The following is a 70,391-nucleotide window of genomic DNA, read 5'->3' as shown; positions in this document are numbered from 1 at the left end:
AGGAAAAACCTAGCGCCAGAATAGCCTAAAGTTGAGACGTTGCATCGAGGAGAACCATGTCTGATCGCTACGATAATACGTTACGCCCTTCTTCTGCCGCAACAGACAAGGGGAGAGAGAAAGTGAGAGACAGAGAGAGAGAGGTTAGGGTTACCTGCGAGGGGGATGGCGAACTACAGAAGACTGCAGCAGGCGAGTTAAAAGAGGGCGGGAGAGTGCAACCTGCGTGCTTGAGAGGGAGAGAGAACTTGGAGTTTGCCGTACGACGCCTGAGAGAGAGAGAGAGAGAGAGGGGAGACGCGAGGGAGAGAGGAAAAAACAAAGGAAAAACCTAGCGCCACGGACGATGAAAGCAGCTCATGAACGCAAGGGGAGAGGGGGAACGTTCTGTTCCCTGGGTAGAAAGGTTCTAAGTAAATATCAAATAAGAGAAATCTTTGTCATTCAATACGGAAGAACTTGTTCTCCGCGGTTTCTTTGTCTCGCGCTCGGCATTCTTGGTTGGTTTTATTATGCTTTTGCCATTTCTAGCACTTAGTTTGTTCTTTCTTTTCAAATGTTGACTTTCTCTCTCATGTTCTGGTTTGGGTTGGATCCAGCTTTTACTGGATTCGACTCAATTAGATTATATGTAATCGTATTTGGATTTGGAACGTGCTCAAATTTTTAAACAAGTAGAATAAGATTTGACATTTGTATTTGTCTATTTGATTTGGTTAGATTTGATAAGGGCCCGACCTGGTTACAAATAGATGACGGGTCTTAAGCTAGTCGGAACCACGTAGAGTTTTGAAAACATAAAAATCTAAATTCAAGTCTGATTGCATATGATTTGATTGAGAACAAATTAATAAAAGTTAAATGCAGACCGAATCGAACCATTTGCATCTAAAGAAAAAGAGAGAGATTGGTAAATACCATGCACTAGAGTAAAGGATAAAAACCATACCTCTTAAATGTGTCTTAAACAAAATGGGTACCTCTCGATGTATTTATAAACACTAAATTATGTTTTAATTCAAATCATTTTTATTGCAAAATTTTATCATTTCTACTATCAGAATCTTGATGCCGTAAAAGCCATCCAATTTGTTGTTACTAAGGATACGTGATCAAAGTGAAGAAATTATTAACTTAATATATGTTTCTCACCAAATCACTATTAGTATCATATTTATAAAGGTTAGGTTGTAGAACAAATATTTTATTGATTAATTTTGATGAGTCTATTTTTTGTCCTTGGTATGGTTTTTACCAATTTTCCGTTATGCACATGCGTGCGACTAAGGGATGATTCCCTCCTAAAAAATGACAACGGTTTGCATTATTAAATTCCATTTAAGACGTGGAATAAGCGAATTAGTCATATATTTTAGATATCTCTTGTTAGTTAGGCATCATATTCACTTATTTGGTCTTCCATTGTATTGAATATTCGAGAAATATGTTTGGTTGTCCCTTTTTTTTTTATGTGCAAGGGCTCTTCTATGTCATTCAAATCGCAATAATTCGATGCTTAACTTTGTCATTAGTATGTGATATGGTTGAGCGGGTTTCCCACCACCCAAAAAAAGAGTGAAGTTTCCACCCAACCCCTTATCTCTCCATACTAAATACAGTAAATTATTATAAATACTTCAATGCTTTCAAAAATAAAATATTTTGAATATAAGCATTACATAACTTGTCATCACACTTATCCTCTTAAAGAGAAGAGTCACGTGTCCTCATAAAGATAAGAGGCCCTACTTCAAGTTGACATCAAGTGCGGAATCAAGTTACACACACCTGAAAAATGCAAAACACATACATGCTTGCACTCACACACAATTGATTCGTCAAAAATTCCTTAAACCCAAAAACATATAATGGTGTCATTCCCAACTGAACAGCCTTTGTATAGATGAGTCGCAAAAATAACATAACTTCTTTCTGCTTAGACCAAGATGTGAAATGGTTTTGGAATTTGAACTTTCGCTTGGAGAACGAGCCAGCTAGAGAACTTGCAATTTGAAGTGAACTAGGCACACCGTTCAATGAGCATTCTGTCCAATCCAAATTTTAATTGATAGTGCAATATTAACCAGAAGAGAGAAAGAGGGGAAATAGAAGCATGATTCCCATGGTCCTTATTTTTATAATCCCTTACCAAAATTCATTGCTTTCTCATACACAATGGAGTATATATACAAATTCATGAATCTGTTTGTTCTTTATCCCATGATATATTCAGTCTATTACATCAAAGTATCAAACCAATGTTGTAAAAGTCCATTTCATAGCCCACACTGTACAAAATAATATAGGTAATGTACACATAACATAATATAAAGTATTATAGAGTTCCTAAATTTTGTACAAAGATATTTTTAAATCTAAAGATGCGATCTTGGAAAAAACTGACAAAAAATATTACATAAAGAAATATATTAGGTAAAAAAATGAACCGGTACTTATATTTCCGTGAACATCAAATGTACAATAGAGCTAGACAACGGGCTGAACAGGTAGCCCAAGACTGAAGACCCAGCTCATATGTGCTGGGCAGCAAATTCACACCCTGACCAACAAGCACCCGGCTATAAACTAGGATTGGTATGCCAGGTTCAGGCTACTTGATGTGCTGACGGGCTAACCATGAAGTCCCTTCTAAAATACGTTGTAGATAGGATTACCCTTACCAGGAGCAGGTTGTCCTGTTCTTGGTGTCCTTAGAATGGAAAGAGCAAATGAGAACCCAAAAGGGGCAACATTTGCTTCTTAAGGAATGGTTACTCCACCAAACATGAGCACTGTCTCTGATATCATGACAGAAAATTCAAAAAGCAAGAAGAAAGTCTTTTAACGTAGTACTGAGTATTCTGCTACATCCACAATGCCTCCAACTTAATCAATCATTGGGAGGTTTCCATTCTCGTATTCATTTCCTTGATTGTAGTGGTCTCATTTGAATTATCATTATCTCCTCTTTCCATTTTCACAAGATTGTCATATTTATCTTTTTCAATCCCAGATCTTACGCTCTTGGCTTGTCTATCTTGCTGTGCTCCCTGCTGATGTGTGATCCCATGATTTTTGCTCTCTCCCATGAGGCCATGATTGCGTGTGGTTGCATCGTATCCGATTGATGTATGCTCTTTAGATCCGGATCCATTTCATGTTTGGATTCATAGCATTGACAGGCCTGTTAGTTTTTTCCGCTTGTTAAACAGATCGAGGGGGTGTCGTCTCTCATAACACTTCATTAGTTGCAAACTAGCAGTGTGCTGTAACAATCATTCAAGAAAAACAGCTTAATTCATTGAAACAAGTCAAATTTTCCACGTGAATCCTCCAAAGAAAGGACGTGAAGATCAGATAGACAATTCCGATTCCAAGCCTAGATGCAGAAACATAAAAGACTCAAGTGACCTGCTTGTCGCTTACTCAGAAGAGGAAAGGTTCGACAATCCTAGATAACTCCAACCCCGCAATATCCAAACAGAGAACAACAAAAGGAAACCAATTTTTCATAGTGCAAGAGTAGTCAAGAAACAGAATCTCGCCATTCACCAAACCATAGCAAAAATGAAATTCCACTTCAGTTTTCCCTCGTACCTGTGAATTTGAAAGCGAGATCGGCGATGCATGAAACGACCGGCTGGGACACTTCCATTGCATACTTCCCAGCTGCCGATATCTGGGTTTCAATATCTGTAATGCTCGTTGGTTCGACGGGTCGGGTCGAGCTAGGGTCCAGACCCGGAACCGACCCCCACTCGCGTAAGGGCCCGACGCGAGGCCCTTCTCCCTCGCTTTTCCCTTCCTTCTTCGTTGTCTCCGGTGGTCTCCTGTGGCAGCGCAGAGGGAGGAGAGTGACGGTCGGGTGGTGGTGGCTGGAACGGCGACGGCGACGGAGGTGGCAGCGGCGACGGCGGCGGCGGCTGCTGGGTAAACCCTCTCTCTCTCGTGCGATTTTTCTTGCTCTGCCACTCATGCCCTTTTTTCTGTTTTGCTCTCTGCCGCACGTCCCCTCTTCTTCTCTCTCGCCATTTTCTTTCCCCTCTTTCCGCTGGTTCTCTACCGCTCGACCCTCTTCTCACTCACCTGCACTCCCCCGCCTGCTCTTTCTCTCTCTTCTCACCCCACGGCTGTTTTCCCCCTTGACCGAACCCTTCCTCTCTCTGTCTCTCCTCTCTGTCAGCGCCCCTTTTCTTTGTTTATTTCAGTTTTTTTTCCCCAACTACTACCGTGGGTCTTTCCTAGCAACAGAGTTTGTGTTAAACTTTTTGGGCGTTTGGGGTTGGTTTGCAGTTTAGGGGACGTTTTTCCCCTCTTACCTGCTAGTAGGGTGTGTAGTGAGCAGCGACAGCAAGCAATCTCGAGCATTGGCACTTGATCGGACGTGTTAAGTGGTTGCTAGAAGGGTTGTAGCAGTTTGGACGCTTGTTTGGGGTGAGCAATACCTAATCAAGCTCAAAATGATGAGTATTTATCTTTTAGAGCATGTATAATTATGGTTCGAGCATGCTAGAGCTTAGAATTGATGATTTTGGGACGCATGTTAGTAATTTTGTTTTTGGGGGAAACTTAGGATTTGCGTTGGAAAGTGATGATTCACGTACTTAATGATCGTTTTAGCATGATGGATTAAGTTTCGAAGCTTTAAGGAAACATGGTAGAGATTGTGAGGTTGTGGGGAAGTTTTGGAACCGTCTTAGGGAGTGTAGCGCAGACTTCGGTGAACGGGTGTATCATGAAGTTAATTAGGGATATATGCGTTTTGGGATGTGACTTGAGGTTGATGCCTTACTTAAAGAACGTTATTGAGGAAGGATTTAGTGACGGTTTGATTGATGGTTGAAGGCCTTGACAATTCAAGGCAACGTCAAGACGTAAAGGAGGAGGCCTTGTGGAGAGCCCGTTGGTCGACACTACCTGTCGATGCCCTCTTGAGGCGCTGACACGTGCCTCAAGGATTTTATTTTTGTATCTGTTCATTTCTGGTTGATTGGTGTAGGAATCTAGTAGAAACCTTATTCTTGTTTATGTTTGCAGGTGCACCGGGCTCATCCCGTCGACCTTGAGTTCGAAGCTTGAGGCATTTTGAAGAATTTGGTGAGCGCGCCACAGGTATGGCAACTTTCCAGGCAAATTCCTGCCTGGGGCAATTGTGTGATTGGGTGCTCCTAGGATCAAGGGATCCTAGGATTGTGATGTTAATTGATTGACGGTTTTGTGATTGAGTATGTGTATGTTGCTTACATGATATGAATGGGTTACAAAGATTATTAGTCATTCGATTTAAAAATGTTACGCATTGGCATGTGCATGCTAGAATTGATATCTGTTTAGGACAGATGAGGTGGGGTATCGAGTCGAGTGTCTCCTCGACCCCAATTGTGCATTAGAAAGCATCATAGAATGATAACTGCATAGGACAGCTACGAGCCAACCGCAGATCGAGACTACTCTCCGTGGATTGGCTATGTTTTTCAAAGAGGTGATTGACATGACTGATGTGATGATTGATATAAATGTGTATGTTGTTGCATATGCATTGCCATGGGCAATGATGCAAATGGATGTTTGGAGGGTAGTTGTACCCGTATGGTATGACGGCTAGCAATGACTGTTACTGTATGTATAGACCTCATGTAGAGGTAATCGGAGGTGTGGGTGCACTCGGGAAGTGTATTAACCTCGTGTGTTAGTCAGTCTTCTTGTGAATGTTTAACTGTAATGATAAGAATGAATAACTAAGAGATGAGAGGCCAGTGGGATGTGGCTATGTGTTTGGGAGACGTCCCCCTTGATTGCCACTGGTCTCGCCTGTCAGAGCGCAGGCGGTGCAAGGCCCCAGGGTTCTGTTGTGTGTTGTGCTTGGAGCGTTGGGCTCCTGCCTTCCCAACCTGGGTGTCCTAGGGAAGGCTGAGTATCTCACCTTGGACGTCACACATCCAGGGATGAGTGCTCTACCGCTGCAGCGGGTGAAATGGATCCATACTGTTATGGGCCACCACGGGGGTTGTCTCTCGGCTGTAGGCCGCCCGCGGTGTGCACGTGCCTGTGTTGCACCTACAGGAACTGTTAATGCACTAAAGTTAATGAAAATGCAAAGTGTTTGACAGAATGCATGTGACTGACGTATATGTGATTGATATGAATGCAAGTGTTATGTTTAAGCATGCTTCGCATGTGACTGATGTTGTGTTAGTGTGGCCATCAAGTGGCTTTTATGTGTCGCACTCAGACGCGACATGACGATAGATGGGTTGATATTTGTCCCTTTATTTGAGCCTTACTTGAGAGGGTTTGGCATTTTTCTGGCTTGTTGCCATACTGCGAAGGCTGAGCCTTCAGTTGTTTTCTTTTTCAGGTTTTGGCGGACCCGGGGCAACAGGTTGAGCGGATGGCTTCACTCACGTCCTATTGGGGTGGTTTCGGGATTGTCGTTTGTAGTGCCGGCGCGTCATGTTTTGGTTTTATTGATGTCTTCTTTTTGTTAGGCATCAATGTTATTGATTTTGGGGCATTTTGGTCATGCACATAGATGTGAATTTGTATGAAACAAAATGGTTATATTAATGAAAGTTCGCCCCATTGTTTTGAATTGCTTGGCTCATCGTCAATTTGAATTGTTTGGTAGTCACATCTCGATGCTTTATGTTTTGAGAAAAAAAAAAAATAGTTTGAGGGTTAAAAAGGTCGGGGCGTGACAGTTTTGGTATCAGAGCCATGGCAAACCCCATTATGGATGTGAGTTAAAGCCTATTTGTGAAGTCGTGTTGCCCAGATACGCATTTGTTTGATTAGTTGGTTATTGTAGTTTTGATTTTTCAAGTATAGGTATGTAATGTGATCTGTGTTTTGAACTTCGTGCTAATGCACGTTGTGATTTGACTTGTGAGTTTGGTATTGGTCGTGATTTGAGAATTAAGGATCTTGTTTGTACAGAGGGGTAAGAAGCGAGCTGGGCCGTCTTCAGAGGCACATAGAGAGCCCAGCCCAACCCATTCTGATGCACATACTCCGCGGGGTGACAGTGCGTCAGAGCCCCAGTATGCACAGCTAGGTGGGGGTGCCCAAACCCCACCGAGACAGACTCCGCCAGTGGATCAGCAGACTATATTGCTGACCACGCTGCAGACGCTGACCACGTTAATGCAGTCTATGGTCGGTAATCAGAGAAGTAACGCATCTCCTTCGGGGGACACCAGTGCTCCAGTTCGGGAGAAGGCAACGACAGTGTCTTATCAGCAGTTTATGGCGATGCAGCCGCCTATCTTCTCAGGAGGGGGCAGTCATGACAAGGCAAAGGACTGGATTGAAGAGGTTGAACGTATTTTTGGGCTTTTGAAGGTGCCAGAAGAAGATAGAGTGAACTATGGCTCCTATTTGTTGAAGGGTGATGCCAAGAATTGGTGGCAATCAACTAGTGAGATTCGGTTCGCTGGCCAATGGTCAATCTCATGGAAGCAGTTCAGAGATTCCTTCTTCAGCACATACTTTCCGGTGTATGCCAGAGACAAGAAAATGCAGGAGTTTCTGGATTTGCAGCAGAATCAGTCGAGCTTAGAAGAGTACATTACGAGATATCGGCACTTGGAGGTGTATTGCCCACACCTTTACACTACCGATGAGGCCAGAGCGGGCAAGTTTGTGCGCGGGCTGCGAGATGGACTACGAAGCAAAGTGTTGACAAGTAGACCTCGTGACTTGGATGAGGCGGTTACAATGGCACGATGCATAGAAGAAGATTGGGTGAGGACACAGAAGGATCATCAGAAGAAAGCAGGCCAGCATTCACAAGGTGGACGGACACAGGTAAAGCGCCAACACTTTGCGGGCAGGACAAGGCCTTATGAGAGGCGGGATGACCGAACTTTCAGACGGAACCAGTCTACCCGTAGTGAGGCCACCCAGGGGTCAGTGGCCACTCCGACTTCTCAGAAGTGCCCCACTTGTTCTCGTGTGCACCTCGGGAAGCCGTGCTATCGGGTGACTGGGGCTTGTTTACACTGCGGAAGTATGGGACACTTCATCAAGGATTGCCCGTTGAAGAAAGAACGAGAATTGAAGAAGCCTGAAGCCGGTTCTTCTAGCGCACGACAGACGTCGGGACGTGTCTACGCTACTACTGTGGAGGAGCTCCAGGCACACGACCTCGTTGAAGGTACTTTACTTGTCAGTTCTCATTTTGCTAGAGTGTTATTTGATCCAGGAGCGACACATTCTTTTATATCTAGTCGATTTGCTACCTCACTCGAAGTGTCGGCTAGAAGAATGCCGTATGTTTTAAAAGTTGTTAGTCCGATGCATGCTCAAGAGTCGTGTCGTGAGTATCTTCCTGATGTGGACGTGGAAATCCTTCAATTTCACCTACCTGCACAGTTGGTGATCCTCGGTCTCAATGAGTTTGATGTGATTTTGGGTATGGATTGGTTGTATGCGCATTATGCCATTATAGATTGCAGGAAGAAGCAGATACAGATGTTGACTAATGAGATGCAGCCTGTGGAATTTCGTGCACGTAGGGCCAGTCGAACTGATAAGATATTGGTGTCTGCATTGAAGGCTAAGCGATGGATAGAAGGTGGAAGCGTTGCCTTCTTGGTCAATGTGTTGATCAATGAGGCTGAACGGATGATATTGCAGGATGTTGCCGTGGTGAGTGAGTATCCTGATGTGTTTCCTGAGGAATTGTCGAGTTTGCCTCCAACTCGAGAAGTGGAGTTCAAGATAGAGTTGTTACCAGGGACAACTCCCATTTCTAAGGCACCCTACCGTATGGCACCAGCAGAGTTAGAAGAGTTGAAGAAGCAACTGCAGGAGCTCTTAGATAAGGGCTTCATCCGACCTAGCGTGTCTCCTTGGGGAGCACCTGTACTGTTTGTGAAAAAGAAAGATGGGACTATGCGCTTGTGTATAGATTATCGTATGTTGAATCAAGTCACCATCAAGAATAAGTATCCGCTTCCAAGAATTGAAGACTTGTTTGATCAGCTTAGGAATGCAAAGGTTTTCTCTAAGATCGATCTGAGGACAGGCTACCATCAACTATTGATACGGGAGGAAGATGTTTCTAAGACTGCCTTTTGAACTAGGTATGGACATTATGAATTCAGGGTCATGCCTTTTGGGTTGACTAATGCTCCCGCAGCGTTCATGGACCTCATGAATCGGGTTTTCCAAGAGTTCTTGGATTGTTTTGTTATTGTGTTTGTTGATGATATTTTGGTGTACTCAGAGAGTGAGGCAGAGCACAGAGACCACTTGAGAAGTGTGTTAGGTCTTCTGCGCAAGCACAAGCTTTACGCCAAATACTCAAAATGTGAATTTTGGCTAGAGAAGGTAAACTTTCTGGGTCATGTGATCTCGAAGGATGAAGTATCCGTCGATCCGGCTAAGGTGTCAGCTGTTCAGGACTGGAGAACACCTTGCAGTGTAACTGAGGTTAGAAGCTTTTTGGGATTGGCAGGATACTATCGCAGGTTCATACAAGACTTTTCGAAAATAGCTACGCCCATGACTAAGCTATTGAGAAAAGGGATGAAGTTTGTGTGGAATGAAGATTGTGAGAAGAGTTTTCAAACTCTAAAGGACAAGCTTACTTCTGCCCCTATTCTGACGCTTCCATCAGGTCATTCCGGTTTTGTGGTGTACACTGATGCTTCGGGGATCGGTTATAGTTGTGTGTTGATGCAGCATGGCCGTGTAGTGGCTTATGCATCAAGACAGTTGAAGACCCATGAGCAGCACTATCCCACTCATGATTTGGAATTGGGAGCAGTCGTGTTCGCATTGAAGATGTGGAGACACTATCTTTATGGTGTAACATTCGAGGTGTTTACAGATCACAAGTCCCTGAAGTATACATCCTCACAAAAGGATCTCAACTTGAGGCAAAGAAGATGGATGGAATATTTAAAGGATTATGATTTCACCATATCGTATCATCCAGGCAAGACGAACGTGGTGGCAGATGCGTTGAGCAGGCATGCCAAGGCGACAATGTGCAGTATGTTGACTCGTTCTTGGACATTATTGCAAGATGTGATAGCTTGGCAGCCTTGCATTTGTGATGAGCACAAGGCAACGATGACGGCCTTGATTCGGCGTCCTTTGATGGAAGAACTTGTAATGAAACAAAAGGAAGATCCAGAGTTTGCTAAGAACATGGAAGCAAGCCAGAAGAACGATTCTCTTTGGCATCAAGATGAAGATGGTTCATTGCGTTTTCGGCAGAGATTATGGGTTCCTAGAGATGAAGGGGTGAAGCGTCTGTTGCTTGATGAAGCTCACAAATCTAAGTTTTCTATTCACCCGGGCAGTACAAAGATGTTTCAAGATTTGAGAAGAAATTTTTGGTGGCCTGGAATGAAGCGTGAAATTGCAGAATATGTGGCAAAGTGCTTGATTTGCCAACAGGTAAAAGCAGAACATCAGCGGCCAGGAGGCTTGTTGCAAAGAATCGATATTCCAGTGTGGAAATGGGAAGACATTACGATGGATTTTGTGGTTGGGTTACCTCGTACCAAAAGACAACAGAATGCCATATGGGTGATTGTTGATCGACTTACGAAGTCCGCCCACTTTCTGCCAATCAGAATCAGTCAATCATTAGAAAGTCTCGCAGAGTTGTATATTGGCGAGATAGTGAGATTGCATGGAGTGCCAAAGTCTATCATTTCGGATCGAGATCCGCGTTTTACCTCTAGGTTTTGGGGGCAATTACAGAGGGCTTTGGGTACCAAGCTTAAGATGAGCACAGCATTTCATCCCCAAACTGATGGGCAATCAGAGAGGACTATTCAGACCTTAGAAGACATGTTGCGTGCATGTGTCTTAGAGTGGAAAGGAGAATGGGACAAACATGTGAAACTGGCAGAATTTGCTTACAATAACAGTTACCACTCTAGTATTGGGATGGCACCTTTTGAGGCTTTGTATGGAAGACCGTGCAGATCGCCAACTTGTTGGGCCGAATTGGGTGATGGTAAGATCGAAAGCCCTTTAGTTTTGCAACACTATACCGACCAAGTGGAATTGATAAGAAAGAAGTTGTTGACTGCTCAGAGTAGACAGAAAAGTTATGCTGACATTCGTCGTAGAGAATTGGCTTTTGAGGTGGGTGATCATGTGTTTTTAAAGATTTCTCCTACTAAGGGTGTTTTTCGCTTTGGTGCGAAGGGAAAATTGAGCCCGAGGTTTGTAGGACCTTTTGAGATATTAGAGAAGATTGGAGAGGTGGCATACAGATTGGCGTTACCACCAGATTTGAGTCATGTTCATGACGTTTTCCATGTTTCCATGCTTCGAAAATACGTACCCGACCCGACACATGTGATTGATTTTCAAGGTATTCTAGTACAAGATGATTTGACAATGGAAGAACAGCCCATTAGAATTGTGGATCATCGAGAGCAAGTGCTTCGCACCAAGAGGATTCCTTTAGTGAAAGTGGAATGGCAGTACCATGGGTTGAAGGAGAGTACATGGGAGCATGAGGAGGACATGCGGAAGAGATATCCGCACTTGTTCTTGCATTGAGGTATGAGCTAAATTTCGAGGACGAAATTTTCTTTTTAGGAGGGTAGGATGTAATGCTCGTTGGTTCGACGGGTCGGGTCGAGCTAGGGTCCAGACCCGGAACCGACCCCCACTCGCGTAAGGGCCCGACACGAGGCCCTTCTCCCTCGCTTTTCCCTTCCTTCTTCGTTGTCTCCGGTGGTCTCCTGTGGCAGCGCAGAGGGAGGAGAGTGACGGTCGGGTGGTGGTGGCTGGAACGGCGACGGCGACGGCGACGGAGGTGGCAGCGGCGACGGCGGCGGCGGCTGCTGGGTAAACCCTCTCTCTCTCGTGCGATTTTTCTTGCTCTGCCACTCATGCCCTTTTTTCTGTTTTGCTCTCTGCCGCACGTCCCCTCTTCTTCTCTCTCGCCATTTTCTTTCCCCTCTTTCCGCTGGTTCTCTACCGCTCGACCCTCTTCTCACTCACCCGCACTCCCCCGCATGCTCTTTCTCTCTCTTCTCACCCCACGGCTGTTTTCCCCCTTGACCGAACCCTTCCTCTCTCTGTCTCTCCTCTCTGTCAGCGTCCCTTTTCTTTGTTTATTTCAGTTTTTTTTCCCCAACTACTACCGTGGGTCTTTCCTAGCAACAGAGTTTGTGTTAAACTTTTTGGGCGTTTGGGGTTGGTTTGCAGTTTAGGGGACGTTTTTCCCCTCTTACCTGCTAGTAGGGTGTGTAGTGAGCAGCGACAGCAAGCAATCTCGAGCATTGGCACTTGATCGGACGTGTTAAGTGGTTGCTAGAAGGGTTGTAGCAGTTTGGACGCTTGTTTGGGGTGAGCAATACCTAATCAAGCTCAAAATGATGAGTATTTATCTTTTAGAGCATGTATAATTATGGTTCGAGCATGCTAGAGCTTAGAATTGATGATTTTGGGACGCATGTTAGTAATTTTGTTTTTGGGGGAAACTTAGGATTTGCGTTGGAAAGTGATGATTCACGTACTTAATGATCGTTTTAGCATGATGGATTAAGTTTCGAAGCTTTAAGGAAACATGGTAGAGATTGTGAGGTTGTGGGGAAGTTTTGGAACCGTCTTAGGGAGTGTAGCGCAGACTTCGGTGAACGGGTGTATCATGAAGTTAATTAGGGATATATGCGTTTTGGGATGTGACTTGAGGTTGATGTCTTACTTAAAGAACGTTATTGAGGAAGGATTTAGTGACGGTTTGATTGATGGTTGAAGGCCTTGATAATTCAAGGCAACGTCAAGACGTAAAGGAGGAGGCCTTGTGGAGAGCCCGTTGGTCGACACTACCTGTCGATGCCCTCTTGAGGCGCTGACACGTGCCTCAAGGATTTTATTTTTGTATCTGTTCATTTCTGGTTGATTGGTGTAAGAATCTAGTAGAAACCTTATTCTTGTTTATGTTTGCAGGTGCACCGGGCTCATCCCGTCGACCTTGAGTTCGAAGCTTGAGGCATTTTGAAGAATTTGGTGAGCGCGCCACAGGTATGGCAACTTTCCAGGCAAATTCCTGCCTGGGGCAATTGTGTGATTGGGTGCTCCTAGGATCAAGGGATCCTAGGATTGTGATGTTAATTGATTGACGGTTTTGTGATTGAGTATGTGTATGTTGCTTACATGATATGAATGGGTTAGAAAGATTATTAGTCATTCGATTTAAAAATGTTACGCATTGGCATGTGCATGCTAGAATTGATATCTGTTTAGGACAGATGAGGTGGGGTATCGAGTCGAGTGTCTCCTCGACCCCAATTGTGCATTAGAAAGCATCATAGAATGATAACTGCATAGGACAGCTACGAGCCAACCGCAGATCGAGACTACTCTCCGTGGATTGGCTATGTTTTTCAAAGAGGTGATTGACATGACTGATGTGATGATTGATATAAATGTGTATGTTGTTGCATATGCATTGCCATGGGCAATGATGCAAATGGATGTTTGGAGGGTAGTTGTACCCGTATGGTATGACGGCTAGCAATGACTGTTACTGTATGTATAGACCTCATGTGGAGGTAATCGGAGGTGTGGGTGCACTCGGGAAGTGTACTAACCTCGTGTGTTAGCCAGTCTTCTTGTGAATGTGTAACTGTAATGATAAGAATGAATAACTAAGAGATGAGAGGCCAGTGGGATGTAGCTATGTGTTTGGGAGACGTCCCCCTTGATTGCCACTGGTCTCGCCTGTCAGAGCGCAGGCGGTGCAAGGCCCCAGGGTTCTGTTGTGTGTTGTGCTTGGAGCGTTGGGCTCCTGCCTTCCCAACCTGGGTGTCCTAGGGAAGGCTGAGTATCTCACCTTGGACGTCACACATCCAGGGATGAGTGCTCTACCGCTGCAGCGGGTGAAATGGATCCATACTGTTATGGGCCACCACGGGGGTTGTCTCTCGGCTGTAGGCCGCCCGCGGTGTGCACGTGCCTGTGTTGCACCCACAGGAACTGTTAATGCACTAAAGTTAATGAAAATGCAAAGTGTTTGACAGAATGCATGTGACTGACGTATATGTGATTGATATGAATGCAAGTGTTATGTTTAAGCATGCTTCGCATGTGACTGATGTTGTGTTAGTGTGGCCATCAAGTGGCTTTTACGTGTCGCACTCAGACGCGACATGACGATAGATGGGTTGATATTTGTCCCTTTATTTGAGCCTTACTTGAGAGGGTTTGGCATTTTTCTGGCTTGTTGCCATACTGCGAAGGCTGAGCCTTCAGTTGTTTTCTTTTTCAGGTTTTGGCGGACCCGGGGCAACAGGTTGAGCGGATGGCTTCACTCACGTCCTACTGGGGTGGTTTCGGGATTGTCGTTTGTAGTGCCGGCGCGTCATGTTTTGGTTTTATTGATGTCTTCTTTTTGTTAGGCATCAATGTTATTGATTTTGGGGCATTTTGGTCATGCACATAGATGTGAATTTGTATGAAACAAAATGGTTATATTAATGAAAGTTCGCCCCATTGTTTTGAATTGCTTGGCTCATCGTCAATTTGAATTGTTTGGTAGTCACATCTCGATGCTTTATGTTTTGAGAAAAAAAAAAAAATAGTTTGAGGGTTAAAAAGGTCGGGGCGTGACAATATCTATCTATGTTAGAGCTTGTGTTGCATGTGCATCACACACACAAGGCTTAAAGCTTAAATCTCATTTATCTACCTTCAAAGTCTAAGCGGGTTTCAAGGTTTATATTAGAACTTGTGTTGTATGTAGATGAATGCATTACTATTACTTATTAACATAGGGGTTGGAGGGTTTAAACACTTGTGCTACTCAAAATAACAATTGATTGTCTACCAGCCACTGGTTTAACTAAGGGACATTGACATCGACAAATATATGGGTTGAAGTTCATGTTGCATGCCAAGTAGTGCATCAACACACAAGGGGTTTGAACATTCTTAACGTAGACACACATTTGAACGTTCATGCTACTGCATTTGCCCGTTGGACACTAGTCAAACAGATGTGTTCCCACATACAAAACTAAAGAGTCACATTTTTATAATTTCACACGAAGATAGTCGACCCTAATAATGGGGCATAGGAGATGACAATTATAACATCCAAAAAATTCAAGTTTTGTATTAAAGAATGTGAGGGAACTTAAATGACTTAGGTTGTTAAAATAGTTGGTTGTACTGATTCTTAGTTTTTGGGGTTGAATTAAAGCTTAAGACTAGAGCGAGTCATTACAATGGTATTAGAACACAGTTCAACATTCAAACTTGAGGTCCCATACATGCGGATTCATGTGCTTTAAGGAAAGTAGATTGTAACATTCAAATAATTTAGTTTGGTATTAAGATTGTGAGAGATATTCAAACACTTATAAACAGAATTGTCGTGGTTTATAGTTTTTTTCAGACCAAGCAGGTTGAGATTGGCTGGTCTGAGTCACGGGGTAGGTCAAGGGGTTGGTTAATCTTGGGCTTGATGTATAAATTAAATGAATTATCATATAATAGTTTCTACGTTCAGCAGGACTGGTTGGATCGCTAGAGCGCGGGAAAAGAAAAGAATGATATCTGTCTAACTCAGCGGAGCTTCGATAAAAAAAGGCACAATGGCAGATTGGTGGCACGTCATAGGCATGCGAATACAAAATATCGTTGTGCGATTTTACCTTTTTGGCCTCGTCAGGTGAAAGGCGTGGCGTGGGATTGAAGTTTAGTTTGTTTAATAAACAGAAATGACCAGAAGCACCGCAATTCACGGTTATTTACGATAAGAGCCAAGATTTCGAAGAATTACGATGAACTGGCTCGTGGCTTTTCCTTTTCGTTTCAAAGTTTCTATATGTTCGATTCTTGAAGCCGTTTATTTGAAAGCGAAAGCCGAAATTTGGCACTGTATCACCAGCTTATACAACAAAGTACAATTTATGTATGCAAACCTTGACCTGGAGTTAATATTAAGCAGTTTTGTGTGAATAAATAATAAAATTAAATCCTCTGCTGATCCTGTGATTTGCGCAGTTTAGTGGTTCAGCTAAAATTGATCGAGAACCATAAAAAATGATTATTGCATACAATATTTGAAAAAAAAAAGTAAAAGCTTTAAAATGTAACCTTAGATTTGAGTTACCCCACATACACATCATACACATCACCGATATTCATAGAACATTTTTCAGAACCTTTTTATATACTACATAACACATTTTGAACAACCATCAAATCAAAACAATTTCCTACAAATTTAATTCGAAGAATCAAGAGACTAATTGAAGCCAATTTTCACAAACACATTTTGAATCGGACTTTCTTAATTCGTTTAACATATCAACTCTTGAATCGAGTTGTTGGGCCATTTTCTAGTCCTAATTAAAAGTACTTCACTTTAAAATTTGGAAAATTGACATGAAAATTTTAAGTTTCATACACTAGCCGTAGCTTTTAGCCGTCTTGACAAGTTCGCCCAGAAGAAACAACCAGAGTGATTTCAAAAGCTTTTTTTTTTTTCTTCCGGAGCAGGGAAAAGCAGAAAAGGGTGTTGGATCGATATAGCAGGATGATTAGCAGCCTCCTGAAATAATCAATAAATTGACTCTCATTTCTATAATTTAATCCCCAAAAATATAAGTGGGGCGTTTCCCGTCACTTTCTCGTTCTCGGTTCTTATCAACAATGGATAAACTATTAAATTCAAAAATAATAAATGAATACGACTTTCCCCAACTTTCTTGCTTAGCTGACACTTCCACAGTCTGCTCTCTCGGAGACCATCTGAATTCCGTTGCTCGGAATTCGAGTTCCGATTCTCCGAGAGATCGTCGTCGAATAAGTAGGTGGAGGAATGGAGTGATCGAACCCGAAGGATTCCGCCGAATCTCCATTGGGTTTTTTCTGTCGAGATGTTGGGGTGAGTATGGCTTCGTGATTCCGTCTTTGTACGCTTGTGATCGGTCCGGGTGAGAGGCAGGGGAGTGGTCCGGCGGAGTGATGATGTTGAGGCGCGGAAGTTTGGTGATGGAGGTGGCGATGCTGGTGGCCTTGGCGTTGGCGTCGGCGTCGGCGTCGGCGTTGGGTTCCGGGGAGGGAGCGTACATCGCGTACAACACGTCGCAGGGGATCGTGGAAGGGAAAATTAACGTGCATCTGGTGGCGCACACCCACGACGACGTCGGGTGGCTAAAGACCGTCGACCAGTACTACGTCGGCTCCAACAATTCCATTCAGGTCTGTCCCTCTCTTTCTGCCTTTGTCTGCGTCTCTGTCTTTCTCTCGATTAATCGGTGTTTGGCATTTCTGGTTTTGTTTCTGCCCTACGGGGTGCAGGGAGCATGCGTACAGAACGTCCTGGACTCAGTTATCTCTGCTTTGTTAGCTGATAAGAATCGGAAGTTCATCTATGTAGAGCAGGCAATGGAATTTCCCTGTATTTGTCTCCTTTTCACCCTCGTTTGGGATACTTTTGTTGATTCTGTTTAGGTGTTTAGCTAAACATTAAAGCTGTTCGAGGCCGGGCAACACGCATTGCTTGAAACTGACTTATTTGAGCAACGCAGGCATTTTTTCAGCGATGGTGGAGAAACCAGAGCCCTATGGTGCAGAAAATTGTGAAAGAACTAGTTGACTCCGGACAGCTTGAATTTATGTACGAATAATCTGATTTTTCCAATCTGTTGTAATCATGTTCTCAATTAGGTGTTCTCGTTTCCCCTTTTCCTCCTATGATGTCAACTATGGATGGTGGTTCTGCAATTAATGGACCGACTTGCCTTTTGACATTGTAGAAATGGTGGTATGTGTATGCATGACAAAGCTGCGCCCCATTACATAGATATGATTGAACAGACGACTCTAGGTCATCGGTTTATAAAGGAAGAGTTTGGCAAGACACCTAGAATTGGTTGGCAGATTGATCCATTTGGACACTCAGCGGTACAAGCTTATTTGCAGAAGTGAGTTTTCTGCTGCGACTTTTTGTACTTAAGTTTTTTTATTTGGGGCGAAACGTTGCCACTTTAATTTGGCTTTGGTCTTGTTGTTTCTTGATCTTTTTTCACCTGGTGACGTGGCTATGTCACAAGAACACTCCATTTTGATTCTGATTATGTATCCCTTGACATAGAAATTACATTGGAAACTTGAAAAGAAATGGTGGTCGGTTTCTTTTTAGCCTTGCCCTTGTGAGTTGTGACATAGTAAGGAGGTGTGTGAAACTAGGATTTTTTCTTCTTCTTTTTTCAGTGCTGATCCATGGGGAGGGGCATGCGCATAATTTACACACAAGTGCAACTGACATGCGCTTTCAAGTACATGGGCCCTCAAAGGTTTTAGCTTGGTGCATGCGGTGCAAATCGTTATTCTCATATCTGACTATATATAGAGTCAAGTGGCCATTTTGGTTTATGAGTCTTCGCTAGTGCTGCATGAAATTTGAAATCTGTAATACCAGATACTGGTGCTGTTGTTCACACTTCTGGAGGCTAAGGTATCAATGAATGAAAACAATACTCCTTGACACTGCACAAGGCTACAGTTTTCTGAACATAAACTGTCTAAAACTCTTGCTTCAGTGGTCATGCTACATTAGCTGGATACACTAGAATATGTTATTTTGCATGGTAAATGGGAAACTGGTTCAGTTTTATGCCTTTTGTCAACCCTTTCAGGTTGGATTTGATTCATTTTTCTTCGCTCGGATTGATTATCAAGATCGACAAAAGAGAAAGGATGAAAAAAATCTGGAGTTTGTGTGGCAAGGCTCTAGGACTCTTGGGTCATCCTCACAAGTAAGTGTTCCCTATGGTGTAATATACTCTTGATGCGGAATGATTTGAACTGTGAGACAACTAATTTACGGCAGTCTAACACGCTCTTCTTGTATCGCTTAATTCTACCAGCCTTTGTTACCCCTCCTGCGCAGGTGGGGAATGAAGCCCAAAATTTTTACTCGTTGCTACAAATTTTATATCAGGCCGACATTTTATTTATAAATGATGATTGCATAAAAACTTGTCAAATAACTATAAAAACCTTTTTTATTAGTACCATTGTGACATATATATTGTGTACCGGTATTATAGATGAAGAATTTCTCGAGAATATCTCAAAAAAATCTCTGCAAATTTTATTTTTTTTTAAAACATTTAATAAATATTAAAAATAATAAAAATACTAAAAACGTGAAAAAAATGAGTATAATACCTGTTCCTTTTACGTTTTTTTTTATTTTTTGGTTTTTTTTAGAAAAGACGCTTTTAATTGCAGTTTTATACAACTGACTTGTTTTTCACATATTTAACTTTTTTTTTATTTAAGACGTGTTTTGTGTGACAATGATTAGTACAGAGCTTTTTCAAACTAATATTTGCAGCATTGACAAAAAATTATTTTAAACTATTATTAGCATGGGTGAATTATGTTAATAGGATGAAAATATTGTTAAAAAGGCTAATTATTTGTTCTGTATTAGCATTCTTAGATATATCTTTGGTGCAAAAAGCACGGGTTATGTACATGATTATTTGTATGATATTTCCTTATTGGTGTTAGAGAGGTCTTCGAGGAAAGTTTAGTTTTGCGACTAAAGTTTGGCATTTTTTTCTTTCATGTTACTTTAAGAATGGTAATTTTTATTGATTCAATGAGTAAATGTTCACAAATAACCTTATAAATGCTTTTAATTAACCATAAAAAAACTTACATGTATGCTTTGGATTGTTGTTGATTGTGGGGTGTATGTTTTTAACATTTCCCTTATTACTCATTACAATATGAAGATTGTTGAGAAAAAATAAAGTGCAACTACCACCACTTTGTGCCCCCTGAGGGGGGATAGTGCATTGGACAGGAAGGGAGTCCACTCACAAGAGGTATACGTTACGATACCCCCGTTGTCGCTGTCACACATGTGTTCCTCCTTTGGATCGGTAAGGTTCCGAACATGATCTGAGGTACGAGGCACATTGTGAGAAGGGAAGGGGGTAGGGGGAGGGGCAAAGCAAAAGGGCCTCTCTTCGAGGTGGTGAAATAAACCGCTCACCTTGAAATAAGAACAAAAATAACTGTGGGGACTGTGAGTTTTACATCTCTTTTGACTTTTTTTAACCATTGAATTTTTGTGCTAAAAAATGTGTCCCATTACCGACCACAATTTTAAATATAACTTTAAACAGTAAATTTAACATACTGGTTCTTTCTTTTTAAAAGGAAATAAAAAAGCATACTAGGGTATAGTGTAATAGGTAGAGTTAGGGGCATGTGAGAAGACATGCTTTTAGTTCAATTCTAATGAGTACTAGGCCTGTGCAATTTACAGTGATGGAAGGCAGTACCTAAATAAAGAGTTTAAGATTGTCATTACTGATGTCTATGCAATGGTGCAAAGACCCTCGAGGTAGGGGGAATGGGAGGACTATATGGGAGAAGGGGCAGAGCCAGGATTTTGTTTTGTTTTAGTAGCAACCGAACAACCAAGTGAAGCACCAAATAGAGTTTTTTAAAATATTTTGAAGGAGCCACCGTAATTTTTCAAAAGTTTTATAGGGGCCAAACAAGAACTTTTAAAATATTAATATGCAAAAATTGTATTTTTCAAAACCCAAGAGTCATGGCCCTAACAGGGAAAGGGCCATCATAACTTTTCAGAAGTTTTACAGGGGCCAAACCAGAATTTTTAAATATTTTAGTATAGTAAATTTTGGTTTTCAAAACCTAAGAGGGGGCTATAGCCCTAACAGAGGGATACTAATTAAAAAAAAAACTCTTAACACTTTAGAGGGCAACACTTTATATAAATGGGCAAACCTTTTGAAAAGCATCAATGTGAAAATCAAGAGTAAATGCCCACGCCTGCCTATATGTTGCTCCGCTACTGCAAAAAATAGCAAAAATGGAGATCATGTAAGGAGAAAATTTTCTTGCTGAAATGAAATGAAGTAGACAGAGAAGCCGTCCATGTCTAGACACAATTTGGGGTTCCATGGGATAAAGTTTAGTAGAAGGTATGGATTTTAATTTCCAAGTTGTAACTTGCAGCAGCTCCGCACTAGCTGGCATCGCTGCACTTGTTACAGATTCTGCAAGAAGCCTGGTCTATGGTGTCTCTCAGCGGTTGCAGCCTGTTTGTGGGCAGAGAAGTTTTTTTGAATCAAGAGGTGTCCTGGACTCATGTTGTCTAAATCGAGTGACTGTGGACAAGTTGCAGTTGCAGAGTTGCAACCAATGTAGCAGTCAAAACTGCAGTTTTTATTCCTTCGATTGGCTTCCCATCCCTCACTGCGAGTAGTATTCAGTGTTTTCTGAATCCATTGGCAAGTGGCTAGAAATTTGAATGCCATCATGAAGAAAGGCACAAGCATTTTAATCGCATGGCCTGGTGGATGTGGGTCCAACTTGGCAAAGCAAGACAAACTTCTCTTTTTGGGGATTGACGAAAGTTGCCCGCTATTTTCCTCAAAAGGAGAAGCTGCATCACATGAACCGTGATCCTTGTCCCTCCACCGCTACCCTTTATATTGCTTTTCCTTTTGGCAAAAACCTTTCATGTCGGATGAGAATGATGGTGTGGGTGCCGGATCACCCATCCCAAAAATAAGTTTTTGGGGGGTGTGGGTGCGCGATCACCCATCCCAAAAAATAAGTTTTTGAATTGCCCGAGGCGAATCGGCCGATTCAGAAATTCGGTTGAATCGGTCGTAAATTCGGAAAAAGTATTAAAGATCTTATTTGTAAATAAAATTAAAATTAAGAAAACTCTTAAGTTTAGAAAAATATTTAAAATCAACATTCTATCAGACAAACCAATATTTGATGACTGACACCAAAAAAGTTACAGTTTTTTAGTTTGAAAATGTAAAAATAAGAAAATGTTACAAAAAATCAAGATAATTTTGAAAACTTACTTTATATTAAGAAAACATTAATTAGAAAGTAAGTCGTCCGCAAATCTAACGAACCTTGTATATAAATAAAAGTGTATCCGTCAAACCTTGTTACAGTTCATAATACCTAAACCTTGAGTAAAACTTTAAGTGCGTAAATCTAAAGTGCAGATCTACAATAGCAAAGCTCTTGTCTAGAGTCTAGACTAATCAAAGATAGAAGAAATATATATCTGCAATAAAACCTTGACGGTTTCACTATGTTCTCCCGCTCCACTACGTTCCTCTTGATATAATGGTCATAGAATTCATGTTGCTGATGTTATTGGAAGAGTTAGAAATTTGCTAATAGCTGCAATAAGAGAAAGATTAGGGCAAAAGAGAGGTGTTGAAAGGCCATGATCCGAATCTGGGGCTATACCCTAATCCCAATTTCACTTTATATTAAAACCTTCAACACAAAAAAAATGAAAAGAAAATAATAACCTCCAAGTAGGAAATGTGACTTGTCCTAGTTGAGGCACACCTGCAACTTCAGTCCTCCATAATATTTGCTTTTCTTCAGCCCGTAGAGTTTCCTCGGTCTCAGCACTTGGCTATTTTTCAGCACATAAATATGAATCACAAAACCAAAAAAAAGTAGCTTTAAATTGGTCTGTCTTGTACTTGGACATGAAAATCAGAATTATGTGGTAAGCTAACAACCCACAGTGGGTGGTTTCTGCCTACCGTGGTGAAATTCAGTTCTGCCATGAACGCCTCCCATGAACCTAGAGGCTATTTGTTAATAACAGCTCATCGTTATTATCTCATGAATCTACTGAAAAAAATAGAGTAGATTCATGAAACATTACGACAAGTGCTTCATGAATCTGCTCTATTTCTTTGTGTGGGACTGTAACAATATTTTACTACTGCCAAACGCCTCCTTAAGTTTTTCGTTCAAGCAAGTATAATCAATAATCACACCAAGCATAATCGGAGTGAAATGCATCCTGGAGTTTTTTCTTATCAAACTTTCAAAAGGGAGCCTTCATACTTTCAAAAGTTTTCAATAAAAGTGCATTTTAATTTGTTTGAACAAATAAAAAGAAGAAGAAAAAAGAAAAAGGGCAGCTGCACTTTTGTGGTGTGTGAGGCTCTTGGAGAAGGTGAAGAGAAGAAGAAGAAAGCAGCAATATGGCTAATTGTTGTTCATTTTGGTTTTGTTTGTATTGAGTCCGTTGAAACTTGTACATATGAGTTCCCTAAGCCAAAAAACCAATGATTGATGCGCAGCTTAATTGGAAATGTATAAGCTTGTTCATTTAAGAGTAACAAGTTTGAACCACGCTCATTCCTGGCTTTTTCATTAAACCTTTGATCTTCATTGAAAATCTATGTTTTGCTGCTTCATCGAACATGCTAGCAGCTGTATAGATGTTCGAAAGGAGAACTGAATGTCCAGGGTCTGCTGGATCACCATCAGGGACCATATGAACAACATGTTCAACAAAATTTACATGGCCATAAAGCCTGCAACCACTCAGGAATGCTCCATACAGGCTAGAACTTGGCTCCTCAACTATGTGCGTCACAAACTTCTCTGCTTCAGACAAACGCCCAGCACGTGCAAGCATGTCTACTACACATGCATAATGCTCAGCCTCTGGTTTGATCACAGCATCCGTCACCATATTGGAGAAAATATTCAATCCTTCATCCACTAAGCCGGCATGACTGCAAACATTCAGAATACTGGTGTATGTTATAGAGTCTCTTTGTACTTCATTTCTTCTGCCCATCTCCTGGTAGAGAGACACAGCACTTTCCCCATCACCATTAATCCCATGTCCTGATATAATTGCATTCCATGATACGGTATCCTTCTGATTCATCTTGTCAAAGACCTTTCTGGCATCCACAACTACTCCACACTTGGAATATGCTGAAATCAAAGCATTTTGAACAGTGGAACATTCCTCGAGTCCAGTAGTGATCATGTAAGCATGAACCTGCTTACACAATGCCAAGTTGGCAAGGTCGGCAATTGCTGACAGTCCATTAACCAACAGAGCTGCATCCATTTTGTTGGTCTGATCCTCAGTTACCATCTTTATCATCAATCTCATAGAATTTTCTGCTTGGCCATTCATTATATACCCTGCAATCATGGCACCCCAAGTAACTTGACTCTTTTGGGACATCAAAGAAAATAACATCTCTGCAGATTGCATGTCACCACACTTAAAATATACTGATATTAAAGAATTTCCAATATGAAGTTCAAACTCCAGACCCCAAAGGATAATTTGATTATGGAAGATCTTAAGTTTCTGTATATCACCTAACACTGCACATGCACTAAGCAGGGCCACCATTGAAACCATGTCGGGTTCAACATTTGCACTTCTCATTTGCCAGAAGAACTGCATAGCATTAACAGGACAACCAGCAGAACCATACATGTTGATCATTGTGGTCCAACTGATCACATCTTTCACCTGCATTATGTTGAATAGCTTAGACACATCATCAATGGCTCCAATGCTCGAATACATTTCCAAGAGTGCATTACCTACTTTAAGGTGTGTATCAATTCCAAGTTTAACAGTAAAGCTATGAATGCATCTGCACAGCTTTCCTGACCCCAGCCCAGCACAGGCAGAGATCAGACTCAACATTGTCACTAAATTAGGCCTCAAATCCGACAATTGGACTTTCTTAAACAATCTCACAGCATCACCAAACAAGTAACGATTCACTGACCCAGAGATGATCGAATTCCATGTAGCTATATTCGGTTCAAGAACTTCCCCAAGAACTCGATAAGCATCATTAATACATCCACATTTCACATACATGTCCACCAAAGAGGTCCTTACGAAAGAATCACCTGCCAAACCACTTTTGATAGCGCAACCATGGATGCAAGAACCAAGACTCAAATCGATAAGGGAAGCTGAAAATCCAATCAGGCTGACCATGATGAATGAATTAAAAGAGAATCCCTCATATCGCATCCGAGAAAACAAACTCATAGCCTCCCCATCATATCCATTATGGATGTATTTGGAGATCATCAAAGACCAAACCACCTCGTTTCTTTCAGACATTTCGTCAAATACTTGGCGAGCAGAGTCTATGCAGCCTAAACCACCGTACATGTGGATGAATTCAGCACAAACATAGAAGTTACGCAACATCTCGCCGTCAATTTTGTAAACTTGCCTGTGTATGAAGACCCCATCCTCCACAGAACCCAAATCAAAGCAAGCTCTAAGAGCAAATTTGACCGAACACACATCGAATTTGATGGCTTCGTGATGATCCAACAAGCGATAAAAGTAATCAAGTGCAACTCTATTAAAACCACACAAGTAAGCCCATCTTATAACTGAATTCCAGATGAAAATATTTGTCTTCTTCGCATGCTCGAACACTAAGATTGCATCCTCAAGCCTGGCATTTTCAGCGTATGCATTGATGAGTCTGTTGATATAGAAACTATCTTCCACGAGCGCAGTTTGAATGAGGAGAGCGTGAGTTTTCTGCAAGGACTTGAGATCTTTGAACACAATGGGAGGTGCGAATTGTGAGGAGAGCGGTGAGAATGGTAGTTTTTGCTGGACCCATGATGTTATGTTTCGCAGTCGCGCCAACCGCAGCATAATCCTTGCGTGCATCGATAAGCATTTCCAAAACGAGCGATATATCACTTCTAGGGAGTCCAGTAGACAAGCTCTTCTTGCATCTTTCTTCCCCAATGTGCATTTCTTGTCCGAAAGAGATTGTTGATGTTGTTTCTGCTATTGGAGAGCTAGAGCTGTGAAGGTCGGCACAGAAGAACAGTCATCTCTCTCTCTCTTATGTCGAGTTGATGGTCAAGTGGATTCTGCAACTCCTCTTCTTGCATGTAGAAAAAAGTTCTAATCTCATAGAATTGCGTCCTTCACTGTCGTGAAATCAATGTCCTCGTATCGTCTACCCGGATCAGGGGACTGAGGGTACTAGTATAAACGAATTTACAATTGGCCTTCAAAAGTAAACCAAATAACCATGAACAAATTCACAATTGGTCTTAACAAAATAGATCAAAAACTATAGTTGTGAATAATTTACAATAAATCATAAAAAACAAATCAAGATAATCGAAATAGTGACAAGCTTTGTTGCCAAAACTATTCGAGTTCTGACCTGCAGATTTATGGGCGGGAAACGCAAACTCATTCACTATGCTCTGTTCCAGCGTCTCGCTGCCTCAGAGTGTCGCTCTAGGAGGCCCCATACCGTCCCACCATGTTGGACTTGGGGATGCCGGCCAGAAATGACCGGACTCGTGTCGTCCACGTGCTGGTTAGAAATATGTAAGCGTTGGAGATTAAAATTAAGAAAACAGGACTTCTCCCACTTTTGTGAAACTCAGAGGGAAGTGGGAGTCTGCCTTCAATTATTTTCTTCGTAACACCTAATATCTAAGTTTGTTTCATAACATCTCTTTTAGCCCTTTATTAAGTTCTTAGAGGGCTTAAGCCTTTTAACATATGATTTCAGGTATACATGTCAAATCTTCACTTTGAGTTAAACATCATCATCATTATGTTAGATTTGTTGGCGGTTTCCCTTTTAAGTGACACTTCTATATATTTTTGAGGGTTATTTGTATTGCCTCTCCAACCTTTTTGATTGACATATAAGGATAATATTTTTGTCTCTCGAAATCAGGCACTCAGCTCCTGACTAGGCACTCACTCAGCTCCTGACTAGAGGATGTCAACGGATCGAATTCTGACTAGAGGATGTCAACGGATCGAATTCAGATTGGATACATCTTCAATCGAGAATCTAATCTGGGATCGAGTAAAGCATAGGCAACGTGTTATTCTAAAACAAGTGGTTTCTCCATGTTATGGCTAAGTACGAGTATCCCGTGTGATAAAGGTAACCTTGTTTGGCTTAGATGCACAACACATGAAACATATTTTATCATTTCCGAGAAACTATAATTTAAACAAAAAAAAAATAAAAGTAAAGGACAATGGAGTATAAAATCATCCAGAAAAAACAGGAAACATGACCATCCATTTCAAGCAATAAGAGTAAAAGTAGCCAAGTGTACAAAGGATCCGTCAAAAATTTACAGGCACAACTGAATTCTGCTCTGCCATGCTGCTTTTATTTCTTCTTCGACTTTTCTGCTTCTGCAGCTGCTTTAGCTGCAGTTTTGGCGATCGTTGATGGTTTTAAGACGCTCTTTGGATTTAAGGCTTTCCTTATCTTGAAGACCGCCCATGCCGTGCCAATGGCATGACCTGCAGCATGAAGTCCCTCTTGGGTCGCTTCACCAGCTTGGTCTCCGTACCTGCAGGAGGAAAAAAAAAATGCTTACTGATTAGTTTGGTTGATGAATTTGCATTAGAAGCCAATCCAAGGGGAACTTAAACACTAAATTCCACCAACGTGTTGACAAGTTGTCGTCTTACAGTAGAAAACTAATACCGGAATTACTGGAAACCTGATAATAGCAGGAATGATCTGCAGACATATAGATTCCCATCTAGCAGGATATGACTGGACAACATCGCCAGTTTAAGAAGATACCAATGTGACAACAACTACATATATATGCAAAAGATGAAACAGCGACCAAGCTGGTGCATCCACGTAGATCTGGATTGTCAATGTATGATAAGGAAACAATGTGTCGCCGTAGAAACTATGGATAACAAACATAGAAACAGAAAAAATCAAACTGAACAACCAATAACATTATACAAGCAATTCATTTTTGTACCTCATCCAGCACATAAAAGCAAAAGTACGAGTTCAAACAGTGAAAGACATCAAAGAAACTAAAAGTACCTGTGGGATACAAGCCCAGTTGTCACAACTGACGATGTGGACAGAACATTCTTCCCAACAACTTCAAGAGCATCACAGACTTTACCTGATCCAGAATTAAAATATCAGTATCATCTTGCAGTAGAAGAGAAAAAAGATCTTCAGCCAAACAGTTGTAATCATGAGAAGCTACTGCAGAGGACTGGAATTAAACAACTAAACCGAGACACATTTCAATTTGGTAATAGATTTTTGAAGTTCCTGTACTTTTACAAATCAAATTATAAAATGTAGCAATGTACTTCTAAGTTCCTCTCAATCGTAAGAACATGAAAAGAAAACTGGAGATTTGGATGGTATTCCAAATATCAGCAGCATGAACAACGACGACAGTCAGAGACTCTGAATAGTTTAAAGAGCATTTACTGTGACTTCTAAGGCAAAGGAAACCAAGATTGTTTAATATGCATCAGCCAATAATGACATTTTTACCATGTATGTAACTTCATGCCTTACCCTCTTGATGGTAGTTAATAACTTGACAGCCTCATTTGGAAAGAGTTTTGCTTTAAGTCGCCTGGGTATGGTTACGGGTATGCCAATTTTAGAAAAATGTGGGTATGAGATACAACAATATATATATATATATATATATATACACACACACACACACACAATTCATGTACTTTGTTAAAAAGGAAAAGGGTTTTGATGTTGCTTTGGATTTGGTCCGACTTTGTTGAAAATTAAAGGTTTAATGTGTTTTGGATTAGGTCGAGGCCTGATCCAAAATGTACTATGACGTGTTCCCGTACCCCTATCCCCATGTTGACACGCATAGAGGGACAAATCAGACGTGTCCAGGTAACCTAGTTTTTGCTTGTTTTAGTTGCTTGAGAGTTGAGACTGATTTTTTTCATTGTAAATACAAGAAGTTCAGGAACTTGAAATGCAAAAGAAATGCTAGAAAGGATCCTAAATGCAGACAAGAAATTTACATAAAAAAAACAAGTCGGAAGTACACCGTGTACCAGACGGAGATAGAAACATGAGATGTAAGGTGGCAAGAGAAACCTAAACCAACGTTTACAATGAGAGAAACCATAAATTTGAAGCAGGTATACGAGCATGCATGTCAAGGGTCCTGCTTCTAGATGGACAGAGACTATGAGGAAATAATAAAAAGGACTACTAAGGAATCAAAAGAGAAAGCCGATATATACGAATCTGAAAACATGCTGGCCCCCACACTCGCCTCTGCTGAACCCGATTATTGGGTTCAAGTCACAAAACAAACCTCAGAAAGAAAAAATGCCGTTCATGGAATACCATTGAAAGGAGCGAATAAGCAAGTAAAACCCCATCCTATCGGCTATGAACTAACTCAATCTAAGCTAACATGTCCTACATTAAGGAGAAAAAAGGACCATAACCAATTAAAGACTCGTCGTCTCCAAAAAACAAGTATACCAAAATCCAGCGAAATGCCAATAGTTGCTAAACTACCAATATCTTGCTTGGCAATCATGCCATCCGCATCATCCAAGGGGAAAAAAGAGCCAATAAGTCTTAGGACCATGATTTGAAACGCCAGACTGTTAGGAGATCAGATGAGAAGCAAACCAATCCCGATGCCAGGTGGGAGATAGAGGAAGAAGCAAAGCACTTTGCTATCACCAACTCACCTACACACCTAACCAAACTTGAAAAATAGTCATCCGCCCGTGAACCAGAGCTTCACTTCAGGTCTAATAGACAGACATAATTGGTCAACGCAGAAGAGTATGCAAAGCACACCATCACAAAAAATATGCAGTAGATCTCATGTACAATAACAAATGAAGCTTGTAAGCGGCTGATAACATGATATTGCCTGAATTATGAGGAAGAAACAAGGAAACTAAGAGGGAATGACTGCATTGTGACTTGTTAAACAAAAGACAGACAAAAGAATTAAGCCTAGCGTCCTTAATATATAAATACAGTCAATCCCCATATGATCTAATCTACCACCATAATAACAAAAAAGAATGTTGGAATTTGCATACTTACCAAAGCCATCAAGGGAAGCAAGAACAATCTCCCCTGGCAACAAACTGAAAAACTTCTGACCCGCTTTAGAGTTCACCACGGAGCTGGTAAAAAACCCAGACACCTTCAACACCCCTGACAAGATCCCTGTCATTACCTTCTCAGACATCTTGGATATAGACTTAGCCCTGCATTAACAACTCCTCGATTAATCAATCCAACCATAAACATTTTGAAACACTTCAACGGTAACAAAAATTGCAGCGAGCGATACTAGTCGACTCAGATGCACTTTGGGAAAAAGACAAAAATTTCCCTTAACCAATCATTCAAAAATTTCGCGAGACAAAGTTTTGATAACCAAATTGCAGAACTGGAGAAGGGAGACACGTACAATGAAGATAAGAACAAGTTTCGAGCATAAAAAACAAACTTGCAATGCCAAAAAGCAAAAGAAAGAAAGGAACTTAAGTCAGAGACAAGTAACTGACGGAGCCATTGAAACAACAAATGGCAATTGGTATACCTTTTGATTCTCTTCAGCGTCTGCTTATCGAGCTCTGCAGGCTTAGCATTAGGATCCATTCTCTTCTTCAAAAAATCGTTCCCCCATTTCAACCGGTCCACAGTGACATCACCACACCATATAAGCCCACGAATCAGTTGCCCAGAACCCGCGGCGATTGCCCGTGCTACAGACCCACTGTAATCCTCCACATTGGGAGCCAAGGTAGTCCAGTAGGCCGCAGCAGCCGCCTCCGCAGAATCTGCCTTCTTCTCCGCCGCTGCGGGAACCAGCACTTCCGCACCCGGAACCTTGCTGGCTGATTGCACCGAGAAACAGCTATACTGCTTCAGAATCTCATCAAATTTATTCATCACCTTCCCCTGCCCTTGCGCGGTGAACGTCAGCCCATAGTTGAGCATTTCCTCCCCACCTTTCGAGGTAGGAGACCCAACCTCCGCAGGGATGCGCAGCGTGAAGAAGTAATGCGAGTCGTCGAGCTTCACTGCGGGCTCGTCCTTGGCGAGCGGCCACTGCACCTCATCGCCGATTCTGGCGAAGACGGCGACCACATTGCCTGATTGTGAAAGCCGGACGATGGAAAGATCGCCGGAGGCGAGCTCGACGCTGTACTGCTTGTCGATGAGGTGGGCGATGGCACCGGGGACGGTGACCAGGGTCTCTTCGGTTGCTTGATAGGGAGCGCTAGGGTTGGCATCACGAATCTCCTCTTCGGCATCCGCGAAGAGGTTCTCAGCGAGATCGGACATATCCAGAGATGGGTACATCGAAGAAGAAGACGAAGGATGAGCAGAAGTGGTTTGATGGGGATCAATAGATGCGCGGGAAGCCGGAGGAGGAGGAGCAGTACGACTATAGTTGTCGGCACCGATAGACGGGTACAAAGAAGAAGATGAAGCATGCTTTTGATGGTCAGAGAGGAATGGGGAGTCTCTTTCAGGGTTGGTTTCGATCACAACAGGGTAAAGACTCGGCTGCTTTTGATCTCCTTCACCTTGTTCTGGTTTCTTCTTCCATAAGGACGCCATCTTCTTCTCTTCCTTCTTTGCTCGTTGCATTCAGATGATTTCTTCTCTTCGTCCTTCCTTGCTCTTTGCCTTCAGATGACGGTTTGGAATCCTGATTTCCGTTGCAAGAACGGGGAACGGCATCAGGGCGACCTGTTATATGTATCGAGACCGCGGAGAGGACTCGACGCGTGCCGTGTGGCAGACGCGTGGTGGACGTCGTCAACTGGCACGAAGCACGAACGGTGGGTCCTCCGGCGGGGAACCTTTCCTTAGGGGCGAAGATTGGCCGGAATCTCAACGGTTCTCATACGAAAAAACTTTATAGGTGGCCGCTCTTTCTTATAAATACGTGGTGTCTTAAATATTGCTGACAATTGCTTAAGCTTATAAAATAATTCATAAACGTACTTTTCATGAACAAAAAATATTAAAATATATTTAGAACACTACTTTTAGTTTGTTTTTAAATAAGGAGTTTTTTTCACAAACTATACCAAGAGAAAAAAATTTTGAGAAATCATCTTTTATTGAAAACTCAACTTAAAAGATATGATTAGTAACGCTATTCGATTGTCAATTTTATTCTAATTCTGATTCAAAACTGCGGGGGAGAGGTCTCCCGACGTTTATTGATAAAAAAGAATCGAAAACAACAAAACAGTTTTTCTATTATATCTTCACATTTTTATGAATTACTTTTCTCAAACATCAAAAGCTGAGTGATGATTTGTAAATTTCTCATTGTATAAACTTTTTCCTTTTTGAATATAAGTACCTGAATTCGGATAGAAAATTGACGTTGGACATAATGTAGATTTTTTTTCCTAGGGATAAATTTTCCTATGAAAACCTGGATGCCTCCGGATGTTCACCAAAAACCTACTTTTAAATAATGAAAACATGGTTTTTACATGTTTTACTTCTTAAAGAAAATTGATAGGAAAAAAAAAAGATTTTATGTTTTTTTTTTTAGTTCTTACCATTACAAATGACAAAACAGATTGTTTATTAATAATTTTTGTTGATTATGACATTTTAAAACCCATGTCCATCCAAACATTGGGTGAAATTTGACTTAAAAGAAATGTAAAATCTCAATGTCTTCTAAAAGACATTTGATAAAATTGAAAAAAGACATTGATAGAAGATGAACTAAAAATTTCCATTGTGGTGTCGGCAGACAGAGACGACTTACTAACCAAATTCCGTCGCAAAAGGGTGCTTTCCCGTAGTGTGAGGTAGTCCAATCAATGTCGCAAGGGTCAGTATCATTGCCATGCCTTTACTCACTCATATAACATATCGGCCTATACATATTTATTACATACTTATCCTCTTTTTTATTTTTTAAAATTTAACAAATTATTTAAAACATTTAAATTTTTTTAAAATATAAAATTAAAAAGAAAACTTGTTTTAACACTAAATTATATCAAAAGAGGCCAAACAGGATAGGTGTCAGGTAGGGGACCTAGATATTATGGCATTTCATTTATGATGGAAAAGTACACAAACCATTTAATAACACGGCTTACACGCATTTTATTGTCACAAGTGAAATGTCCTAACAAACAACTTTTTATGCGTAGACTATTTTTTAATATATTTTCACTCATGTTTAGTTGATTGGTGTATATTCACTTGAATGAGTACACTTGAAACCTAAGTCATCAGATTATTTACTGCCGAACTGTAGTTCACATCGAGTCGGGTGCACACCAAACATGATTGCGGCTCCGACTCACACCCCAGTCCAATTAGAATGTCATATTACTAAATTACTTATATAATATACGTTGTTTTAATATTTTTCTATGCAATACAATTATTCAAGTATGCTATATACATTAATAATTAAATTGTAATAATATGTTTATTCTGTTATATATATAATAAATTAAAAATAATAATAATAATAATAAAATATTTTCACCGCACCGTTACACTTAAATTTTTGGGGATGTGTCGTTCCGGCACCCGCACCCCACACTATGGGATGTGTCGTTCCTACGTTGCCAAAGAATCCATTAATACCTTATTGGGAATCTAGAAGACAAGAACCTGTATTTGGAAAACTTTAAATAAGGAGTAAGAATATAAAAATTGTTGAAAGTGTAAGACTATTATGGAATAAGCTTCTTTTTTTTTTTTTCCTCAAACGAATAAATATTTGATTTCCCCACTTATTAGATTGAGAAACATGACAAAAGTTGTGGGGAATTTTAAAAAAGGACGAACATAGAAAAGAACGAACAATGTAAGGACTATTATTCAATCAGTAAGGCATTTGATTTTCTCAGGCGTTACATTCAAAAACATGAGGACAAAATTGAAAGTTTAAGACAAAAAATTATTGATATAGATAATAGCTGATATGGTAAGGATTATTATAGAAAAGACTTCTTTTTTTTCCTCATTCTAATCAATATTTAATTTTCACATACGTATAGATATAAATATTGAAATCTGAATATGAACTTGTTAATTTCAGTAGCTTCATCAGAAATTTAGGGCCGATGGGCATTATTTTAAAAATTCTCATGCCTTAAAGAGCACCAATATATACAAATAAGCAAATAGTTGAAGGCACTCGTGAAAATAAAGAAAATATGTGGGGCAGTTGGCCCACATGTAACTCTACAGACTAATAAATCTATTAGAGGTAAAGTCGAAATCATTTTCTGTAAGTAAACAACGACAAAGCCCCAGAATCATATCCCTCCCACTTGTAGACCTCTTATAAACAAGATATTATATCCATATTTGATTCCGTACTCAAACCAAAACTAGTTACTCTGTTTTTTTTTTAGAACTTCATGATATTTGATTTGATCCACATGAAATATCATGAGTTCTTCCCATGATTGCCATGAAAGTCTGGGTCGATCACCATTGTCTCTTCCACCACCCCAGTATTTCTAGTACCACCTTTGTAATTTCCACCTCTAAAGCCAGATCTATGGTTTCCAAAGCTTGGATTAATAGACATGTTATATATTAATTCGGTCCACTAATCACTTTAAATAACTAGGTAACACGCCTTTAAAGATTTCTCTTAATATTCAATACAGGACTAAACTCAAAGTGGAGTGTTACAATCTAATCCCTTTTTGGCACACATATCATTATGTATGAGACCTCAAATCCACAAGTAATCTTGATATCCATGCAACAACCTGACTCGCTCTTATGCCAGGCTTGGGTACCAATTTGGTAGATTTCAATCCGCCCCTTAACAACTTCAATTTCAGCACAAAAAAAAAAAAGGTTGAGACTAGAACAACCAGTTACATAAGTAATCATCATTTGATAAGCCATTTAAAATTTCTCACAATCTTTAATATGAGACTAAACTTGAAAGTAAGATATTATGTATTAGCAATAGTTTGAATCATAGTCACAAATAACGTATAGGAGTTTTAAACGGTGAGGTTTTTTATTGGGTATAATACGGCGAGCTTGAGAAAAAGGGGGAAAACGAGAAAAATACAATAAATTTTTAAAATTAAAAAACAAAAAACAAAAAATGAAGGGAAAATAAAATAAGTGAGAAGCTAATAACACAAACAACACAAAATAAGTAGATTTGCAACAAATAAAGAATAGAAAAAAAAATAATAAAATAAGTGAGAAGCTAATAACACAAACGACACAAAATAAGTAGATTTGCAACAAATAAAGAATAGAAAAAAAAAACTGTTTGACATTAAGAAAAACTGAAAAAAACGCGAAAAAAATGTTTTTTTTTCGTTTTTAATGTTTTCTTTAAAAAAATGTGTTTTTTTTAGTTTTAAATGGCCATTTAATTTATCGGGCTTTTTTCTTTTCTTTTTTTTTTTGAAAAAAAAGTGTTTTCTGTGACTTTGGACTGATATCCTGCATAATATTGGATGCTTAGGACTTCCTGCGATGCTATACCATAATGTTTTGTATGAAAAAAACAGTTACACAAAGAGAAGGATTTAACATGGTTCAATCAAGATGATCTACGTTCACAGATTTCTCGTGGACTCTCTCCAGCATCTTTCATTAGACAGCAGAATACAATATTTGTCTCTACATTTGGATAATCGGTGATTTCTTGCATTACAGAAACTTTTACAATTTCATCACAATTAGATATGTTATATTTTATTTTGATATTATCTTTTCTGTTTTGACGAAGCATCGTCTAGCTGCATAAGAACAGCTTTACTATACATTTTTATGATGAGATTATGAAGCCTGAAACCATCATTTTTTTAACACCTTGCGCACAAACTTTCACTACAGATTTCAAAGCTATTGTGACCAATTTCTAGTAAGTGGCCTCAGGTTTCTTACGGAGTTCGGCGAGAAATTATAGTTTGAAAGTTCATAACAAGGCTAAACTGCGATGATGATGGATTGGGAAGAGCTTTAATTGCGCCTTAAATAAAGCATAAGTAAATTGTTCACAATATGGAAAACCAGGAAAGAAATCAGCAGTCTCACTCTCACTATTAAGGAAGATGAGAGAAGAACAACACAAGATGCATCTAAACTTTTAGTGACACTCAGAAACACACTTAGGGGCCGTTTGATTACTCTTGATTTGAAATCCACGAATCTGATGTGGATCTGACGTGACATGCTTTTGCTGATGTGACAAAAGAACCACGATAAAATTCATGGTTTATTATTAAACTTAAGATCCTTATTTTACTTTTTTGCATCGATAAAAGGTCAGATTATGATCAGAGGGGAGAGGGTCTGATCTTAAATCCATGGTTCTTAAGAACTCAAGTATGAGGCTATCAAATGCCCCTTTAAGGATTTGAAATTATATTGTTGAACCAATTTCTTATCAGAGTTCATCAAAAAGCTAAGTACTTGGGTGGCAAAAAAACAATCTTATCCATGAAATATGATCCCACACAGATTTAAATATTTCTTTGAGCACATGGCCTTCTTACCTCCACTGAGGGATATTTTACCATGAACATCTAGAAAGTGGGTCTCCAGTGCTTCTCACTATGGAATTCTCCAACATCATGGAAGCTTACCTATACTCTTATCTTTAACCCCACTATAGATTAGCCTTTTGGTTTTAGCCTCACTCAATAGCCTCAGCCTCAAATCCAAATCTGGTCTGAGATCCAGGCAGGTAAACATTTAGGGGGCATTTGATAGCCTCAGATTTGTGATTTGAGGTGATTTGATATCATTGAAAATCTCAGATCCACTAATTTAAGCTCCGACTCCCCTTCCATCTGATCTCAAAATCTGAGATTTTGGCCATAAACTGAGGATCTCAAATCCTTCTTTTCACACAATGGTAAAATCTAGTGTTTGTTTATACATCTTAGATCGGCCTGGTATATGAGAACTAAGCTATCAACACACCCATTGTCGAAGCAAACTGTGCATCTTAATGCATATTTACATTGAAACATTACTGACCTAAGATCCATGGTTTTTAAATCCATAGAAATTTAGATCCAAGGTGATCAAATGCATGCACCTTAGTTTGTGCAATTTAGAAGACCTATAAAGATGTTAATGATCTCTTTCCATGTCATTACAGATGAAGTTGGCTCCACTGTGGTAGGCAAATTGTCATCCATGGCCAGCAACCTATGAAGTTAAAGAAGGTTGCAATCTTAGTTGGCACCCATACTTGCTCCAGTGGTAGTAGTCAATTTCACATTTCTTTATACTTTTTGAAAATTTCGGGTGAGTCAAAAGTTCATCCCCGCCGCCCAGAATGGTACTTGAAACACCCGACTCTCCCTACTTCTGGGGTCCTGAGTTGCGTTAGCATCAGTCATGACAACAATGCATCCGTCAATTTGGATGTTGCACTCCACCACCCTAAAACACAGGAGCATATCATCCACAAAAATCAAACTAGATATCTGCCTTCCTACAGACCGTTAGTCGGACCAAAGAAGCCATGCCTCTAAGGACTAAACCTCTGTTAGTGCTTCAAAACAAGCCAAAAAAATTAGCAGTTTTGGCGCCGGTCATTACACAAAATTTTTCTCTCAGCCTTAGTGATGAACTTGTTATCAACTGTCTTAGGTGCTAATTAATATATATATGAAGACTACACAAACTTTTTTAGCCAACATTTGTTATCAGTAAAAAGGGCTTGGATTGCCCTAAATCAGGTACTTAGAGTTGAATCATGTGGTAGAAAATTAATTTGATTTGTTGGTGGATAGAAGAATGCCATGGGTAATATACCATCATTTTTTGGGTTAATTTTTCAAATATTTTAAAACTTTTCTTATGTCGATTTGTTTAATAATATTGCTTTTTTGTCTTTTTTAAATAAACAATAATATTGTTAATCAGGATGCAGCTTTATATAACACTTAGGGAACTATTGTAATTCCAAAACCGACCAACATATTTTTATCTTATCATGCAACAAAAAACAGAAAAAAGATAGAGGAGATCACTTTGAAGTCTCAGCTTCCAACCTTGTCAGAATATCACTATTGCTGCAACAATGCGGTGGCCCAAATCATGAAGTTGATCAAAATATTAGAATAAACTTCGCGTGGCCCAATGCCCATGTCACCCCACATTTATATGCTGCATTATTCTTCTAACTTGCTTTGAGATTTAACAGTTTTTAGCCAATCCTTTTCAACTATCCTTTTTCTTTCTTTCTTTCTACTGGGCATACCAAGTTGCTGTACACGCGGATTTAGAGAGAGAGAGAGAGAGAGAGAGATACCTAAGTAAGAGGGATCCGTCCATATCCGTAAAGCATGATTGAATAAGAGGGACGGATGGAAAGAGCATGAATATACTTACACTATGGGGTGATTAACATATTCAATCCTGCTTATGGATATGGACAGATACCTGCCCCTTACTTAGGTCTCTCTCTCTCTCTCTCTCTCTCTCTCTCTCTCTCTATATATATATATATATATATATATATATATATATATATATATATATATATATATATATATATATATATATATATATATATATCACCTATCCATCTAACTAGGGTTGTTCATTTTAAATAAATAGATGGTTGAAAGAAAAATAATGACGAAAATAGTCACATTTTCTTTTTAACCAGGGTTGTTCATTTTAAATAAATAGATGGTTGAAAGAAAAATAAAGACAAAAAAATATGAATTAATCACATTTTTCTTTTTTTTTTTAATCATTCATCATGTTAAAATCAGACAGCTCCAGTTAGATGGCTAGATGACTTTGAAAATCTAGAGTCATTATTTAATGTATATATATATATATAGACACACACACACACATGACACCATAGTGGGTGCCTAATGGTTGAAGTCTATAAATTCATCGCTAATGACTGTAAATCATCACTAAAACCACCTTAGTGCACCATAAAAGGTCGTTAATGCCAATATTGTGACTGCTTTTTAAGCGACAAATGTGTAAATATTAACTGTTTGACAGTCTCCAACATCCGGCAAGACCTTTCATCCTATATATATAGCCTTTCAAATTAGCATCATTTTTTCATAATTCTTAAATTGTTCTTGCCAAACTTCCCAGTACTATGAATGGATTGAGAATTCAGATGTCCAAAAATAGAGGATGACCGGCAATGAATATTTGATATATAAACTCAGAAAATTCGATCGTTTTGAACGTTTAAAATCTAACTTTTTGATTCTTATATCTTTTGGCATCCTGCTTTAATATATGCGGTTAGATTCTTGACTAGAATACCCCAAACCCTGTATATATAAACCCCAAGCAAGTTGGCCCTCAAACAAAGAATCTCAAATATTGGTCGACAGGCATGAATGTAGATAAGTACTCTTTTTTTTTGTCTATTTTGACGAATGTTATATGGAGAAGCAGGCATTACAATTCTAATATTTCCCGTTATATATATATATATATATATATATATATATATATATATATATATATATATATATATATATATATATATATATATATGTGTGTGTGTGTGTGTGTGTGTGTGTGTGTGTGTGAATGATTGGTAGATACCAAACTACTTGAGTATGAAATAAAAACCAGACTTCTTAAATCCGTGTTAAAAGTTGTTTTAAGTAAAATGTAAACCTTCTAATACTTTACAAACACTAACTCAATATAAATCACACTTTAGTTCAAGTCATTTTTATGATCTTTCTACTATCAAAATTTTGATGTTATAAAACCATTCATTTTTATTATTAAAAACATTATTCAAATAAAAAATAACTAATTAATCGTACAAAAGATGCTCATTAAAGTTCACGTTGCTTATAAATCAATCATAAAAGTGACGCTGGATTCACCAAAGCAGAAAGGCTAAAAGGGTGGTGGTGGCGGTGACGGCTCTAGTGCAGATCTCCCAACGGTCAAAGGGCATGCAGACAAAAGTAGGAATATTAGGATACGAGGAGATGGGATGAGCACGCCCACGCGCCACTTTTTTTAATTCGATCAAACGAATCTGTGCTTCCAGTTAAAGTGCGAAGTGACGCCGCAAAACGCATTCCATTCTTTCTCCACCACCGCCAACGAATAAAATATACGATTCTGTTGCTGAAATAAAAACGCACTACCCTTAAACACTATCCATGCACAGATTTAAGAAAAACAAAGCCAACTTCTTGATCTCCTCTATCTATCACTTTCTTTCAGACAAACAAACACACACAAAATCATGGACCTTGCTGCCAGGCAAGCAGAGGAGGAGGAACGAACCAGTGGTTACAGTAGCAGAAATAATGGCCGGAGAGCAACAGTAATTTGCGGAAGTTCGATGCCTGCAGGAGATTTGGAAGACCAAGACCTTCAGCATGGGAGTGCTCGCTGCCTTACTTCATATTACAGTGTGTTTGTTGCTCGCCTCGCCATCATGGTACGCTTTGCTCCCTGCATTCTTAGAGAGCTACTTGTTTAGACAGTTGGGTGTACTGTTTTCTATGAAATGCTCCAAAAATTGACTCATTATTCTTCATTAATCAACTAAGAATATTGTGGTCCACAATGAAAAGGAAAATGCTGAACAGTACATCAAAAGATATACAGAAGCTTGTCCTTATCCATCTTAAAATGAGTAATGCAATGCACTCAAAAGAAAAAGGATGAAGAACAAAATGCATCAAAATTTTATACTTTTCGTAGGAGAAAAAGCTGCACAGATTCTGGAACAGGACTGATCAGAGGGAAAGGTGGCCTTAGTTCTAGCCACACTCTGTATGAAACTCTGAAAGAGCATCCCTCAGTTCTTGCCATACTCTGGAGAATATATGATGATTTAAAAAAGGTGACAATAGGAGAATCCTAGATCTTCATATATCTCAGGGAGTTGAAAGTGGGAAATAGGAAGATATTTCTCAGTTCCCGTTGCCCTTTTCTCTTCTGGCTTTCAACAAGAACTTGTCAAGCACAGAACCATTACTTTTGAACTTTTGATACAATTGCCAAACATCTTGATCTAAGGGATATGAGCTAGCACCTGCACCGATGAGGACTAAGAAATGGATTTTTCCATCTGACTACCAAGAGAAAAAAAAAAACAATCCAACTTTTATATATCTAAGGGTTCTGGTTTGGTCTAACCAAAATCCCATGTGCGCCTTACTTAGAAAGGAAGAGATGCAGATCAGAACTGTTTTAGTGCGCCTAGCCACCTGCATTCTGAGGGCAGCTCTGCAACCACGAATCCATTCTGTCATACTTCTTAACATATCACTTAACTCCTTTAATAAATCAGAAAGTGCAAGCTGTGGACCACTAAAGAACAACATATCTAAAAGACCAGAAAATTAGAGCTGCTTCTGATTCAATCTAAGCCAAATGTATGTGTTTACCATCAGTCATTTCCCAAAATGCAAGTTTTTTGTTGCTTTGACAAAAAAATTGACTTCTTCTGCCATCAAGTTCAAATGCAATATGGACCGTTGTCTTTTCAACTAGCCAAACAACACAAAGGCATGAAATCGAAATTTAAGCTAACTCTCGTCCCTCCATTCTTAGATCAGACCTTTTGACAGTTTAATCAGACCTTTTGACAGTTTAAGATAGGAAGCAAGGATCTCACGTATGAATCTTAGGTTTGATCTAAGATCGTTAGTTGGATGAACCACGGATCTTCGTGCAGATGCGTTGCCACCTCAACATATTAATGTTACATAAGATCCATGGATTTAAGATCCTCGACTCTCAGATCCCACACTAGAAGTGAATCACCCATTTAGTTTCAGCTTATGAAACTCCTCTAGTTTTTTGTTTCTAATAGTAACGGTAAACACAGAACAACTTAGCACTTGATCTCAACTAACTAATTTGATTTGAAATGGAACAGATATCCAGAGAGAGAGAGAGAGAGAGAGAGAGAATTCACAATATACGAATGAGTTGAAACCCTTATTATAAATAAAGACGCAAGTACCACCTTGGTCGTTGAGAGACCTACTAATCTATATGTTTTATGGTGTACAAAGATTATTTATATAATCATAAACTTGCACGGCCCATTGTATACGTAAAAAGACAAATCCCATGAGTTGAATCAGGCTTTCTGTGATGAACACACCTATATGGTTGGAAGCACTCATCGGTATGAGATTTCCGATGTGCATACACAAGACCCACACACATATTGGCCCAACCGAGAGACAAGTCGACAACATGAGATTTTTCACCATTTGTTTTTATTGGCGTTGGTACCTTAAATGGGGCTCTTGAGTCTTGACTAGACAATTCTCCATCCACCTTCAGTGATCCACTTGCTGCAGAACAAGTTCACTGTGATGGAGTTGGGAATTTGGTCCAAGCCATCTCCACATTGTTGACTTCCCAGATGCTAGGAATCTATGACAGTATATACAGAAGCAACAGTCTTCTATTAGATTATAACTAGTTAATGTAACAAAATGACACAGAGAATGCCCATTTTATGAAAAAATGATTTACATCAATTACCTGTCACGCATACAGGTAATGCTTGCCATCTTGATCTGCATGTTGACTATGTTGACCTGGCATGTCACACGGGTGTATACAACAGAATCCATAAACAGTTTAGCATATGGACTTCGTTTTGAGCTGTTGCAACGCCCTGTTTTGCGAATGTGGAACATACTGAATTCTACTGTTGAGATAGCAATGACACAGGTTCAACTTTCAGAATATGTGATCGGTCGATATACGAAGCCAGTTACACATACATCTCAACCAGAGGTAGATCTTCACATTATTTTCTTTTTATATAGCTATTCTCATATAGCAAGATACGAAAAGGGTTCATTTGCAGCTAGACTTAATTTCAATTTTCTGCTTTTGCTTGTGACTAGTTATATGAAGTCATGAAGGATATATCATGGGCACTTTTCTCAAGTCGGAATGCTCTAAATGCAATTACCATTAGCTACATAAATGGATTTGTACAGGCATTTCACAGAGACAACAGAAACAACAACACATTTTACATCTACTCTGACATTGCTAAGCCTGTAAGTGGATCAGGACAAGGAACATTATCATCACCGTATAATGACAAGAACATGTCTTACAATGGAAATGTCTCTGCCACTTGGTTTAGAGTACCACTAGATCCTCTTACAGGTGAAAGTATAGGAAATGGAAGAAAAATACTACCAGAAGATCTCATCAAGATTGCTGGCATTTCGGAATTACGTGATGGAGCAGCTTCATGGCATGTCGCAGTGAGCAAGTTCACAGATTCACCATTGCTTTCAGCAGCATTGCCTGTTCGGCATCCATCTGATCAAAGCATTATGGCTGTTGTTGGGGTTACCACAGCTTTTCACAGTGTTGGCCAGCTGATGAGAGAGCTGGTTGAAATCCACAGTGGATACATGTATTTGACTTCTCAAGAAGGCTTTCTACTTGCCACATCAACAGATGCTCCACTTTTAAGGAATACAGAAGATGGTCCAGAACTTATGCTGGCTACCGACTCAGAAGACCAAATGATAAGATCTGGTGCACAATGGTTGGAGAAAACATATGGTGACAAGTTGTTGTTGCACAATGAGGTGCACATAGAAAATGTCCAGCTGTCCCACCAAGAATACTATATTGACACTTTTTTCCTGAATCTTAAAAAGCTCCCACTGGTGAGGTTTCTGAAGTACTCTTCAAGACATAGAATCTATGCTTAGTAGTTGCTTTTTCTCTTAAGACCAACTTAATCTGAAACCTGGTTTCCTGTAATGTTTTTTCGTAGCACAGTATAACATCAACTGTATGAATGCTAAAACTTCTCAACTGGAGAGCATGACAAGAAATTCAAAAGATAGACAAGAATACAGAATAGGTTCTGACTTTAAATTGTCTCAGAATTTCATCAAACCAGATATGGAAGAGAATGAGGAAGCAACAAGAGAATGAATGGTTCACCCAAGGGTTTCTTAGATATTTAAAAGCTAGAATGACCAAGTGTAACATGTTACTCAATGATATTACCAAAAAGGATGAAAGTGAAGCATTTTCAGATAGTGGCATTCGAAAAATGTCTTGAAAAGTTGGGTTTAGAGTTAACGGAGCATTTTTACATGTTCTTAATGCTTAAAAGTGCATTACTGAAGTAACATGAATACTTTTACACAGAAAGACACTAAAGCAATTGACTGATCCCTATAGCATTTCTCAACCTCTGTCCATGGAAACTGAGTTATGCTTCTTTATTCCATGAGCAATGGCTTTCACTGAGAAGTCAACAAGGTCAATCCAGAAAACCTCAAGATGTAGCACCTATAACCTATTTTGGTGCTTAATCAGTAATACATGCTGCAGACAAGTTGCATAGAAACAACACAGATAACTTTAAATTACTTGTGGATCTCTGATGCAGTCAACTGCAATCAATGAATCTAAGAGATAGTGATTGTTCAATGATCTCCTTAATTCTAGAAACTCTTGCCTAGAATGCACAGTTTTTCAAATCCACTTGTCACAAACACAATGTTATCATACTAAAGTCAGAACTCAGAAGGCATACTGTCATATGATGCTTCTTAATTTGTATATAAACTTCTCTTTAACTGACAATATGTGATATTTTGATATCAAAAAGTATGTGAGCAACATAGTAACCTCAACTTTAGATGTGCAATAAAGAGAGAAATTTTTCATATTTCTGGTAAAGGAAATGCTTTACTTTAATAAAGAAAATGCCTTCATTGCAGGTTTCACGAAACTGCTAAACAAAACATAAGATTCAAAAAAGGTAATGTATCTGTAAATTAAGAACTAATGATAAGAAATGTCATAGTTTTTCAATGATGCATCAGTAAGTTAGCAATAATTACTTTTTGATACTTAATAAGATTTCATCTGTATAATCCATCAAATATCAGAGACCTTTCTGAACATTTCTTTATGTTGAATACTAGATTATCTTCCTATTGACTTTTGACTGCTCAACATTTTCACCCCCTACGTGGCAACTAGGAAAGTGATAGCCTTGTAAGACACCCTGCATGCTTGTACCTTACACAAGTGGATGGTAGAATTCTTATAATGTCCATAGCATTCATGGATGAGAAGGCTTCAAAGAGCAATTTATATTTTAAATGTTATAGCAAAGAGCATCAATGCTATGCCTCATACATAGAACACTTATCATATTTGAGTAATTACATTAATCCACTCTTTATACAGGTGGGTGTGATCATCATCCCAAGGAGATATATAATGGGAAAGGTTGACCAAAGAGCTATTGCTACATTAGTGATTTTAATTTCTGCATCAATTTGCATTCTTGCGGTTGGATGTTTATGCATTTTGATATTGACAAGTGGTGTCTCAAAGGAGATGAAACTAAGAGCAGAATTGATAAGTCATCTTGAAGCAAGAAGACGGGCAGAGGCATCAAACAACTATAAAAGCCAGTTTCTAGCAAATATGAGGTAACTGTTAATGAATTATAAACAATAAAGACCATATTTATCATCACATTTTCACGATATAGAATCATCAATTCCGTCTTTTCATATGTTTATTTCCAAGTTCCAAATTATTAATGGATATGATAGATAAGTCAATCAAAAATGACTTACATGAACCTTTTGGCTCTTAGGTGGTGTTAACAGAGGATCTGAAGTTTTACGACCCCTCCCCCAACCCCCCTGCATGGATTGGACCTCAGATATTTATATGCATTGTGGAGATCCACTGTTTGTTTAACATTGGCTCCCACAAAATGCTGATTTCAGATCCCCAGATCTGATGGGAAACAAATATACCCTCAATTTTTAACCCAATCCATTAAACTAACCTAAGATGAAGAGCAACTTCGAGACGAGAAAAATACTTCTCAGCATCTCTATGTCACATAGCTCTTGAATTTCAGCATAATTCAGAAAATTGTTTGTGTGCATTGCTTCGTTCATTCTTCAATTTTCTGTTTTCCAGTTGCTGCCTATGCTCTTCAACTTGGAGGTAAATAACTTTTCTAGCTGGAGACATTTTTAATCATAATTAAAAAAAAATCTGCTTTATGTTTAAAATATTTTTTTTTCATTGCCAAAAAGGAAATAAAATGTTTTATTGGAAAATTACTTAATATTTCAAAAATATGACGATATGTTCATTTTTAAAAAAAATATTTTTTTATATGTAACCCGTATATATTTATCCATTTTTTGTTTCTTTTATACTTTTGAAAACTATTCAAATGTGCATCGATAACTTTGTAAGAAAAAAGTGAAAAACTCATGATTTCAAAATTCAAACTTCTTTTGTCATCTTTCTATATTGTAAATTTAACTCCTAAATTTTTCCCAAGTAAATCCAAAAAAAAGAGAAAAACATACCCAAGAAATTCCCAAGAATGTTATCATGTACTATGAGTATATTATATTTAAACATGGACATCAGGGATCAACCCCCTGCAATATTGTATCCCATGGCAAATGTGATCTTAAATTTAATAAAGGTCCTATGTCACACAGGTGCGGAAAACAGTCTCTCGCATCTAAGTCGAATGTGCACCAGCTGCACTGCTGGTGCAGCTGCTAACATTGATGGTTATTGATATTAATGTCACTTATGGGTGCTGGTATGGGTAAACAAAATGGAAAACATATATCAACGTAAACAAGTAAACAACACAGATGATATATACCAATGACTCTTGCAGCAGTGTGTTTAAGAAACCTATGAAAATTGAAAAACTTTATCATATAGACAAAATACATATCAATCTCAAAGTCATCTGCTGCATATATTGCAAAGTTGCAATGGAATGAGGAAAATCATCTACCAAACAACTGAGCAGCCCCTTAGACAGTCAAATACAAACCACAACTCAGCATTGTGGAATTGGAATCTAAGTGCTAAATGCTGAAATGAAATAAGTCAGTTACAGAAAATAACATAGGAGCATGCATGGATGCACAGTCATCTGAAAAAAGAATGTGGTGCATATAAATGTAAAAAAGAAAGGGCAGACAATATGATTTTCAAAGAAGAAAAAGAAGAACAGTTCATGATGATCATAGAAGAAGGGCAGACGAATCTAAACCTGCTGCCGGAAGTAAACGGATAGACTGCTGGATGATAGGAGAGTGCCGGGAAAAAAAAGGAAGCCTAAATATGAAGCTTCAACAAAAAACACCCAAATCAGTCGACAGAGAAGTCGCTGAAAAACAGCAGCTGCGTCGCCCTTCACCGGAGACATTGCCTCTTGCCGGAAACTAATTGACGGAGCAGCCAACATCGCTGGAGAACTCCACATGCGCTGCTGCTGTGGGTGTTACCTAGAGACCTTGACAAAAGTCAAGGGTTCTGCGTTTTGTTTAAAAGTTAAAAACAAAAACAAAAGCCCTCATTTAAAGATACCAGATACGTACCTGGGTATGTTGACCATACCTGGTATGGTCAAAAACATACCCAAGCTGCACCAGGTGCGTAACGGTACAGATACTGGTACGGTGCGGGTACTGAACTCGTGTGACAGAGGATATTATGCTTTGCAATTTAATATATATATATATATATATATATATATATATATATATAACCATGTGACATAGGAAAGTTCATTGAGCCATGAATAAAAAGGTGCCAGAGAGATAGAAGCAAGTAGTCATAATACACTAGAAATTCGGTAGTAAAACTGCCATGCCAACTAGATGATACATTTATGAAATGATTGGCCAAGTAAAGGTCCAAAAGAACCATATGGCTATGACAAGCATAAATGTAGACTCACAAGTCACAAAGGAATGGACAACAGGCACAGAATGTCATAGAACAAAGAGGACCTGTTCAGGGCATTTGATAAAGGAAATATTGTGGTCTTAGAACACACATATTCCTAAAATATATGCTACAAAAACACTGTTCTTCTTCTAGGAAACACGGTTGCAGTCATTTGTTATGAAAACAACATCCATAATCACACTATTTTCTGGAAGAAATACATGGTACTTTTTGATCATATGTTACAAGAACACAATGTTCTTCTCAAACACCTTCTTTGTGTCACCTAAAATGCACAAACAAGCATGTAGAATGATGTGATTAACCTCATAGATACGCATCAAATGGAGAAAAGGCTTGCTCATCAGAGGGTCTGATAAATGGTTGAGTGAGGCAACATACTCTGCTAATAGATTATCTACCAAGTAATAGAAATCCCATGCTAGATAAAATTAAAAAAAGAGACTCGCAAAAACAGGTGCAAGACAGGAAATATATGCAAAACTTGTATGCACAACCTATATGAATTTTAATATATTTGAGCTCTCTCTGCCAAATTCATGTTCCAGGATTAAGAGTTTGTTAATAAGAAAGGAAATACAGGATAATGGCCTTCATGAAATATAAGTCAATTGATACTTCAACACTGCATGAGGAAATATCATACTATCCTTCAAATATCTGTTCTTGATATATTCTGTTCACCTATGGAAGGTATTGAAGCTTGTGCTGTAAGCACCATTTGTTATGACAGAACTTAGAGGGCTCTATAATATGAAGCTTTGTAACTTCAATAAGCCACATAACTTTAGCAGCACTAAGTGCTGGTATCCAGTATTTAGCTTCCACAGAAAAATATAAAATCTTTTATTGCTTTGTGCACCTCCACAAATGAGAGAGACAACAGAAACACGCAAAAGCTGCAGTGGGAAGTCTAACGTTAAGGCTGTTCTCTGCAGTCTAAATCAATATCAAATTAGCATAATTAAGTTGAACAAAATAGAGAAAATCAAGGGGAACTCTTTTCACATGAGATCTTAGATGCATTAGGCAACTTTCGTCAAAATTCCAATTTATTAATGGGTAGGTACATGTAAACCTATAAATATCTCATGGTTTATTTGCATACAAATAACGTTTGCACATCTCATGACTTGGATTTGAAGAGTTCTAGTTCTAACTAGATGGCTGTAGTTCATTTTGCATGCACCCTGTCTTGGGGGCTTGGAATACTAATAGAATGTCTAAAAGAATTAATACAAAGATGCTTGTCCAGGACATCCCATGCCCCGTTCCTTAAGTAGTGGGCACTCAAAGAAATGATGACCAACATTTCCCAAATATGAGTTGCTACTTCAGGGATTTCATTGATACCATTAATATCATTATCAAAACCAAAGAAAGCGCTAGTTGAGTTTCGTCTTTCGAGCTATTTTGATTGGCCTTGTGTGATGCCTCATTTGAGTTCATGCTTTAGAAGTTTTTCATGTTGGTTGAAGTCCACTTCAACTTCACTGTCCCTTTCTTTTTCTTTCTCGTGCCTCATGCCTAAAAGCCCCCCTTTCCACTGTTTGCCTAAAAAACTAGTAAAAAGCTAGCGTTCATATAATTTTTGCATCACCATAACTATCATAATCTACACAATCTACCAAAGACTATCCCAAGAAGTTACTGAACTGAATAGAATTGTTTTGTGAAAAGAACATGTATAACCTTCATAGAACATGAGAGAACCTCTGTCAATGGGATCTAAATGTAGAACAGATAAAAATCACAATTGTTGTGCATGTAATCCATGTGATATTAAATCCCATTGCACTGAACAGATGACTTTCCCATGCACTTCAAGACCTTCTAACGGAGATGTAAATGGTACAGTCATGAGCTGCGGACACCAATGGCTGCTGTTATTGGACTTTTGGACATTCTCATCTGTGATGATTGCCTTACAAATGAGCAATTTTCTACAGTTTCTCAAATCCGTAAATGCTCAACCGCTTTACTTCGTCTGCTGAACAACATCTTGGATCTCAGCAAGGTGAATCAAGATTTGCTATTTCTTGTACTTTAAGCTTGTCACACTAAATATTTGTCTAGAAATAGTCCTCTATTTTGGAGCTGATACTTGAATCATGCTGTTTCTTGTTTGAAGACCTATTAAAGTTCCTATTCATCTAAGCTTTATTAAGAAATACTACTTTTTTTTAACAAAAATGGAAAGAAATGTGTCATCTAAACAAGTGATTTGCTTTCTGCTTGGTTCTCTGGCACATATTAATTCGTCCAACCTCCAGATACCAGTGAGACACTAATCTTAAGCCAGTAAATTTAATACGACTTCTTATAGTAACTAAAATTTATGATACTATAGCCTCCTTTAAGCTATGACTCCATATCTTGCTGCAGTAACTAAGGTAGTGGTGCCTTACTCTGGTGCCACAGAGAAATTTCTTTAACCAAATATTTCCTCTATTCAGGGAGAAACGACCTTGTGGCTGACTTGCCATATTAGGTGCTGTTATTTAGTTCTGTATAATGTATATATCAACAAAGAACAAGAAAAAGTAGTAGACCATAAAACTATTACTCCATATAAACTAAGATGCTTCAGTAGATAACAACATCACTTACCATGTAATGTCAACCAAATTTGCTTTGCTACACTGCATTAAGGAATTTGACACATTTCCATGCTTTTCACAGGTTGAAGCTGGGAAACTTATTCTTGAAGAGGCTGAGTTTGACTTAAGGCATGAACTAGAAGGACTGGTTGATATGTTCTCCGTGCAATGCATTGATCAAAATGTAGAGCTTGTGCTAGATATCTCTGGTAAGCAAGAATAAATTAAAAAGCCATTTACAAAAGAAACCAGCTAGTGGAGTAGACACATGATATAGGATTTACATACCATAACAGAATCACTTAGAACAAATATGGAAGAATTTGAGAAGAGAAACATCACTGATAACCTTACTAACAAATGCATTATGTCATTTAACCTCATTCTATTGGGTAATGTGCCTGAGAGCATCAGCTTCTAAATGTGCTTTCTCTGTATGGTTTGGAAGTACCTTTCAGTGGATTATTCTTGTGGTCTTAATAAGGGTGAAACAGGTAAGTTCACAGAATAATTACATTTGCAACTGTCTTATCTCGATGGAAGTTAACTCAAAGTCCATATTGGACCATTATTATTAAAAGTTAGCTTTATACTTTATGCCAAAACCTCAGAAGCAGTGATCCTTGAAGGGATTTTCAGTCAAAATGCCTGTGCCTGTGCATGAAGAAAATTACTTTTAAAAGATAAAACTTGTATATCACTTATATCTACCATGTGCTTCTTTTGTATTTGTCAACATGCTATCCTCCTTCTTTCTGCCATTACAATGCTCTAGGATAATGGAAGAAAATAGAAAATATATGCTTTCTTTTTGGAGGTAGAAAAGAAAATGAGAAAAGTCTCTGTAGGCACTGTACCAAGTGAGGGCGTGCATTCCCCACCTTGACATCTTTCTTTCTCTTAAGAATTTAAAAGCATATTTTCTTTGATAGCTGGATCAGACTGACAAGATTGAAAGCATACTAAATTTCTGGATGCTTTTTAACTGTTTATGCTTCTTGATAATTTTCACAGACGACATGCCAAAACTTGTTCGTGGTGATTCTGCAAGAGTGGTTCAAATATTTGCAAATCTGATCAGCAATTCTATCAAGTTTACATCATGTGAGTCAAACGTCGGACAGAGTTCGATACTTACCGAATTCATTCATGGCCACACCATGGAAATCAACAATTTGACATTTTCATTGATAACTACATAACAAGACATGCAAAGTTAAGGATATTTGTTTGGCTGGTAGCCTAATACTTTTTAGCTTGAAATCAATTTATGTATTCTCAATTCAGAACCTTATCCTGCCATATGCTTGCTTGCTTACTTTCATTGATTCATATGCCTTTTCTGTTTTCCTTTATTGCTCATGAGGTTTATACTTTACTGTTATATACTCACGGTCACTATCTAACTTCTTGAATTATAGAAACGAATAGGCATGAAAAAACACAAAGTCTACCACATTTCTAATCTCTAAATGACCCCTTTAGAGGTGCTGGAACAATGTGCATTATGCATATAGTATGGATCTCAGTATAAAAGAGAAGTTCTATAGGAGAAGATCATGTGTGATTAAGGATTTTTTTTCCCTTTAACATTCTTTCAGCTAAAAAGATAATATCTAATGGGTTGAAGAGTCAAATGGTGATGATAGATGAGATGCAAACAACAAAGATGCAAATTGAGGTGAGACAAGAATGAATTATACCCTTTGTGATAGCACCAGATGAGACCAAGCCAACAAGTCCAAAAAAGGCAAAAACACAAAGAAAAACACCAATAACTAGTGATGATCATTATATAAGGGCTTCAAAATGAACCATTGACCCTTTCTTATAATATCTGAAACAGCAATGACAACAAAAAATGACTCTGTCGATTGACATAAATATAATATTATAATGAGGACAAAAGTCGTGCTAGTTCTTGTTATCACTCATCGTAATGTTAGAGAGAAAATGCCTTCAGTGTGTAAAATCGTTGTTTGAATATTTCAAAATGTGTTACACTTTATAAGATTTGAAGATTAAAGCAAGGTGGTTGGCTTTTTAAATGCTTCCCAAAGCTTGTCCCGTTTTTCTCACTCAGTTTCTGTGTTGTTGATGTTAAATATTTTTACCTCCTATTCTAGAAGCTTCAAAAATTTATTGTAGCAACAGGCATTGATTGAAGCCGAATTTTATCCAACACTCAACGCAAATTGAACTCATAAGCACTTGAAATGTAGATATAGAAGAAACAAATCTAGTTTTCTCTGCAAATTTTTACAATACCTTACTTTCCTACCAAGACAAGAACATATTAGTTTCATTTACAGAAATGTTAGAGGTCAGACAACAGGAGAAGCATTTTACAAAAAGATGCAATTGAATCAAACAAAATAGAGCAAGAAATGGAACCAGAGAAGATTTTTTTCATCTCATGTTTTTTTAGGCATAGTTGCTAATCTTACTTGCATTCTTCATGTTTTGGCCGGATAAAGCTGGTTACATAATTTGTCGAGGATGGTGTGAAAGCTCCCCTCACGGCAACACAAGGAACTCAGTTCTTGACCAGGAAACAAGCAGCAGAAAGAAAACAAGGAAAGACGCCAAAGTAACAATTTGGTTTGAAGTTGAAGATACAGGCTGTGGTATGTTCGCGGTTCACCATAAAGTGAAATTGCTTTTGTTTTTGTGATGCACACCAATATGGAATGACATCCATGCAAACATGACCTATCATTCTAGACATGACATATATTTCATATTGCAGGGATTGATCCAAGTAAGTGGGAATCAGTATTTGAAAGCTTTGAGCAAGCAGATCCATCAACCACTAGAAAGTAAGTCACTGTTTTTCAAGACTTATTGATTTTGCATAAATTTGAGCATGTAATAAGAAAGCATCATGTGGTGAAGTTGAACTCCTGTTATGTGAATGATAGTTTTCTTTTGCACTTATGATGTTAGGAACATGGCATAGTAGCTACAATCAGAAATGGTTGATTGGGTTGCATTTGTTGTCTACGATGTGCAGTTAATTGACATGATCATGATACCATCAACTTGAACAAGGTTCTTTAGTTTGTCTTGCTTGCTCATGCTTCTACCACCACCCGACATGGGCAAGTGGTTCCCTAAAATATTCGATGAAACTATCTCAGCATTACATGCAAACACTTATTTTATATTTACTAAGAATTTACTATTTCTAACATCAATTCTCATTCTCCTTTTCAGGTATGGAGGAACAGGCCTTGGTTTATGCATCGTTCGCACCTTGGTAAGAGGACATAGTCTTCTGCTACCTTTTGTTCCTATTTCGTCAAGAAAAATCGGTAACCACAGTATATTATCTAATTGTAGAAATTTTGCAGAAATTTTTAAAAACCACACATGGATCAGTGCAACATAATTTCCAGAAAAGGAAATGAAAAAATAATGCCCTAAACAGAATTAATAGAAGGCAACTCCAATGCAGAAACTCCCACAGGGTATTAGAATAGCAGCTGGCTATGAATTCCTATTTGAGATATTACTTCGATGGTATTTATGCTATAATATTATGAGCATATTGTTACCTTCTGCCATTTAATATGAAATTATCCATGCTAACATACCATATCTCTTGACTGAAGTCTCATTTGGAAAATTACTGCATTAGATCATGCTACATGAAGCCTTTCTCCTTCTTCATAAGTTGATATCACACAAATGACCCTATCACGAATATTTGTCCCTTCAGTTTATTGCCTCTGATAGTATGTTGGTTGTTTTCTCCATACTCATGCATCACTTTTCTCCCAGAAACGAAACTATTACTTTAACTTATGTTAACATGCATTGATGAACATCACAGGTAAGGAAAATGGGTGGAGAGATTAAAGTTGTCAAAAAGAAGGGGCCAGGAACTTTGATGCAACTATACCTAGTCTTCAGTACTCCTGCAGAAAGCATGGATAGATCTTGCTCTGTAGAACTTAAACAGAGAAATCTAATGGTGAGCAAATCCAACAATATCTGCTATTTTAGATGCAAAGGACATTTTTAACTTTTTTCCTTCTATTCAAGATCCAATCAATTTGCAAGCACAGATCAAGAATATGACAGGCTTGGGTTGTACTCTAGTTCTCTCATTTGCTTTAGTTTGTTTTATATAATACCACAATGAGGAAATGCAAGCAATGTGCACACATGTGCTAGTTTCTATGCTCCTGGTATTCGTTACAAACATAGACATGTGCCATTTTACAACTAAAAGCTGACATGTCATTATAAAGTTTCAGTTGACCGAACTGCAAGTAGGGTCAGCTTTTCCTAAACAAAATTATTTGAATCCTATGTAAGAATAGCAACAAGAATCATCATCTTAGGTTTCTGCAGCAAAGATCAAGACATTGCGTATAACGGATGAATTAGATCATGTTGAGAATGACAACCTAAGACTACATATATTAACATTTGCATTTTATTCCTCTTGAGCAGACAGCAGTGCAGTGTGACACTTAGGTTGTAGAGGTTAATTAGACTAATTTGGGTATGAGAGAGATGCCCTGTCTTCTATTTATTTGTTTGCACTTTGCAGTGAAATTCTCCCAGGAAATGAAAACTGAACAGAGATTTTCCTTATCCAGAAAGGAGTTGTTGCAATTGAAAAGTTAAATCTGTGCTAAGTAATCAGGATACTAACAAAAATAATTTCTCAAGAGGTGAAAAGATCGACATCACATTAGAAATGCCGAATTGACATTTCACGTCATAACAAGAATACATGCATCTCAAACGTATTCCCTTCTCATTTCAGTCCCATGAACAGAAGCAAAAGTTTTTTCTTAAGTAGCTCCTCTCTTGAGATCTGTGGTAACTGTTAAGATATGGTTCGGGTCAAGTCAGACCCAACCCATCGTCACCACACGCCACACATAATGGGCCGTGGCATACTTTTAATTTTTATTGTTGTTTTGTGTATTTACTTGTAACACAAATTAGTATAGTAATGACAAGGGGCAGGCTCCATGCGTACGGCCCTCTTTCTTATCTCTCTCTTTTCTTGAACAGCCTGTTCCTCTTCTCATCTTCTCGCACCTTCTTAAGACTTCATCTGGTGGTTTGGATACATCAAAATCTTACAGTAACCTCCTCCTTTATTTTGTATCAATTTGCAGGTACTACTTGCCCTAAAAGGCTGCACCAGTAGATCTGTAATGGCTGAGTGGCTAAAAAATCAGGGGATACGAACGCGGGAAGTATCAGATTGGAACAAGTTGCTACAAATACTTAATAGACTTTTTCTAGATAAAGCTATTATTCTTAGAGATAAGCACTGTCACATGGAAATAGAGGAACAAGCAGACCATGATTTCCTTGACCTTCGAGAATGTTCACAATGTAGAAATTTTGCTATGAGTGGAGATCAGAGAATTTCATGGAACCAAAATCTTGAAAAACGGTCAAGCTTGGATCTTGTTATCATAGTGGATGCAGGACTACTGGACCTAAGTTCTGACCAATGGAAGGGGCAGCTAGATTTTCTAGATAAATATGGTTGCAATGCAGAATTTGCATGGGTGATAAACCACAACACCCGAAATGTAATAAAGACTGAACTTAGAAGAAAAGGTTACTCATTAATGGTGAATAGGCCATTATATAAATCAAAGCTGATTCAAGTATTGGAAGCTGCTGGTGGAATCCATACTACAAAATTCAAAAGGATGTCTGATGATTCACATGACTGTGTTGAGATGGCCTCTTTTTCTGATGTGGCCCAGTCAGATGATTCAGACATGCCCGAGGAAGAAACAAGGGCTGCATGCCCAGATCAGGGAAACTCAGAAGTACAACCTCCTAACTCATATCAATCATTTAACAAATGTTTATCAGTAGCATCCTTGACCTATTCAAAGCAGCTCGATGACCCTGAAAAAATGATGAAACATGTGATAGAAGCTCAAATTGCCCCACCAATCTGCATCAAAAGTCGGAACTACGGCCCTACAGATAATGAAAATAAAGGCAAATCAGATGACCTATTACAACCAGAAAAGCATCAATGTTCCCCAGCTTATGAGAAACAAGGTCTCTTTGCACTACCATCTGATGAATTGCACCAATGCAATCGAATATCAGACTCTTGCTACAGCAATCACATGAATGAGAAACCACTTAACCATGACAAGGGATCAGCCTCCTTTGCTTCAAATTCTGGAAACTCGACAAAGCAGCAGAGAGAAGAACTACTAAAGTTGGATTATGGAAGCATGACTCCAAAACAAAGGCAAAAAGAGCAGTATGATCATGAAAAAAGAAGTTTGTCTCCTCCACTAATGGATGTACCCAATCAGAAACCTCTTGAAGGGTTACATATATTACTTGCAGAAGATACAGTTGTCCTGCGGAGAGTTGCAACTACGATGCTTGAAAAATTTGGAGCAACAGTTGTTTCAGTTGGAGATGGAGTGCAGGCTGTACATGTCCTGGAAAACATTTTGATTACTGAGAAGTATAAAGCTTGCAGCCCACCTCGGAATACAGGTAAAGCTGTAGAACAAATGCAAGAGCAGGAGATTTCATCATTTGATCTGATCCTCATGGATTGCCAGGTAAATCTTAAAGCCTTTTTCTGACAGAATAAACTCTAAGAACGGGGGATACATAGAATCTTGTCAGGAAAATTTAGTCGGCCTATGCATGTCCACTGGCGGATTTTGTTCTGTATCTTTCATCACATATGTTATATTTGAAGGCAGCACGTAAAAGTAAAACACATGTTGCCTATACTCTTATCACTCAACTGCGTATGCTGTCACTTATTTTATTGTCGGAAGCAGCGCGGTCTTTTCACAATAATTTCCACTCCTTGAACTCGTTACATGCTTTTACAATTCCATGTTGGTATACTGCCTTCAATTTCTTCATCAGCAGTATGATTTTCATTTATTTTACCCAATGTTCTTCTTCCTTGTTTTGTTGAGAGCATAACCAAGCTAGCCATAGAGCCAGATGAATCATATAGGAACTGAGTTCCATGTACATACGCGGACATGAGATTCTCACCTCCAGTATAGTAAAGAACACTCAGAAAAGGTGGTTGTGTGCCTTGAAATTCTCGATAGCCATAGATGTGGGTTAATTACAGGCATGTTAGACAAAGGTAGCCGCCACTTCACTGTCCTTTGCAACGAACATTTCGTCAGATGCAAGATCTTTCTTTTTCCTGTACGTCCTGGATATAGATGGAAGTTTAACTAGCAATTGGGTTGAGTATCAAGATTCGGCCTCTGCCAAATCCTATTGATTTGTCGCCAAAAAATAGACAAACATGACCATACCATATCAACATAGCAAACATGCATTAACTAAGAGAAAACGGTGCAGACTGCAGAGGGTTTTTTTAGGTCGTTATCTGACATTTACTGAATGTGTTGCTGCTGGTGAATGCAGATGCCGAAGATGGACGGGTACGAGGCGACGAGGGCGATACGGGGGGCCGAGGCGGGGACGGGGAGGCACATCCCGATCGTGGCGCTGACCGCGCACGCGATGTCATCGGACGAGGCCAAGTGCCTGGACGTGGGCATGGACGCCTACTTGACGAAGCCCATCGACAGCAAGCTGATGGTCTCCACCATCCTCTCCCTCACCAAAGCTACAGCGAAAGGGAAACAATAAGAACCCACGCAACAGAAGCGTTTGTGGCAATCCTAGCAACTGGTCATCACCACCGATTCATCGTCAGTAACCATCCTTTTTTCCCAACACCAAAAATGAAACTGAATGCTTTGAGGTTTGAGATCGCGTGTGACTGTGTAGGATGTGTAAATAGTCTGGTTTTGGCGGCAGCGACGGCGATAAGAAGAACGGCCGCCGTCCCTCCGCCCTTTTGACACGCGGAGTTTCGTCCTTTCGCCATTCCCTCTGCATGAACCTTGCGGTTTTTGAATGTCATGTAATTGGACGAGAGTTGTGCAATTAAGCGCCTGGAATGTAACATATAGAAACTCGCACCTTACTTTTGTATGTGGCAATTGTAGATACTGGCTTGAGTTTGTAAAATAATTTACAAACAATGTTCATATATATTTCTATAATTCTACAATTAAAGATGGTTTTACCAAAGAAACTTAAATCATCCAACCGATCGAAATTGGCCACGAATCCTCCTTTTAGTGATTTAACATTTTAACACGCATTACTATATAAATCTATTTTGTGAATATATGTTGTGTATTGTCTAGTCATAAACTGGAGTATCGAATGATTAAAGAGTAGAGAACATCGTGTTATTAAAATACAAGTTGGTGGAACGTACATTCCAAAAGCACTAAGTTCATGTTATAAAGAACATTTTGTTACGATGTCCAATGTTTGGTTGTTGTATCCAATGACAACATTTATGATCACATCATATTTCTTAAAACAAGAACATGGTGTTCTTTTAAGACATATCTAAAAAACAATTAAAACATCCACCTTAAGAACACAATGTTCCTCGTATCAAATATTTTACCATACATATCCCGAAAAGCTAAAAATCCTTTTTTCTTGGTTCGAAATCCAATCGGACCTCTAACTCAAGTTTGACAAAGGCCATTTGATGAGAAGAACGTTGTGTGTACATGTTTCTACAACATATATCTCAAGAACACTATATTTCTGTTTTGAAAGAACATGTCTAGTTGCTAAATCTAAAATCGATATTTATAAACACATTATTTTTCTGAAATGAAAACATTGTGTGCGTTGTTTCAAGCATATATGTTTCAATAACACCGTATTATTCTTACCAAATACCAGCTATAATCTGTTTGTAACATTTCAAATATTTAGTCTTATCGTGAAATATCTTCAATAATTTGTAAGCCAGATTTATTGTTATGATTCATACATTCCTTTAAGATTGAAACTAAAGCTGTTAAAGGCAGATTGAGGATCTCGAGTCAGTGAGTTAAAATTCGAGTTTTAGATCCATTATATAGATATCAGATACGGATCGAGCCCTGGATCTGCTTGATACAGGCGAGCAGGCCGCCGCTCGCCAGAAAGCCTTGCAGCCCAAGTTTGCATCATTTTCGGTTCCCCTTCTAAGCACTCTTGCTGCCAAGGGAGAGGGAAGAGAGCAGAAAGGCGAAAGAGGGAGAGAGAGAGAAGAGCAGGCAGGATGGCAAGGTACGACCGCGCGATCACGGTTTTCTCGCCGGACGGGCACCTTTTCCAGGTGGAGTACGCCCTCGAGGCCGTCCGGAAGGGCAACGCCGCCGTCGGCGTCCGTGGCACCGACACCATCGTCCTCGGCGTCGAGAAGAAATCTACCGCCAAGCTCCAGGACTCTCGGTACGTTCCTCCTCTTTTGTTTTCCGTACTTGTTCAACCTGTCTATTTTCTCTTCGTGGACGCGATCCTTCTTCTCCTTTCCCATCCTTTTCTTCTGTTGTTCTCGTTGTCGATGGTCTCTCCTCGCCGCCGAGTGAGAAACTACAAGTGATCCGGGGACTGTTTTTGGTGCCCTAACTCCGCTAGCGAATTTCATGACATTTATATGTAATTTTCTCTTCCCTTTATGCTAATTGAGATCGGGCTTGTTGGTAGAAAATTTGGATTTTGGGAAGGTGCGGGTTGGGGAATGAGTGTGGACAATTTGGATTTGGTGGCTCACCTGGCCATGCTTTTGATGTACAGCTTTTGTGCTTGCTGGCCGTTTTTGTTTATTGCTTCCTGGTTGGTGGAATGTGGAGTCTTGACTTGGGGCAGTTCGTGGTTGTGAAGGTGGCTGATCAATTACTCCTTTTTGGGTTTGATGCCATCTGCTTGACCACTATCATTGTACAGAATGCAATTGGGAGTATAATTTTGACTCGGTGATCTGGGGATACACTTCCGGATTGGCGGTAGATTAGGAGTAGCTAGTCCCTTTCTGCCTTTTTGTTTGCTTTGCTGGATTTCTCTCCACGTATGAGTTTTGGAAACATTCATGGATGTCGTTCACTGTAGCTTACATACCCTTTCTGTTCTTTTCGTTTTGTTTATAACGAAACAAAATCTTTGCGTTAATTTAATGAAGATCAGTTGCATCGTGGACAGAGAGATCTCGATTGCTGCAATTGGTGGGAATTAGTTTAATATGTCGAATAGGTCATTGGGGAATATTGAACTATACGTAGACGCTTAAGCGGTTCAACTTTAGTCGCCATGGTTTTATCCATTTGATATTGTTTTGTTTGCTTATACTCCGTGCCGACATCAACAGCTTATAAACTTCTAAACTTTTGGAAGCTATTAGCCAGTCGCCAACTAAAGTACAACTAGACAGCTTTACTATGATGAACATATTAAACCGGTTACGTGGTTAAAAAAAACCTTGCGGTGAGTTAGACCTTCCACTCGGAACATAATATAGGGTTCAATATGGCCGGTGTGGTTCTTAAATCTTATTGCCGGAATAAACCAGCTGGTTTGTCCTAAAAAATTCTCTCTTTAAATCTCTGTCAGATCAACTGAAGGTTTACACCTTGTCTAAATTTATCACATATGGAGTATGCCTTTTATGCTTCATGTGTAGGATTTGTTTTATTTATTTTTCGGGTATTGTTATTATTTTCCTTTTGGTGCATCAATGGTCACTTGACATTTCTTGCTGTGACAATAGAATATATGATTTGTTCACAGCTTTCAGTTCAGCGTGCCTTTGCCCAAAATTTTGTTGAAATCTCTTCTTTAGAGCCTTTTCTAAGTGTGTTTGTCTATTTGATCCTGACTTCTAGACAGTACAAGTTTAACGGTAATTAAGAGAAGGGAGGGGAAGGGCCACAAAGTGGTGGTCCTCTTTTTTTCTCTTTTGGTGGAGGAGGAGGATGGACTGGAATTATTGGGCATTGTTCGGTTGTGCTTGACAAAGTCAAGTGCATTGTAAAAGCTTACGTGCAAGTTACTGAGGATTTAGATGATGCGCTCAATCACTGATATGAAGTTGGTTTTGTGTTCAGAGTATGTGGCTCTGCCAGGCTGACACTAATGCTTCTAATATTCTGAAAAAACACATACTATGCTCTGCAGGCTGACGCCGATGCTTTTAATGTTCTTAAAAAGCACAAACCCTGAAGAAAATACTTCTCTCTGACATGAAGAATGTGTTGCCTTTGGAAGTTAGCCATCCTTAATACTGAAGAACCTTGTATTGGAAACATAGATAGAAATTTGTGAGTAAAGAGAAAAATGATTTGGTAGTTATAAAAAGTTGTCTATAGTGATAAAGAAAATGGTATCGAGGAAAGTCACTGTGAAGAGTCTGTTTATTAAACATTTTGAGAGAGAGAAGTAGCAGGAGATGGGGAATTGTTTAATAAATGGTTTGATTATTCAATGTCAGTATTTTCCTTTAAACTTCAGCAAACAAGTTACGGTGTTTTTTTTCTATGATATTTTCTTGCATGCTTGTTCTGCAAGACAGCGTGAGAATACACATATGATTCATGCCTCTTGTTTATGCCTGATTGCTTACTTTCTGCTTTTTCTTCTCTGCCAGAACTGTCAGAAAAATTGTAAATTTGGATGATCATATTGCTTTAGCATGTGCTGGGCTGAAAGCAGATGCACGGGTTCTTATAAATAAGGCACGCATTGAATGCCAAAGTCACAGACTTACAGTTGAGGATCCTGTCACTGTTGAGTATATCACACGATATATTGCCGGGCTTCAGCAAAAGTATACTCAAAGTGGTGGCGTCAGACCATTTGGACTGTCAACCTTGATTGTTGGCTTTGACCCCTATACAGGTGTGCCATCTCTCTATCAGACTGACCCTTCAGGAACCTTCTCTGCCTGGAAAGCCAATGCCACTGGGAGAAACTCCAATTCCATGAGAGAATTCTTAGAAAAGAACTATAAGGAGACATCAGGTCAAGAAACCATTAAGCTCGCTGTTCGTGCTCTCCTTGAAGTAAGTTACTATATTTTTTCACTCAAGTAGCTGTGCCTTTGCCTTTTTTCACACACACACACACATATATATATATATATACATATATATATATATATTATATGTATATATATACATATATATATATATATACATATATATATATATATTATATGTATATATATGTATATATCTATGCCCTAATGCCACATCAAAAGTACCGCCTACCATATAAAAGTTGAAAAGCTTTTTGCTTTTTGATGTGACAAATTGTAAGCCATTCTTGGATGGCTTAAAGTGAGGTTCATGAGTTCTCATATTTTGACAAATCTTGTGGGTGCGTGTGTACACCTACATGGAAAACTTGGTGACAGAATGATGAGGATAATAGGGACTTGCTGATCCTTCCCATATGTGGTAGTATGGATGCGGATTTGTATTTCTAATTTTCTAGGGTCTCAAAGTTCAATTTCATTGTGCTACTTTATGCTCTAAAGTATGCATGCTTTAGTGCTTACTAATTTATGATCTAAAGTTCCATTATCTGTGCTTGTTGTGTTTGGTAGCTAATGATGGTCTCAAATATGTTTAGTTATCTAAAAATAACATGGTACCAGCACAAGATATTGATAAAAGATGTGATGCTTTGTCAAGCTGGCCTGAAAATTCTTGTTTCTCCAATGTACGGCATAAGAAGATCATGAACATTTCAGATTCCTACTTTGTGAGTGTAGACAGGTCAGAAGCCTTCTTTCTACTTAATTCCTGGGATCTTTTGCCACTTCCTAGTGGACATTTCTGAAACAACTTCAGAAACTTTGTGGATGAAAATTCTTTCTTGTTCTTGTTAGGCATTTAAAATTTTTGCAAGGAAGATGCCCCATTATGAACTATACATCTACGTAGATATTATTTGCACAATAAACTCACCAAACTGTTTGATTTTACTTATGATTTGTGAATAGAGCAGAGAAATAGATATTTGTCAAAAACATAATTGGTACATGTGGACTGTGGAGTGTATGAATTACATCCCCCCTCTCTCACTCCAGATTATGATAGTACCAACTGAAGCTACATATTATGGATTTAGATTCATTTAATTTTCACATGAGAAAATCTTCACGATGCTGTTCAGTTTAAAATCAAGTAGAAGTAGCGTTAAATTTATGTTCTTTTTCAAAATAATGAGACAATAGAAGCCTATTATAATTGTAAATAGATATAATTTACTGTATGGTATATACATTTATTAGTTAAAAAATTTTATGTTTATATCATATATATATTTATTTGTATATAAAGTTTGATTAAAACTAAGCTTTTAAAAATAGAAAAGTCACATGTTTGTAAATTTTTAAAAATGAAAGTACAAATGTTTGAAAAATAATTGATTTAACTTAATTTTTTGTATGAATTGATTTAAATCGATTTTTGAATTTGTCCCCGAAAACTTTTTATTTTTTGTGCCATATCTCAGCCATTTCTACTATTTAGTGGTTCTTCCTTCTCCTGCAAATGATTTTTTTTTTCAGGGCTCTTTCTTAGGATTCTTGTAAGATTGGTAGTTTAATTATCTTTAATAAAAAAATTACATATCTTTACTGCTGAGAAAGGGAATGGGCTGGATGTCACACTTAATATCATGGAATATTGATGAATTACTGATGTCAATATTTGTGGCAGTCATCTAGTTTCCCTTGCTGTCACCATTATATATAAAGCTTAGCTATGAGATTAGATGTCGAAGCATTAGAGTACCACTTGCTGTACCTGGTATTACAAAAATTTTTGAGATTTAGGGCGTCTCACTTTGATGTTCTGGTTAGTCTTGGATGCAGTGGAGCATATCCAGCTAGTGAAGTGCACTACTTGCATTGCATCTAGTCAAATGTGCTAATTGCATGATGCTAATTGAGCTTGTAACCAGTGAAGGTACCACATGCTTTAATTATATGTTGGAGGTCAACTTCCTCCATAAAAGTCGTCCTAGAAAAGGCTCTTGATGTGGTTCAGTAGGACTTTATATTATACTTTGTAGCAAGTTCTGGTTTTATTATGGGTTGGATTTCATGAATTAGAGAGTTAGTGTATTGTGCTTCCTTCTCAGTTCAGCCTTTAGGAAAGTGCACTACTTGCATTCCATCTAGTCAAATGTGCTAATTGCATGATGCTAATTGAGGTTGTAACCAGTGAAGGTACCACGTGCTTTAATTATATGTTGGAGGTCAACTTCCTCCATAAAAGTCGTCCTAGAAAAGGCTCTTGATGTGGTTCAGTAGGATTTTCTATTATACTTTGTAGCAAGTTCTGGTTTTATTATCGGTTGGATTTCATGAATTAGAGAGTTAGTGTATTGTGCTTCCTTCTCAGTTCAGCCGTACAGGAAAGATAATTCACAAGGCATGATCCTTAGCAAGGTTGCTGCCCATTACTCATTCTATAAACACATGTAAATGATGGTATGACTATACCCTGTACTCATGCACAAGGAAGAGGGTTTAATGTCCAAAATCTAAGGCATCAGTCCTATTTTAGTGATTTTATGTTGATGAGCTATATTTGATGATTGATCCTTAACTTACATGGCTTGTTTATAGACATTTGGAAATCCTTGTGGTTGAAATTCTGTGCATAAAGCTTCAGCTGGTATGTATTTAATGCAGTTTAGGGGTAGATTCGGTTGAAACAAAAAGCTAGATGTAATATTTTTGGTGAAGGGCATGCTTGGATGCCCACCTAGCTAGGTGAGTGGGTGGACTGGCATTTGCTTAGCCGCAGTACCGAAGTGGGCCATCTAGTATCTTGTTTTGTTAATTTGATTATTGCCAAATGTTCATTCTGGACATATGTAAATGTTCTTGAATATCATACTGGATAATTATTCTTAAATTGCTGAATACTATAAAGAATATTTTACTGAGTCAGTTTCCACTTTTCTAGTAGTTTGTAATTTTTTGCCCTCCTAAGGCCTTAATGGATGACTGGACGTCCATCACCTTGGCAGTCCTAAAGCTTTTGTCTGGTGGAAGGGTCCCATCAGACTTAGGTTTGTACAGATAAGAAGGCATCCATGATGCAGAGGGAAATCAGAGAATAATATTGGAAGATCAAATCTTTCACATGTGATGTCCCTCACCCCCTGATAGGTTGATTTAGTTTATCATCCTTGCTTTTTGGTAGGATCACGGTTGGGCCCACCTTCCTGCCTGCTGTAGCCCTTTCTGCATTATCCTAAATATGGAGAAAACACTTGGGAGGATTCAGAACCCTGGTCTGACACAAAAATTAGATGCCTGGTATTATGAATTTGAATCTGATTTTATATATCAGATTATCACTGATATCCAGGACTTGTCAGGAACAACTAACAACTCATAAGATGGAGAAATGCTAGTTCATTTATAAGCTTGTAGTTGCCTAATGTGAGTTCTGCTAGCATTTGTTACCCTTTTTAGCCCAGCCAGAAGAGCACTTCATCGGGGCTTTGGGCTCATTGTCAATACACTGCCATCTCTGGCAGATTATATGTGTGCACCAACCTGCTCGGTGGCTCAGATGTGCCCTGATGTCAATTTTGCTGGAGTTGATGACTGTATGGCTTACCTAAGTTTCTGCTTGGGGAATGCACATATTGGATAGCATTTAGCAAACTGTTAGCTGGCTGAGACAGGGGAGGACTTCGAAAGTCGAGGGTTTTGAGTCCTGATCTATCTACATCGCTTTGAAAGGCTGCCAAAGTCAAGCGCAACTGCCTTTTGAAAATTCTGATGTATGCGTATTACGACTAGAGCCCCAGATTCCATATATTGAGCCTTTGCGCTGTATTATTTGGTCTTTCTTCACCGTGTCCACTGTCTGTTGATATTTGGTGTCTTCTGATGTTTAGGGCATTTTCATCTGAATGATCCATATACAAACCCGTAACGGAGTTTTTTACCTTTTTTTTTTTTCATTTTTCTTTTCATATTTCTCTTAATGCAAGTAGCTAATGTTAAAGCTATTTCATTCATGCCTTGGTTCATTAAATTCTCTTTCTGGGGATTATTTTCTTTCGTAATGTGGGAATGAATGACACTCCGACAACTTATGTAGCTATTGTGTATTACAGTACCTTAAAATCTTTGGTGGAATTTTAATTATATAGGTCGTTGAGAGTGGAGGGAAAAACATAGAGATTGCTGTCATGACAAAAGACAAGGGATTGCGACAGCTGGAAGAATCTGAAATTGATGACATTGTGGCTGAAATTGAAGCGGAAAAGGCCGCTGCTGAAGCAGCGAAGAAACAACCGCCTAAAGAGAGCACGTCCTGAATGTTTTAGGTTGGTCCGGTAGAACTTTTATTTCGGCAGAGTTGATTACAGATTGTTATGTCCTTGAGAACTTATTAGATGACATTGGATGTTTCTTTTGTATTTCTAATTGCCAGTTTCTTTCGAGGGTTATTTGTTTTTCGGAAGGAAGACTGGCTGCATATACCACTTTCTGTGTTTCTTCCCAATTTTTAACAGTAAACCGTCCGGTAGTTTAGCATGCCCCTTTTGATGGTGTGTCGCAGTGTTTCCTGCTCCAAAACGGTAAAACCATTCTGGCAAGTGATCAGGTTGCAAATAATTTATTAGATGCAGTCATAGTTTACTTTACAAATAAGAACCTTTAAAATTTTACATGGTTTGTGAAAAATTCAAGTAACATAAATCGTTATCAGTGCATCGAAATGTCCTGTTTATGCCGTTAAAAGTGGTGAAGTCATTGTCTTTTAGGACAGAACACAGGACGGCACACAGAGAGTTTGGGAACACTATTTAATGTGTGTGTGTGAGTGGGGTGTGTGTGTGTGTGTCTCTCTCTTTATATATCATTATGATAAACGTATTAGCAATATTCTAGTCGAGCTTAAAAGATCTTTAAACGTGGAATTTGAGTTGGCTGGTTTGTAGCATCTAGTTTTTCAAGTTCTTTTTGTAAAACCGGTTGCATAAATGGACAGGGGATTTGTGAATAAGGAAAACCAAAAACCAGATTTTAGTCTACAAATGGGACATGGGCTGTACAGCTAGCGCTGATGATTTTTTAATCCTTATAAAAATTTATTTACATAGCGACAATACATGATTTGTCTTTTTTAATTCTACATTTCTTGAACAAGTAACATCCTTTTGACGTATGACCAGACATCAAATGGACAAGTAGCTACCAAAGGGCCATTAATTCTTAGAAGATTATAAGGACATTACTATTTCTTTGGGCGTTCAAAATACCCGTAAAGTGAGGGGAGCGAGAGAAAGAGGAAAATGAGTTTCCTTCTTGTTTTCTTTGAGGGGTGTTTTGGTTATTGAAAAACGACTTTTATATTTGCAACTTATTCTGATCTTTTTTGAATTGGCTACCTTGATGATGATTCTCACCTGACATAAATGTTTGGTAGCTGCTGTTGTTTTCTATACACACATGCATGCGCACACACACTCTTTCCCCCTCCAAAAATTGTCCTTGGATATGCATCAGATTCAAATGTCCAAAGTTATATGAAAATAAAAATTCTGATGCATAGATTGTGTTTTATAAAAGAATTTAGTTTACCTATTTTTAAATCCATCGGCTCATAATATTTGACTTGCATGCGAAGCTAGCTTGTTATTTTTTTCTAAATCGTGTCGAGCACATCTGTGTACTAGTTTCAACAAAAAATGGAAAAGCTAGGTGGTCATATGGGACTAATGTTTCCAAATTAATCTTAGAATAAGACTTCTTTTTTGTTTCACTTCCAATAGAAGATGTTGGGAGTTAGGCTCACATTCCTTTTATTAGCTATGCACATCGGCCAGAGAATGAGAATACAAAGCATAAAAAACCCATAAAAGGATAAAAAAGACTAGCTGCCATAACCCAGCAGCTCACAAAAAACAGCAAGAGGTGAGATCTAGCCGAACACACAGTGAAAAGAAGTGCAAAGCAGCAATACAAGATTACGATGCTCTAAAGCACAAACAGAAGTCACACAGAAGAGAGTTGTCCTGCACTCTTTCACTTGCTTTTTCTATCTTTCTCTCTCTCTCTCTCTCTCTCTTTTCTTTTTCTTATTTTTCTTCTAAAAAAATCCATCTTACCCTAAGATTGGTAGATCATAGAGAAAAAAAAAAACTAGGAATGTACAACGAGCAAGCAGAGCTCGAGCTTGGCCTGAGTCACATGTTACTCGACTCGAGCTTGAATCCAGCTTTATGCGTCGAGCTTGACTCAGTAAAGCTTGTTCGCTCGATTCATATGTTTTTTCGTTAAATGAAAATGAAAACCATAAAAGGGTGTGAAAATTCATAAAAGATTGCCAACATGCCTCGAAAGATTAACAAGCAGGGAAGACATGAGTGGAGTTGAGTTTAAAGGAGTCAAGATCATGTAAACTAGAACTCAACTCTCTTATGACTCGGTAAAGCTTGTTCACTTGGTTCATATGTTTTTTTCTTCTTTAAATGAAAATGAAAATTCATATAAGTCACCAACATGCCACTGAAGATTAACATATAGGGAAGACATTAGTGGAGTTGAGTTTAAACGAGTCTGAGATCATGTAACTTGAATTCAACTCACTTATAACTCAAGTTTAACTCAAGCGCTCGAGCTTTACAAGGCCGAGTTTGAGTAGAGCCGGAGTTGGCTTGACTTGGTGCACATCCCCAAAGGATTTGGAGAGAAAGCTTGAAAATCAACTCCCATAGTGGGGCTTCTTCTTCTTATTTCCTATATATTGAAGTTATTGATATTTTAGATGGGATTTTTACTTTGAAGAATAATTTATTCAACTTCACAAAGACGCTGGTAGCGAGTCTGGAAAACTTCAAAACTTCGCTGTTCATGGAACGCTTATATATAGATGGGAATATTGGACAACTCTCTTCATGAGCATCAACGGGGTCGACAGAAGGGACAATGATCTCAGTTGTTGAGTTAGATTTTAGGGATTGAGCTACCTTATTTTATACTTTATGTCTTGGATTAAATCTTTCTTTTTAACTAGATTTCAACTTTGGATCTATATAAAGATCGCTTGTTTTATTTCCATGAAAATAAAATAGAAGCAACTTGATTGGTATGATCCAGGATTAGTCTTATATCGATCCTAAAGCGGCACAAATTTTAGTAAGAACCAAAGGTGAAGAATAAATTCATAAAAGATTGTTTGACAATAAGAGTAACGTGAGTGCTTTATGAATCTACCTAAAATTGGAGTAGATTCTTGATTGAACACTCGCTCATTGTTGTTAATGTCAATAAATATATATATATATATATATATATATATATATATATATATATATATATATATATATATATATATATATATATATATAAACGTGAGTGCTTTATGAATCTTCCTAAAATTGGAGTAGATTCTTGATTGAACACTCGCCCATTGTTGCTAATGTCAAATGGCCTTGAAAGGTTCATATATATATATATATATATATATATATATATATATATATATATATATACATGGCCTGCTAATGTTTTCTGATTTGTCTATCTAGCAATGACAAGAAAACTCAAGTCATGTGAAGGCTTCCATTAAGGTGCTTAGTTGTTGATAGCTGCGTGCATGCGACTCGTACTGGAAATGTTTCTTTCGGTCTTCTCGTGTCGCTTTAACATAGAGCATTGTCAGCAAAAATTGGGGTCAACTAGTACCTCTCAAAAAAGTAGTTAAATGTCTCCTTCCTTGTTCTTGTGTGATTCAGACCATGAGTATCATGAGCAAAAGGAAAAAAAGAGGAAAAAGTACAGTAAAAAGAAACAGGAAAATATGCAGGGAAACGATGTCTATGGGAAAAAAGCATGGGAATTCATGTACATCAATATGGAACAATTTGGAAAGAGAAGAGAAGGCCAGTTTAAGTTGACCAAGAGCCAACCATGGCCGTAGAATTCAAAATGAAAGCTGCAAGGATTGAGTGCAATTTAACTCATGCTATGTTTTAGAAAACCAGAATGTCAAGAATTTTTTGAAAATTCTGATGCAGTCTACATGGTTCAAAGTTCAAACCCCAAAATTTGATTTGTAGAGACTGTTCTTGATGCCTCCAGTGATCTTTTTAAGATGAACAAAGATTCATCATCTAGGATTTCTGCAGTTTTTCCTCATTTGCGAGCAAAAAGCACTCGCAAAGACTCTTTGCGATGATATCTGCAGTTTCCATAACTTGTATGATCTTATCCATGTTTCCACTCTGAACGGCAAACTGCATCGTTTTGTGGCCTCAATGCTGCTGCACACCTTCCTGGATTCTCAACTCTTCCTTGAAGATTCATCTTCACTGAGAGCAAAACCTCATCTAGTTGGTCATGAACAATCGTCAGGCCACAAACAAGTTGGCTTGTGGCCTATGAGTCTCCAACTTCTTAAGTTGTTCTAAAAAGATTTAACCCTATAGATGTGATATACGTGGTTGATTTGCTAAGAATCAACCTACAACTTCAAAG

The 70,391-nt window shown here is 38.7% G+C and overlaps 5 protein-coding genes and 3 long non-coding RNA genes across 11 annotated transcripts; 3 read left to right on the top strand and 5 right to left on the bottom strand.

Moving 5' to 3' along the window:
* Positions 1 to 2,434: 2,434 nt before the first annotated feature.
* On the bottom strand, positions 2,435 to 3,667 carry LOC126409820 (uncharacterized). Its single transcript, XR_007572606.1, has 2 exons — positions 3,598 to 3,667; positions 2,435 to 3,266 (listed from the first exon to the last, which is right to left on the bottom strand). It is a non-coding gene; the product is annotated as an uncharacterized LOC126409820 (long non-coding RNA).
* Positions 3,668 to 16,683: 13,016 nt separating this feature from the next.
* LOC116249188 (probable alpha-mannosidase At5g13980) lies at positions 16,684 to 21,328 on the top strand. Of its 2 annotated transcripts, none has more exons than XM_031622370.2 (6): positions 16,684 to 17,193; positions 17,293 to 17,376; positions 17,523 to 17,611; positions 17,751 to 17,918; positions 18,633 to 18,752; positions 21,004 to 21,328. In XM_031622370.2, the coding sequence occupies exons 1-6, from the start codon at positions 16,957 to 16,959 to the stop codon at positions 21,248 to 21,250; spliced, it is 945 nt and encodes a 314-aa protein (XP_031478230.1). In that variant the 5' UTR covers positions 16,684 to 16,956; the 3' UTR covers positions 21,251 to 21,328. The 2 variants fall into 2 exon arrangements, with proteins under 2 accessions (XP_031478230.1, XP_031478229.1); XM_031622369.2 differs by having other exon boundaries at positions 21,001 to 21,328.
* Positions 21,329 to 22,508: 1,180 nt separating this feature from the next.
* On the bottom strand, positions 22,509 to 26,169 carry LOC116247147 (putative pentatricopeptide repeat-containing protein At3g01580). Its single transcript, XM_031619140.2, has 2 exons — positions 26,022 to 26,169; positions 22,509 to 25,860 (listed from the first exon to the last, which is right to left on the bottom strand). The coding sequence occupies exon 2, from the start codon at positions 25,508 to 25,510 to the stop codon at positions 23,153 to 23,155; it is 2,358 nt and encodes a 785-aa protein (XP_031475000.1). The 5' UTR covers positions 25,511 to 25,860; positions 26,022 to 26,169; the 3' UTR covers positions 22,509 to 23,152.
* A 616-nt stretch (positions 26,170 to 26,785) lies between these two features.
* On the bottom strand, positions 26,786 to 31,521 carry LOC116248489 (protein EARLY-RESPONSIVE TO DEHYDRATION 7, chloroplastic). Its single transcript, XM_031621297.2, has 4 exons — positions 30,223 to 31,521; positions 29,718 to 29,884; positions 27,687 to 27,771; positions 26,786 to 27,186 (listed from the first exon to the last, which is right to left on the bottom strand). The coding sequence occupies exons 1-4, from the start codon at positions 31,278 to 31,280 to the stop codon at positions 27,000 to 27,002; spliced, it is 1,497 nt and encodes a 498-aa protein (XP_031477157.1). The 5' UTR covers positions 31,281 to 31,521; the 3' UTR covers positions 26,786 to 26,999.
* Positions 31,522 to 39,521: 8,000 nt separating this feature from the next.
* Positions 39,522 to 42,257, bottom strand: LOC126409819 (uncharacterized). The gene is made up of 4 exons (XR_007572605.1): positions 42,150 to 42,257; positions 41,895 to 42,038; positions 39,924 to 40,094; positions 39,522 to 39,761 (listed from the first exon to the last, which is right to left on the bottom strand). It is a non-coding gene; the product is annotated as an uncharacterized LOC126409819 (long non-coding RNA).
* Positions 39,816 to 58,026, top strand: LOC116247695 (histidine kinase 1). Its single transcript, XM_031619953.2, has 13 exons — positions 39,816 to 40,080; positions 42,165 to 42,407; positions 42,521 to 43,306; positions 44,853 to 45,100; positions 49,275 to 49,434; positions 50,100 to 50,226; positions 51,032 to 51,121; positions 52,495 to 52,644; positions 52,767 to 52,836; positions 53,234 to 53,276; positions 53,853 to 53,993; positions 55,159 to 56,595; positions 57,437 to 58,026. The coding sequence occupies exons 1-13, from the start codon at positions 39,883 to 39,885 to the stop codon at positions 57,662 to 57,664; spliced, it is 3,921 nt and encodes a 1,306-aa protein (XP_031475813.1). The 5' UTR covers positions 39,816 to 39,882; the 3' UTR covers positions 57,665 to 58,026.
* LOC116247696 (uncharacterized) lies at positions 43,269 to 57,543 on the bottom strand. Of its 3 annotated transcripts, none has more exons than XR_004170879.2 (4): positions 57,404 to 57,543; positions 50,028 to 50,223; positions 46,717 to 46,979; positions 43,269 to 43,397 (listed from the first exon to the last, which is right to left on the bottom strand). It is a non-coding gene; the product is annotated as an uncharacterized LOC116247696 (long non-coding RNA). The 3 variants fall into 3 exon arrangements; XR_007572603.1 differs by having other exon boundaries at positions 57,050 to 57,446; XR_007572604.1 differs by lacking the exon at positions 57,404 to 57,543 and adding an exon at positions 56,366 to 56,419.
* Positions 58,027 to 59,013: 987 nt separating the features above from the next.
* On the top strand, positions 59,014 to 66,443 carry LOC116249052 (proteasome subunit alpha type-7). Its single transcript, XM_031622164.2, has 3 exons — positions 59,014 to 59,326; positions 61,515 to 61,929; positions 66,056 to 66,443. Exons 1-3 carry the CDS (start codon positions 59,154 to 59,156, stop codon positions 66,221 to 66,223), a joined length of 756 nt encoding a protein of 251 aa, XP_031478024.1. The 5' UTR covers positions 59,014 to 59,153; the 3' UTR covers positions 66,224 to 66,443.
* The last annotated feature ends 3,948 nt before the right edge of the window (positions 66,444 to 70,391 follow it).

This window comes from Nymphaea colorata, chromosome 2, assembly GCF_008831285.2.
Source record: "Nymphaea colorata isolate Beijing-Zhang1983 chromosome 2, ASM883128v2, whole genome shotgun sequence".
In the NCBI taxonomy this organism is placed as follows: domain Eukaryota; kingdom Viridiplantae; phylum Streptophyta; class Magnoliopsida; order Nymphaeales; family Nymphaeaceae; genus Nymphaea; species Nymphaea colorata.
Note: the sequence above shows the minus strand (reverse complement) of the source record. Positions and strands in the feature narration are given on the sequence as shown.

Bases quoted from the DNA above. Each gene is read 5' to 3' on its own strand.
- LOC116248489 (XM_031621297.2), bottom strand. From the start codon at position 31,280: ATGCAACGAGCAAAGAAGGAAGAGAAGAAGATGGCGTCCTTATGGAAG. The intron at 29,885-30,222 runs GTATACCAATTG...TTGTTAATGCAG, and splicing joins ACGCTGAAGAGAATCAAAAG to GGCTAAGTCTATATCCAAGA. The intron at 27,772-29,717 runs GTAAGTATGCAA...ATTCTGGATCAG, and splicing joins TGCTTCCCTTGATGGCTTTG to GTAAAGTCTGTGATGCTCTT.
- LOC116249188 (XM_031622369.2), top strand. From the start codon at position 16,957: ATGATGTTGAGGCGCGGAAGTTTGGTGATGGAGGTGGCGATGCTGGTG. The intron at 17,194-17,292 runs GTCTGTCCCTCT...TACGGGGTGCAG, and splicing joins GCTCCAACAATTCCATTCAG to GGAGCATGCGTACAGAACGT. The intron at 17,612-17,750 runs GTACGAATAATC...TTGACATTGTAG, and splicing joins TCCGGACAGCTTGAATTTAT to AAATGGTGGTATGTGTATGC.
- LOC116247147 (XM_031619140.2), bottom strand. From the start codon at position 25,510: ATGCACGCAAGGATTATGCTGCGGTTGGCGCGACTGCGAAACATAACA.
- LOC116247695 (XM_031619953.2), top strand. From the start codon at position 39,883: ATGGACCTTGCTGCCAGGCAAGCAGAGGAGGAGGAACGAACCAGTGGT. The intron at 42,408-42,520 runs GTAGATCTTCAC...GCTTGTGACTAG, and splicing joins CACATACATCTCAACCAGAG to TTATATGAAGTCATGAAGGA. The intron at 45,101-49,274 runs GTAACTGTTAAT...TAAATGGTACAG, and splicing joins CAGTTTCTAGCAAATATGAG to TCATGAGCTGCGGACACCAA.
- LOC116249052 (XM_031622164.2), top strand. From the start codon at position 59,154: ATGGCAAGGTACGACCGCGCGATCACGGTTTTCTCGCCGGACGGGCAC. The intron at 59,327-61,514 runs GTACGTTCCTCC...CTTCTCTGCCAG, and splicing joins GCCAAGCTCCAGGACTCTCG to AACTGTCAGAAAAATTGTAA. The intron at 61,930-66,055 runs GTAAGTTACTAT...TTAATTATATAG, and splicing joins CTGTTCGTGCTCTCCTTGAA to GTCGTTGAGAGTGGAGGGAA.